This window comes from Schistocerca piceifrons, chromosome X (assembly GCF_021461385.2).
Source record: "Schistocerca piceifrons isolate TAMUIC-IGC-003096 chromosome X, iqSchPice1.1, whole genome shotgun sequence".
In the NCBI taxonomy this organism is placed as follows: Eukaryota; Metazoa; Arthropoda; class Insecta; order Orthoptera; family Acrididae; genus Schistocerca; species Schistocerca piceifrons.
Window position 1 is genome coordinate 810344083 of NC_060149.1, and position 60948 is coordinate 810405030.

General features: G+C 37.7%; 1 protein-coding gene across 1 annotated transcript; it reads left to right on the top strand.

The window, feature by feature from the left end:
* Positions 1-29788: 29788 nt before the first annotated feature.
* Positions 29789-57238, top strand: LOC124721444 (coatomer subunit zeta-1). The gene is made up of 5 exons (XM_047246425.1): positions 29789-30031; positions 35583-35828; positions 38156-38289; positions 56583-56673; positions 56959-57238. The coding sequence occupies exons 1-5, from the start codon at positions 30014-30016 to the stop codon at positions 57004-57006; spliced, it is 537 nt and encodes a 178-aa protein (XP_047102381.1). The 5' UTR covers positions 29789-30013; the 3' UTR covers positions 57007-57238.
* Positions 57239-60948: the final 3710 nt, after the last annotated feature.

Below are 60948 nucleotides of genomic sequence, written 5' to 3' on the forward strand. Positions count from 1 at the left end.
TATTACCTTAAACCAAGCTTTCCTTCGGTCCCATAATCAAAATTATTTACTCTTCCTCTACATTCAAGAGGGAAATTTCCTCAGTACAAATCATATAGGCTGCAGTGCATCCCGCACCAGCGAAAACAGTAAGCTGTAATGCTCACAGCATCAGTAAAACACATAAACGTCGCTTTTCTGGGACAAGTATTAACGCAGAATAAGTTTTCCAGGCCTTGGCTCAACATCAGTCAAGACTACAGAAAGGATCCATATTTCTGTACCATTCTCCATTTGCTGAAAAACTGCTCGTATTTGACTACCACAATAATATTTCAGCGCCACGTTAATTACACAAACCACAATTCTTCTTTCACCTTGAAGGGAATCAATATACTTACGAAATCCACAGACAGCACTTTACGTACTCAGCTATAAAGAACAAAAAAGACATATATCATCAATATTAACATATCATCGCATATTGGGAAGCCAATGGTTAAACAATCGTATTATCGCATCCTGTTTTCAAGATTCCAAACTTACTCATTCCTTTCTCAGAGTTCTCCTGTCTTAAAATATTCATACAGCACGCATACTAGAGTAAGAGATCCTCATTTATACTGACAGATATAGAACAGTAATAGATAGATAGTAGCACTGAAAGCAGAAAATCGGAAACACGGCTACTAACAGCTGGGGACCTAGGTTTGCCAGACCCATAATACCCACAGATCGGATATTCCCCTGAGTTTTGTATTAATTCAACACAGATCTTGCTTCCCTCAGGAGCGACTCTTTTCAATTGACACAAAAAAAACATAAACAGCATTTCACTAGTTCACAAAGAAACATTTTATCTTCACGTTTGAATCAAACTAAATCCTAATTGCACAAGGAAAGAAAAAAATTAAAACATCACTTCAATCAATCACACAGAAACATCTTTATCATTAATTTTTACCAACATATTATTCAAAATGCATACGTCACAAATTTAAACTAATCAATTCTTTCTCCTCACCGTCCTCTCTACTTCTCACTGTCCTTTCTACTCATTTCCCATGTCGCTTATTTGTTCCGATTGGGCGCCTTCTGCGCTGATCGTTTGTCATTGCCGGTTTTGTTCATTTCCATTTGCTGGATTATGTCTAGGGTTAGCCGGCCGAATTTCAACATCATGAGGTGTTCCGCCTACAGTCCTATTCCCACCGTATTCATCGTCGTATCGATTCTGGTTGCCGTACCTGTAGCGTTCACGATCTTGTCCACGTCCTCGATCATTTCCGTTGTTCCACCTGTGTTCGCGACTGTTACCCCAGTTTGTATACGGCCGGTCCCGATTATTGTTCTGTTCGCGTCGCGACGACCAGTCACGCCGTTGATTAGTACTACGGCCACGACTGCGATCGCGCTGCTGTGCCCCGTAATAACTTTGTGCCTGATTAGGCGGGCATTCTCCTGTATTGTATTCCAACTCTTGGAGAAGTGTCTTAAACGTTTCAACGTCCTCTTTGCATCGTCCCGCAAGAATGACGTGGCGCAAGTGCATAGGCAATTTGGTGATGCATATCCTAATTAGTTCCGCAGGCCCGTATGGGTCGTATAAAAATTGATTTGCCTGCAGCATGTGGTCGAATAGGCGTGCTGCGCTGCCGAAACCAGACTGGTTCAAATTTGGTAGCATAATTATGCCATGTTTGACCCTATCTTGTGCCGCTTCTGACCAATAGGCGGACAGAAAGGCTTGTCGAAACTCCCGAGTGGTGTTGCAGTGACGCGCTGCCGACCTCATGCGAATCGCCGGTTCGCCTTCCAAATAGCCACACATATATTCTATCTTATGTGAACTTGCCCAGTCGGGGGGAAGACAAAACTCAAATTGCTCGAGCCATGCTCGTGGATGTATTCCTTTTTGCGAATTTCGGAATATCTCAAACTTTCTCACCATAAGGAAATGTTTGAAATCAAATCCCCGCATTTCCTCCCGGCAAGGCCCTTGAATGTTTCCATTTTTCTCGTGTCTGCCCCTCAAAATACATTCTTCCCTGTCGTCAAAATCTCCCTCGTGGCCGGAGTCCCTCTCTGCACTGTTCGTACTGCTAATTTTAGTGCTATTGGCGAGTTCGTAATCACACGCCATGCGGTTATCCAGATGCGCCACGCGTTCTTGTAATTCGCCTGTTACAGCTTTGTGCTGCCTGTTCACTTCGAACTGTCCCTTCTGAAATCTAAGAAGCGAACGCACTTCTCCGGTCTCTGCGGCCGCTACTGGTGTAGTATTGTTCTCGCTTTCCGTCACCTTCATCATGCCTACAATGTCCGCTAATGCCGCAATCTTATCATGTATTTGTCTCTTGTCGTCCGCCCCAGTCTGCTTCAATTGTTCTACTTGCTGTTCCAGCGCGTGAATCGCTAGACTGTTGTCCGCTATTGTGTTGCTAACGGACGTGGGACAATGCGTTTCCGCCTCTTGGACCCTCGAGAGTACCTGCTGGTGTTCTCTTTGGCATTCTTCTCTCAGAGCTTGGAAATTCCTAAGTAGCTGTTCTTCGCTCTCTTTAGATTCCGCATCGCGACTCCGCTTGCCCTGTTCTAAGGCTTGCAGACGGTCATCGATTTGTTCAAATGTACGGCCTAATTCTTTCATAATATCACTTTTTATTTCACTTGCCAGATTGTTTATTCTTTGTGAGATATCATCGGACACTCTCTGCATCGACTTGTCGACTTTATTTGTCTGCTGGATTAGTTTTTCGTCTATTTATTCACCTAGCTCTCGGATCGATTTTTCTGATATCTGCGTCATTTGTTCGCCTAGCTCTTGGATCGATTTTTCTGATTTCTGCGTCATTTGTTCGCCTAGCTCGCGCATCGATTTTTCGGATGATTCTTTTTGTTCTCGGAACGATTTTTCTGGTTTCTGCGTCATTTGTTCACCTAGCTCGCGGATCAATTTTTCGGATGATTCTTTTTGTTCTCAGAACGATTTTTCTGATTTCTGCGTCATTTGTTTGCCTAGCTCTCGGATCGATTTTTCAGATTTCTCTGCGTTTTCTTTATTTTGTTGCTATAAAGCTTTCATGAGTCCTGCCAAATCAATTTGGTTAGTTGGAGGCAAATTAATTTCTGGCTCTGATGTGAGCCCATTCATCCTGTTTTGCTTTTCCTCTGAAGTATTCCCCAATGCATTTTCGGAACCGTCTGACGCGTTAATATTCGAAATCAAATTACCCCCTTGGGCCATGTTGCTTAAGTTGTTGGACCGCCTACTTTTAGCTTGGTTACGTGTCTGCATTAGTTCAATTTATACCCGGTATGCAACACACTAACCAGAACAAACGCATCCCCCAAAAATTACGACAGTCACACAAAAGGTACACAACCTAGTACGCACTTTTTCACACGCAAAACAAATTTATCTTTGATCGAGGTAAATGCAATTTACAAGCGAGAAAAATAACACACAAATATAGAAAACAAAACAAGACAAACAACACAACGCCGATCAACAACGCCGTGAATCTTTTGAAAGTCTACTCAGAAACAACGCAGAAGTTGTTTGAGCGCTTTAGGGGGAAAAAATTAAGATTATACAATGTTCGCAATCTAATTCCAGAGTCTAGCGGAATCGCAGAACAGGGTCGCCATGTATAATGTTGTTACTTTATTTTTCTTTGAAAGCGGTGCTGGTTAGACAATAAAAGTGGGATAAAGCTGTGAGCTGTCTGGGGAAGTTAATCTTGCATTACTGAGCTACTGTTTCACCAGGTATCCAGTTTAGCTTACCAAATTCCCAACCAGACTAACATGAATTATAATCTTTTAATAGGCATACGATAACTGGTGATATATATATATATATATATATATATATATATATATATATATATATAAAAGAGAATTTAAATATAAAGAAATAAATCAGTTTATATTAGGAAATTTATTTTAACATTGATCATTGAAATTTCAGCATATTAAACTTGATTCCTAACTAAACTGGTGCCTTATTTAGGATTGTGAAAATGTGAGATTGTAATCTTATGGAACACATCAAATATGGAGCCAAGATTGGGAGACTGCACACAACACTGCATTCATAAAACAACACACAAAGAACGTTTAAACATATGCAACAGAAAATTAACCACTACCAACCGATTCAATTTTCACCCAAAGAATTTACGTTCGTAGCACAATCCTGTCCGTCATATAATTACCACACACTGGTATCCTAAATTCATATTAACTCTTTGTGAAATCTTCCCGAAAAGGATAGCTGAGGGCTACTTTGATGATTACACCACATGCTTCACGTGGTCAACTTGGTTTACACAAAGAGTGTAACTCCACAATAATTTTGAGAATTAAAATAAATTAGATCGAAAAGCAATTCACAAAAGAAAAAGCTCGAACTGGTTACTATCGTCTTACTATTAACCTGATGGGTCAAACAATTGTATAAGCACGTGGTACTGGTTTCACAAAGTACACCCCATGTGGGTTGAACATAAAGAAAAGTTGCTATATTGCAAAATATTTTCAAGACGAGACGTTATAATCTCACGCACATTCGCATTTAAGATTGATGATCTTAGTTAGAGTTACTGATCAACACGTGGTTCCACTTTACTCACAAAGTAGTGACAAAGCAACTACCGGAATATATTCTGAACTTCACACGAGAATTACACTGCGCTGCAATTTAAGATAACATTAGATACTTTAGAGCTAAACCTGAAATAAAGGTGATTAAATTTTCAGTTAGGCTGAACTTAAGAAATCCATTGTCCTATGGACTTAGCAGACACGCGCTTAGCCAGAGATCTTACCACTTCAGACGCTCGCCACGGACAGACTGACTGGTCCCTTCCTGAGGGGTGGTTCACAAATACAAACGGAAGTGGCCAGAGGGGCAGCTTCCTATACCAACATGACAAGAGACGGACAGGACCATACTAAGGATAGAAAGCTCTCTGCTTTTAGAAAGCGTAGCTACCTGTTCCGATGTTGGTCCTACTGTTTTCTAGCAGACAGGCATGTCTACTACCCTCAAGCATGCAACTAGAAATACATTTGCTCATTCATCCTCTCACACAGAAGGGAAGGGGGATGACAGTATCTTATCATATACAGTATATAAAAGAAAGCTGATGTAGGTTCCGTATGAGACTGTGTGACATGAATTACATATAAACTGTGTTTTAAAGTGTAGTAGTGTGACAGATCGTTCTTGTTTATGTGTAAAAGTAACACGTTCCACTACTCAGTCTCCTCCCAGATAGTCAGAAACGCCACACTAAATTTAGAAGAGGAATTTATGCCGTAAATAACAACAGATTTAAGATATCAAACATGAAAGGAATCCAACAGAGACCTTTCAATACTAACACTATTTAAAATTTCATCTGCTTTTAATGTGAGTATATAGTTTTTGTGTGAATAAATTTTTCTAAATTTTTCAATCTAAATTGACCAACAGGAGATTCTATCGTTTCCCCATCATATTACAATTTACTGTTTTTCGATATGATTTTTGACATAAGAAATGTCGTGTAAAAATGAACTTGTGAAACATTACTGCAGCTATGTGTTATAGATACTGTAAACCTTTTTTTTGAGAACAGATGACTTGCCACTCACTTGAAACAAGCAATTCATTTATATTAATAAAAGATTACATAATAAATTAATAAAACTGACTGAGATCCAAAAATAAGAATTCTAGAAACGAGACCAAGGAATAAATACGGCAAACTCTTGTCTAGCTCTGTTTGATGTGCAGAAATAGCACCAAGTGGATATGGAACAGTGGCAGCAACCATTGGTAGTTATATTTTAGCTCCAGTATGGCAAAACTGAATAAAATAAATAATTGTAAAAATGTGTGAAAAAGTTGAAGAGAAAAATAACGGGAAGATAACGACGTTTATCGAAAATAATACGAAATTATATCGTTAGATGACTGTGAAGATAATTGAGTTGTAGTATTTGGTGATTTGTCTCTAGAAAATCAGAATGTATTTAGAGAATACTATATTAGAGGACGTCACAAAGAAATAGATTGTTTTTACTTAGCCCAGACATATTCAAAAATACTAAAACAACTAGTAAGAGGTATTATAATTCTTTTAAATATTTGTGAACAATGCGACACAAATTTAAATCATATTTGTCACAAGTTTACCAGTAGAAATTTAACATTTGATAATTTTAAAAAATGTGTGGTAAAGGCTGGAATGGAGATAAATTTGATTTTATTGTAAAAGAAATGATAAGAAAAATTTGTAATTGTAAGTAAAGTGATAATATTAAAAAACTTTTAAAAATATAAACATGAAAAATAATTGTTAAACGTAACTATAGATGTTAAACATAAAAGTTTTACATCATAATGCGCACAAAACAACGTTAAACGTAAGTCTTAAACGTTACAAAATAAATTATTAATGTCGTTTATTCTTAATAAATATTTCCTAAACACAATCATCTGTAAGGGCTGAGTATGCATTCTGTGTATAACCCAAAGGTAGTTAAAAAACTTAAAAGAAATAGAAAGGTAAAGGAACAAGTAAAAGAGGAATTTAAAAAATATAAGAAACAACCAAGAACATAATTAGAAAAACATAAAAAAGATCAGCCAATTATTGATATAATCGAAAAAGTAAAACAAGGACAAAAGGTTTAGGTGATAGAAGAAAATAGAGAATTCGAAAAGCAGATGGCTCCTTATAAATATTTCCAGAATTTAATAACATACCACCAGTTAAGCAATATGACTGTGATTAAAGAGCTTATACATTAGGCAAATCAGATATACAAAATTTATTGAAGAAATACAATTGAAAGGTTAAAGATAGGAAAATAGAAGAGAAGCAACTTCCTAAATAAATAAACATAAGTGAAATAGTGCTAGAATATACTAATCACAGTGAAGATAAGGTTTTTGGATCAAGACCTGTTGGTATGTTTAAATATATTGCCGATGAACTAGAAAAATTTAAAGGAGATAAGTTAATGATCAATGAAGGTACAGGTGGACTAATGAATCTGATAACCAAGACACACATTACTTTTTAAGATATGAAAGAAAAGTTTGATGTTGCTGAGTCATCAAATTATGCATATATATTATATCATTCATACACATAATATTCTGAAAAGAATCCAAATAAAATGAAATTGAAGAGACAAATTAAATACAACTGAATTGTTGAAAATCATTTTCCAAAATTAAGACAACCACTTTCAAATTCAGATTTTTAAGATGCAAAAAAGTTAAGGCATAATAAAAAATTTACAGAAAAACCAATTGAACATTTGGATGATTGATGTTAGAGGCATAATCGATAGATTAGCAGTAATCCATTGAGAAGAAATAGCTGGAAAAAAATTATCATAATGAAAAACTTAAAATAACACACATGTCAACAAATAAATTTTACGATTTCGTTATCAACAAACATAAGGAATACTATATATGATTAGATTTTTGAATAGCTTGCTGCACACATTTTGGAAAAGTGGGAAATATGGAAAAGGATTTAATTAATAAATTACCATTCAAAATACACCCCCCCCCCCCCGGTTATAGTTACTGTAGTCCAGAAACTAACTTAGAAGGAAGGTTAGTACACGGAGATCCAGGAATAAATCCACTGCATGAAGCTTGCAAAACACATGATCTTGCCTATAGAGATAATAAAAGAAGACACGAAGCAGATAAACAACTTCAACCAGCTGCAAAAGAAAGAATGTGTGCTTTTGATCCATCTACTGGAGAAAAATTTGTTGCTACAGCAATTAGAGGAATAATGAATGGAAAGAGAAAATTAGACATGGGTTTAGATGCTGATGACAATGGTTGGGGACTATAAAAAATACTAACCATTAAAAATTATATCTGTATTATAAAATTAGATCTATATAAATAAATAACTTCAGCACTTATTATACTTTGCTACCTAGTGGCAAGACTAAACCAAAATCAATTAAAACTAAAGTAAACAACAATCAGTTACATAGTACTGAACATTTTTTTAACTGATGCACAAAAAAGAAAAATAGGAAAGGAAGCAGGTGGAAATTTGCTCATAACATCAGGTATACCTACTGTGAAAAAAATTATAGAATATCAAACAAAAAAGAATAAAGAAAAAAAACATTTTTTATTTATTCGGAGGAAATATTCGGAAAGAATTAGATTAATAGCTTGGCTCAAGTGAGTTGTTTTATAATGGCCAGCTAACACAAACTTTTAAAAATTATATGCTGTAAATTGTGTATATTTCTGCTAAAACTATTGTCAGAAAACTGTAAGTGTAATGATATTTTGAGTATAATATGTTTTGTGGCAACTTCCCATTAGACCAAACTGCTGAGGTCATCGGTCCCTACAATTACACACTGCTTAATCTGCCTCAAATTAACTTACTCTAAGGGTAACACACATACCCATGCCCGAGAGATAACTCAAATCTCTGATGGAGGGAGTTGCGGAAACCATGGCATGGTTCCCTAGACCACATGGCTACCCACTAATGCAATATAATATATGTGGACATTTTTGGAAATGTGGTATGGCCTAAAGGTTACCAGACATATTGGAAGGATTATAAAAAATAAAATCAGCTTTAGAATCATACGATCGAAAAACAAAATCATTAGATTCCAAAATAGAAAATATGATTAAACAATTTCAGAAAAAAATGAAGATTTTTCTGATGACCAAGAGTTATACTAAACTCAAAGAAAGGAGAATAGTCAGTAGAAAAGCTCCATTAAGTGTTTATGGTGCTGTTAGAAACCAATATTTAGAAAAACAATGAAAAGTTTTTCTCACAAAGGCTGATTACACAAGTATTCTCGCACAATTCAATAATTGTATTATCAAACAGGTATTAGTGTCAGTCATAGCAGCCTCTGCATCAGCCATTGCTGACTTCAGCTTGTGACTAAGCAACTACCTTACAAAGAAAGAAATAGAGTAAACATTAACAGAGCTAATTTCACATATTAAATCGATTAAATTCGAAAAATCCATGATAAACAAACAGTTGAATTTACATTTATTGCACAAAACCATTTTTATATTAAATTAAGTGTTTGAGACAAAGTTTATCAAGTGAATACTGATGTCATATTGTATGTGTGTGGGTGTCATCTTGATGAGTTGCAGAATGGATTGATCTGACAAGTACCCTTTGGCTCCTGCAAGAAGTAATTGCCACTCCACACTACTACAGAAGTCAGACAGACACTCCTAACATACCAAAAATGCCTGAAAAATTTTCAGCAATAAATATCTTCTGGAGTCGTCCGCTGTAAGGAAAAGACACAAAAATATTCTATTTTCTTATGTAACTAGTGGGATACTTTGGTACTGGAGTATTGTTAGTTAGTGTAAGAAAATCATTAAATGAACGGAAAATGAAGAAAAGTTTCCTGTTAATTCTATCCTTGGTATTGATATTATTACTCCAAAAAGGTGTTTTCGAATGTTACTTAAAGAAGAAAAATCCTGCATAAATCCTGTTATTACAAAATCTGTGAAAATGGGGGTTACCTCTTACAGACAGGAATCTTGTTAATGAAATTTATATACAAAGTGTGGGAAAGCTCTTTTATTCCTTTTCTTTAAGAATGTTATGGACCCGGCAGAATGGCTGAGAGCCGCACCTACTCAACTTGAATAATTATCCAATTGAATTTTTCTATGTACGGTCGAGGCTGTCGCTTGAGAAATGTAATGGAGTGATGTGAATGAAGTATGCTATTTCTAATGGAGGAAACATGGTGCTCGCCCACGATGTAGCGCACAATACCGTGAGCTGTGACACATTCTGCCTGCGTTGTTTGCTGCTGAAAAATAACAACACTGTCGCTTTCTATCTGGATTGACCTTCGCCAATCGAACTCTCACTACTCCTTGATGAAGTCAAGGACTCCCATCTGGCCTTAGTCTAACTATTGGAGTGGTACACGGGTCAGATAAGCAGTCCACCGTGATGGCACTCAATGTTCACTCGTAGGCACTCACTAATACTCTATATGTGTTCACACTGCACATTAAGTGTCGCGGCCAACACAGTGAACCAACGCTTAATTGCGAGCGACTCAATATAGAATATCACTCCGATTCGCTAGTGACAGAGGGGCTCTCTCAGTGCAGTACTGAGTAGAGACTTTGTTCCTCGTCCTCTGTGTACACGCACAAGTGCACTCGCTCCTGCTACGTGTTCCCGCTTCAAGAGCGTCACCGGAACGACACCTCTCCAAGCAAAAAGCGAAAGAGTATATCATCTGCTGTGTTTCCCTCATTCCTCCAGCTCATTCCATTAGAAATAGTCCCCAAATCACCGTTACTCTTATAAACAGGAATGCCTCCCCCTCACTTATCGACCTTAATGACAGTGAAAAATTAAACCACGTGTACCTAATGGAAATTTGGGAAAAGCAATCGCCACTGAAGTTAATCCGTCGGTAAAGAGGGAGGAAAGGGTTACATCTAAATGAAACGAAAAATGCTAATGAAACAGGTGGAAATTAATTTTGAAAAGGGGTAAAGGTAATAAAGAAAGTAAATGTGCGGCCGTTACGTTAACAATTAACTAGCGGTAATGAGATATTTGAGATTTGGGGGAAATTACGGTCGCCAGTCCTAAGGACAAACACTATAGTAACTGAAAAAGAAAGGTTATTACACATATAATTAGCACTAGAAGCGTGGCAACTGAAGGTTGACACGTGGAATGTGAAAACTGAAAGTTTGTCAGAAGTAATAAATTTCGCTACACTCTGACTTAATTTAGCAAAAGAATTAATAAAACAGGAAAATCGAAAGTTAATTTAGTGACTGAAGTTAATAGTTAGCTTTCTTTCTGAAGCACATCGAAATTCAGTAAAATACGGTTAGTCTTGGACTACCTCAACAATCATTTCAAAAGCTACTTGAATCTATGCAATTTAGAAATAAGGGATTTAACTTTGAACTTGAATTAAATGATTCTGAACAATTAACAGTAGAAAAATTTAGTATGTACCAAGCCGAACTGCAGTCACAGGTAAGCTAAAATACGGTAACAAAACTCGCACTCTTAATTTGTGCTTATGTAATCTGAATATTGTAGCCAGCTATGAATACCATAACTGAACTTTGAAATTAAAGCAGTGAAATCGAATGATGCTGGCGTTTGAATTTCAACGACACTCGGGTTCATTCCGAAAAAGGAAGGGACCCTGCTTGGTAATGCAATTGGGACAATGAGCAACAAACGTTCATCCTAAGACGCTGTAATTTTGTGATGCAACAATTTTAAAAGTTTGAAAAGCTGAGGTCTGCCATACAGTTCTAAAACTTTACGTGCTTCCAGTCTTCCTTGTTGGCTGATTGAAGGTTTGAAGCCGTCCATCTAGGAGGTGGCGACAGTCACTCATTGTCGGCCGTCGCTGTTGCTGAAGCTGGATGTTGGCGCGCCTTCTTCTCGACACGGTCACCAGACGAAACGGGCTCTTGATGTGCGCCAGCTAATGCTTCCCGTCCGCGACACCATGTCAGAAACTATCATCGCAAGTCGAGCGCTATTACATTCTGCCAAACCCCGAAAGCGCGGCAACTCACGGGAGCTTCACACAACACACCTGCTCCACTGCACCACCCCAGCCACACTCTTGATTTCATTAATCAAAACATTCAATAAATCAGTTAAATTCCCGGAAACTACCGGTTTTACTTCCGTAGCGGCTTCCTCTTTAATTGTCCCCCCGTATTCGTCATCAAGGGATTCACATTTGATTTTCACTTCCGATTCCGAAACATTTTCTAAAGTTTGGAATTCCATTTCTGCTCTTTGTTGCGTTTCGCCGGTCGCGTCTTTCATGCTAGCCGCCTGCCCCTGAACAATGGGTACCGCGGTGCGCGTTTCCCACTGTTCGACCGATTGTTCCTTAGCCAAGTCTACAAAATTTTGGTAATTGTTGCCTTCACTCATTTTAATAATTTTCAATATAAATGCCAAATCTCAAATCTAATTAGGATTCCTCACACTAATATTCTCGCTGGCGTATCGACCATTTCGTAACCAGTACTTTGTTACGAGATTTGCACAGTGCAAAATTCGTGTCCAGAACAACCTCAAATTTGAAGATTGTCCTGTCACCAGGTCGCCACGTGTAACCTCCCCCTCACTTATCGGTATTAATATTATTACCCCAAAAAGGTGTTTTCGAATGTTACTTAAAGAAGAAAAATCCTGCTCTGTTTAAGCCGACCAATCTGGAAATATATAGCATCTGTGTTAGGCATTTATTGTCCACCTGTGAGAATTCTGAAACTGCGCACTAGGTCTGTCAAAAAATGCATATGCTGGGGCTCTCCCAAACAATACAGCGGGTTTTGCTTTTAAGGTGAACACACAGGCCATTATCCCTTTTCTCTGGCAAAAACTGTTTTGATCCCTGGGCGGTTGGCTGGCCGGCGCAGTTGTGTGATAACTCACCCTTCTACGGACTTTGTAGCATGCTTGTTGCCTCCGCCAAATAAAAACTCCTATGGCCGCCGTGTCTTGAATGTTTGCATATGCCACCCTGGACTTCTTAATCTTGATGCGCACTTGTGATTTATTTATTAGATTTGCATATCTATTAAATGGAAATATGTAAAACTGACTTTTATGTGTCACTGTTTTTTTTGTGTAAGAATGAAGAAACGTTTCCTCCTAATTCTATCCTCGGTATTAATATTATTACCCCAAAAAGGTGTTTTCGAATGTTACTTAAAGAAGAAAAATCCTGCATAGATCCTTTTCTAATTTTACATATAAAAGAATTAAATAGAATTTCCATGAGTTTGTGAAATTATATAACTATACTAAGTTTATTTACAAAACGTTTTACGGTACCTATAAATTATGAACTGTACATATATTATAAAAATAATTACTTTTACAAAGAAAGAGAAGAACAATATCATATTACAAATGTATATTATTTTCATAAATCTACGCTTGTTTTAGTGTAGAGAGATTTTTTCTTTTTTTTCGAAATAGTCTTTTCATTTTATGCTGCTCTGTCAGTTTCTGTACTAGACGATCCCCACTGAAGTACTGGAAGGGTGTCACAAACCATGTGAGAAGCACTATAGCATGTGATGCCGGGCCTTAGTTGTTGATGTTGTCATCATGAAGTGGTACTTCTAACTAATAGTTGCTGATGACTGTAGTTTAATGAATATGCAGTGACGTCCTTGTACTCCTTTTCTGTCACACCTGGTGAGGTATGGCAGTTCGATGATTGCCAAAGACTGTCACCCATTATATGTGGTGTGACATCTTGGTACTCCACACCTGGTTCAGTATGGCTGTTCGGTGATGTGGTAGAGAGAATGATGTTCATTTAGCTTAATCCATTTCTTGATAATGTTTGTTGGTGCTAGATTAATATGCTGTTTGACATTTGTTTGCCTTCTTTTGACTATGCAAGATTTATATTTTGAGAGATGGCTGTAGTAATTACCATGCTGCATAGTTCATGGAGAGACGTTTGTAACAATTTTTAGTATAGGTGAGAAAGGGATCTTCCACTCTTCTGCCCTTCATCATCTTGCGTCTTCTGGTCTTCTCTTCTTTCTTGCATTCTTCTGTTCTTCTTGGGCTAGGAATATGTGAATTTTAATGTAGGAGAGATATAGGATTTGTCGGATCTGACTGCCTTTCCCAAATTTTATTTGATGAGTTTGTAGATCTTACAAGGGAATCTCCCCATCGCATCCCCCTCAGATTTAGTTATAAGTTGGCACAGTGGATAGGCCTTGAAAAAATGAATGCAGATAAATCGAGAAAACAGGGAGAAGTTGTGTGAACTATGAAAAAAATAAGCAGAATATACAAACTGAGTAGTCCATGTGCAAGATATGCAGCATCAAGGATAGTTTAAGCTCAGGAGCACCGTGGTCCCGCGGTTAGCGTGAGCAGCTGTGGAATGGGAGGTCCTTGGTTCAAGTTTTCCCTCGAGTAAAAGTTTAATTTTTTATTTTCAGACAATTATTATCTGTCCGTCCGTTGTTGCAATTCATGTGGCAAACTCTTATGTTTTCATCACTTTTTTGGGAGTGATTATCACATCCACAAGAAAACCTAAATCGGGCAAGGTAGAAGAATCGCCAAGTGTACAAGTTAGGTGGGTCAACAACATATTCCTGTCATGTGACGCACTTGCCGTCACCAGTGTCGTATAGAATATATCAGACGTGTTTTCCTGTGGAACAATCGGTTGATCTATGATCTTGCGATCAAATGTTTTCGGTTCCCATTGGAGAGGCACGTCCTTTCGTCTACTAATCGCACGGTTTTGCGGGGCGGTCGCAAAACACAGATACTATACGTATTACAGGGAACAGAGAAGTCAGTGAACGAACGGACAGATCATAACTTTGCGAAAATAAATAAAGTAAACTTTTCACGCGAGGGAAGACTTGAACCAAGGACCTCTCGCTCCGCAGTTGCTCACGCTAACCACGGGACCACACCGCTGCTGAACTGACATTATCCTTGATGTTGCCTACCTTGCACATGGACTACTCAGTTTGTATATTTTGCATATTTTTTCCATAGTTCCACACAACTTCCTGATTATTTGATTGATCTGTGTTCAGCTTTTTAAGACCTATCCACCGTGCCAACCTATAACTAAATCTGAGGGGGGTGCGATGGGGAGGTTCCCTTGTTAGTGTTTCTTGTACCTTTATTGTAGTCTCGTCGTATCATGATTCTCCTCATGCTCGTCCATTGAGTAGCAGTGTCGTGACATATGAAATGTCTGGGCCGCGTGTTGCCCTCCTGAAGACCAAACTGGTTGCCCTACATTTCCAGTATCACATTGGTCTTCACGTTGTTATCATTGCCCTAAGTGCTTTCTCAACATGTCTGTAGCCTCTCCGTCGCTGTCTCGAAGCATCCGGTGTTGGTGGCAATGTCCCTCTGATGCGTAGATTTTTTCCTTGTTTTACAGGCGTGTGTGTGTGAGTGTGTGTGTGTGTGTGTGTGTGTGTGTGCGTGTGTGTGTGTGTGTGTGTGTGTGTCTTTTTTATAGCCTACCACTTCTTCATTCTTTTATTAGTTGTGTGTCATTTATGGTTTGTGTGCATGTTGCAGAGTACTTAATGATACAAGAAAATTTGTTAGTCTGTTTTGTATCTCTCTTCCTTTCTTTTAATTAATGTGTTAATTTGTTGATTACTTAATTATATTTTATTTAGTTATTAGTATAAGATATGAGATTTATTTTCCCTTTTGTATCTTTCCTTTTCTTTTCTTTTCTTTTACTGTTCTTTTCACTCATATGCTTTTAAATGACTCACATGGTAGATGCTGAACGAATGTTCTGTAAGGCAGAAGCAACGATTTGTCTGTCTTGCTTTCGGGGAATCATTGGAAATTTAATGATTTCTTTTATTTTTTCTGGTGGATCTATATTTTTTAATACTGCAATTGCTGGATAAGTTGTGGTACTATGTGGTGCTGACTCTTTATCGAAAATTTTCGTAAGTCCCTGTTTATCTGAATTGTGGCTATTGTCAGTTTTTTTAATTTTGATTTATCTACTTCAAAGAAATGAATGTTTTGTTTTGACTGTGTTAATGGGTGGACGTTAGTTTGCCTAACCTCTTCCATATTTTCCCGTCAATCTTTACGTTTTTCAGGATTCGGTTGCCTAACTTGTATTTCTGGTTTCCTTTGCTGTGTTGTTCTTCTCTGTGGACTATGATTTCCTCTGTAATTATTCGCGCCCTGGTCTCGCCCGTTGCTGTTTCTGGCATCGTGACCTCTTTCAAAGTACCCTTGACCATTGGTATTTTGATTCCTAAACCCATATCCACCATGTATGAGTGTCCATTACCATTCCTATTTCGGTGACAATTATTCTGGTTCCCGTTTCTATGCCAATTACCTCCATTATGCCACTGTCCTGAGTTGTTAAATTGCCTGAAATTATTATTATTAATAGGATTAGTATTATTATTATTATTAGAACATTCGTTCCAAGTCCTCTCCTTTTGCTATTCCCTTTCCTTTGTTTTTTCTTTCACCTCGTTTTCTTTAAACATGAATTCGAACTCCCTTAGGACCTCTTTCAATTCCTCCATATTTTCATTTTTTCCTATGGTCGCCTGTTGATACTTTACCGGTAACTTCATTCTACATGGACGTATCAGCTCTCCATTACTATATGGTTTATGTAAGCATTGATTCTTTTTGTCCATTGTGTCAAAGAACTTTACAACGATTTTCTCCCCTAAGTTTTCATATGGTGTCATCTAAAGTACCTCGTATTTAATTTTGTTTTGCGCCTCCTTAGACCAATATCTTTAGAGAAATGCTGTTTTGAGCTGTAGGTAAGACGTACAGGTAGAAGCGATCTTTTGCATCACCTCCGCTACTGTCCCTGACACAAATAAAGTCAAGTTTGTGAGCCAAGCTCCAATGATTTGGCAAGCCTACCTGGAACTGATCTATGAATGTGCGTGCATGCAAGCTACCGCCTTCTTCCTTAAAATGTTGGAATTTTCTAACTGTAAAGAAGTGTTCTGTATCGTATCTACTCATTAATCCGGGTTGAGGCTGATTTTATAGACTCAAATAATCTTCCACTGCTTGTGTTGTCTTGCTATTCTCTGGCAATCCACTGCCTGTCTGCATATTCTAAATTTTCTGACCCATATTCACATCATATCGTAACATTAATTAACAAAAGTGTTGTTCGTTTGTCTCTACTCTCGTCGTTCGCGGTACTGTACCTGTGCTACGGTTATACTGCGTCATCAGGTTTACTGGTTCAGTCGCCTGTCGTTCCATTGGTATCGGCTGACTGTATGTGTCCCGTTTTTCTAGACACTGTGCCTGGTTCTGTGGCGTGTCATGTATCTCTTTAATCGGGGCCTTCTGTTTCGATTTCTGCGCGAGTGTTACTTCTGGTCTTTGGTCTTCTTGAACTTTCTTAGACGGTGCTTGTTCATCTACTGAATTAATGCTTGACGTGTCAGTTGTTTCACTACAGGTGTAATCGGTTTCGATCTTTTCTTCGATAGTTTGTATCAACTCCGTTCGAAGCTTTTCAGACTGATCTTTGTTGTTAAGTTCGATTTTATTGATCCGCTGATCATATTTTTTCAGTTCAACGTTTGCGACCTTGCTTTGAATCGCTTGTTCCTTCGAAATTTATATTGCTGTTCGAGTGGCCTTTTTCGTAAAACGTTCTACTTTTTTGTCAACTTTTACGATGTCCAATTGGACCTTGTCCACGTCAGTGCGTAATTGCTGCTGACCTTGTGTTAGTACCTGAATTCTTTCCCTAGATTCTTTCACGTCTTTATTTATCTGAGTGATCTGACTATCAATTCTGGTGATCCCTTTTTTCCATCTGGATTTTAACTTGTTGAATCTGTGTCTTAAACTTTTGTCCCAATTCCTGATTATCCTGTTTCAATTGCTGATACTGTTTCATCATCTGTGTATTCTGTTTCGTTATCCGTGTATTAATATACTGATTCTGTTTCGCTATTTGTGTCGTGATTCTGTTTCGCTATTTGTGTCATTCTATCGTTCATTTTTTGTAACATCTCCATGATCGCGTCCTGTCCTGGAACACTACCTTCTGCTGAAATGTGTGTTTTCGATCTATTGTTTTCTACTCGGTCAATTAAGTCGTTTACTGGACTGTGCTGTAACGTTTCTAAGTTCGATAACTGCAACAATCCGTGCTGTCTTCTGTTCTCCCTGTGTTGCTCTTTATGTTGAGGACTAGTTACGTTTGTCATCGAATCATTTCATGGTGTAAACAACTCCACACACTGCCCTCTCTATTGTGTATGTCTTATGTTTGCAGGTACAGTTACGTCTGTTACGGTGCCTTTTCGCGGCGCCGGTAACTCCACAGACTCCACAGACTTCTGTCCCTGTCGCTGAAGTATATTTAGAATGTGTACAAGAGGTTCGACGTATTCTAAATGTTCCACCACTTCCTCACTGTCTACTTCTCTTTAAATGTTAACTAACTGCCGGTTCATTGACTGTATTGACACGTATTCTGTCTCTCAATATGCAGCAAACAAACGAGTTTCCTGAGCTCGTTTCGCTGCTAATTTTTGCCATTTCCTGCGTGGGCTATCTATTTCTGGCTCAGAATGTGCCCTACACGGAATGTCGTATTCTGAAAATTCAGTGTTCTCGTCCATTCGATTCCCATCTCTCCGATCTGTCTCAATTCTATCCAAATCTACCTGAGCCTGCTGGTTCTGCAGCTGACCGACTGTCCTATTCTCTGGTTCACCAACTGTCCTATCCTCAACGAGCTCGTTTACTTACTGTTTATCTGGTTGATTCTCCCCCATCTTGTCTACTTGCTGTCTACCACGTAACCTTTTGGCTTGCGCTTTCATTAACTTGGAAGTTCTTTCAACACACCACAACCATATCTACAAAACTGTATGACCACGTATCAGTTGGTTGAACCAACAACAACAACAACATCGTGAATTCTCGGCTACTGTTCTGTCTTCACTGCTAGTCTCCAATCTCCACCTGTACGCTTTCAAAGGGAGTAAAAATGTTACTTCTTAATTCTAACGATTTTAATACTGCATCACTCCGCGTCTCTGCATTTCTACGTCAGTCTGGGTCTGTGCCTATCACATGAAAATCATTTGCCCTAGCAGCTACTCAAAAATCGTAAAAATCCAAAAAATTTTCAACACAATAACACAAGACCTTTCCACTACAATTCTGCTTTCCTCACTACTTGTTTCTATTCTAATCCTAAATCTTTGCAAATAACTCTTTAAGACATGAAAGAAAATTTTTCAAAGTGATAATGCAGCCTAACATAAAAAATTTTTCTCAAATTAACTAAATTTCTTTGTTAAAAAAACTTTACAATTATTGGCTTCTCGCTTAACTTAACATTGCATAAATATCAATAAACTGTCTGTAATGCCCAATTTTTTTACTAAGATTGCGACCTGCAATACCTAACTATCATCTATCACCTATTCTGACACTGTCCTATGTTGGTAACCTACCTATCTTACCTCTCCTGTCAGGGTCGCCATTTTCTGTATGTTTGTGGATGTTAACTTGACGAGTTGTGCAACAGATTGATCTGACAACTACCCTTTGGCTCCTGCAAGAAGCAGTTTCCACCCCACACTACTACAGAAGTCAGACAGGCGCTTCTAACATACCAAAAATGCCTGAAAAACTTTCAGCAATAAATATCTTCTGGAGTCGTCTGCTGTAAGGAAAAGACACAAAAATATTCTATTTCCTTACGTAACTAGTGGGATACTTCAGTAGTGGAGTATTGCTAGTTAGTGTAAGAAAAACATTAAATGAACGAGAAAATATTATTTATTACAAAATCTGAGAAAATCTAGTCAAACCTTTATTTATAAGCTGATACACAAATTTCTGGGTTCTTTTCGGAATATCAGGTTACCTCTTATGGACAGGAATCCTCTGAATGAAATTTATATAAAAAGAGTGGGAAAGCTCTTTTATCCCTTTTCTTTAAGAATGCTATTTACTTGGCAGAATGCTGGCCGGTGTGGCCGTGCGGTTCTAGGCGCTTCAGTCTGGAACCGCAGGTTCGAATCCTGCCTCGGGCATGGATGTGTGTGGTGTCCTTAGGTTAGTTAGGTTTAAGTAGTTCTAAGTTCTAGGGGACTGATGACCACAGATGTTAAGTCCCATAGTGCTCAGAGCCATTTGAACTTGGCAGAATGGTGGAGAGCTGCATCTACTCATCTTGAATAATTATCCAATTGAATTTTTATAAGTATGGTCGAGGCTGTCGCTTGAGAAATGTAATGGAGTGACGTGAATGAAGTATGTTATTTCTAATGGAGGAAAGATGAGGCTTGCCTACACTGCAGCGCACAATACCGTGAGCTGCTACACATGCTGCCTGCGTTGTTCGCTGCTCAAAAATAACAATACTATCTCTTTCTATCTGGATTGACCTTCGCCAATCGAACTCTCACTACGCCTTGATGAAGTCAAGGATTCCAATCTGGCTCTAGTCTAACTATTGGCGTGGTACACTGGTCAGATAACCAGTCCACCGCGAAGCCACTCAATGTTCGCTCACAGGCGCTAACTAATACCTTGTCTGTGTTCACACTGCACATTAAGTGTTGTGGCCAACACAGTGAACAAACGCTTAATCGCGAGCGACTCAATATAGAATATCACTCCGATTCGCTAGTGCCAGAGGTGCTCTCTCAGTCCAGTACTGAGTAGAGACTTTGTTCCTCGCCCTCTGTGTACATGCACAAGCACACTCGCTCCTGCTACGTGTTCCCGCTTCAAGTGCTTCACTGGAGCAACACCTCTCCACGCAAAAAGCGAAAGGGTATATCATCCGCTGTCTTTCCCTCATTCCTTCCGCTCATTCTGTCAGAAATAGTCCGCAAATAAGCGTTACTCTTACAAACAGGAGAATGGTGTTCCGTTTAAGCTGACCAATCCAGAAATATATAGCTCTGCGTTAGGCATTTACTCTCCACCTGTGAGAACTGTGAAACTGCGCACTAGGTCCGTCAAAAATGCATATGCTGGGGCTCTCCCAAACATTACAGCAGGTTTTGCTTTTAAGGTGAACACACAGGCCATTATTCCTTTTCTCTGGCAAAAATTGTTTTGGTCCCTGGGCAGTTGGCCAGCAGGTGCAGCTGCGTGCTAACTCACCCTTCTACGGACTTTCCAGCGGGCTGGTTGCCTCCACTGAAGAAAACCTCCTGTGGCCGGCGTGTCTTGAATGTTTGTGTACGCCAGCCTCGATTTTTTAATCTCGGTGGGCACTTGCGATTTATTTACTAGATTTGCATATCGATTAAATGGAAATATGAAAAATTGACTGTACTCTATAGACTTTGTGCTCGAATGAGACATCTTGATACGCAGAATACGATGGTGAGGTCGGAATATGTAAGAAATGAAGGTCATGAGACCACACCACCTTACAATATCTATAAAAATTGAACATTAATGAAGCTTTCTAACCATAGAATTAAAAGATTCTATTAAAACAGTACCAGTAGACGCAATATTAATTTTTTATGGTGAACAGTTTTTAGAATCAAATGATGATGATAAAATTAATTAATTAATTTTCATCTGTGTAGGTGGACAAATGTAGGTTGTACTTGAAGTGCAGAAAATTTACTGAGACTCACCACCATCAAGGATTCACCACAGAAAATGGAAGACAGGGGACTGAAAAAATTTGTAGGTGGTGGGGTGAGTATTTATAAAGAAATTATAAATAGTAACATAAAAAAATCAGAAAAAATTTTACAAGAAGAAATGTTGTTTCTCTCAGTATAGATGATTTATGGGAAACTGATCTAGTAGAATTGCTTCTGGAAAATTAAAAGGGAATATCAGAAATAAATGTAAGATATAAATATTTATTAACTGTAATGAAGGATTTCCAAAAAAGTGGGGCTGACGAATTAATTAATAATTTTACTTCACAGCAATGTACAAAGTATGACTATCGAGCTATGTGTAGACCTTGTTTAAATAAATATCATAAAATATATATATTAAAAATCAAATTCTTTGTGTTTGTGGAAAAAATGATGATGAGAAGTCTGCTTTGGCAGACTCTCATTAAAAAAATATTCAAATTGTAAAGAAATTAAAAGATTCAAATGTTTTTTACATGATTCCTACTTCAAGGGATGAAATTACAAAAAATGTAAAAAAGTGTTCTCGGGTATAACAGGAAGTCTCTGCTGCAGTTTATTTTTTAATGGGAACATAAATGTATAAAATGTGATTTTAAAATCTAATTATTTATTTGATAATGTCCATATGGCAATATATCTATTTTATTTTCCGAGATAGCTCTCTAGTTGTCGTGTGGACTCAATGCTTTCTTATTGACTATATCTCTATCGGTTTCATGTTTTTGTTTCACAACATTCTCATTCTTCTTTATTTTTCAAATTGTTGAACAGACAGTCCTTGTAGTCCTAAAGGCATAATGTAGTCATATATGACAGACTTCTTGATGTGTTTTGATTTTTTCTCTTTCTCATCATCAACTTTACAACCATATATTTTCGCTTTTAAACGCCGATATTATTCCATTACTTTTCCTTTGCATTCATCTTACATTTTATCTTCCTTTTTACTTACTATGTGCACATTACAAATATATAATTTTCCTAATCATCACTTATATGAAAATAATCTATCAACAATTTCATATTTTCATGATATATTTAGTTTTTGTATTATAGGTATAACTATCAGTTATTTTATGGGTTTTTACATATTTTGGTTTCTTAACATTATAGTGAAAATTATATATTATTTCTTTCACTAAATCTAGTATTGTCACACGAATATAAATAGATTTATTAAGGAAAATTTTGTTTTATTCATATGGATAGCAACTAAATTTTCATTAAATATTGCTCTATTTTAAAATAATGTTCATTACTTATCTCCTAGTCTTTCAGTATATTGTAAAATTCCTTTTTTGCTGAAAGTTTTCTTTCTTAAAATTTTCCCCAACTTTCTATATCTTCTGGCAAATTTTTTAATTTTTCATTTAATTCTTTTTTAAGTCTGAAGAAAGAATATCAAGGATTTTATATATATTTTTAAATGTATCAATAAATCTCATTTGCAAATTTTGTGTTCCCTTATGAAAAGTAATAAATCTACTGTCATTATTTGGTATTACATCTATTTCTTTTTCGTCATAACAAAGTTCTTTCACAATAAGATGGGAATCATAGCTAGTTAAATTACGTAAATAATTTGCTACAAAATTAGGGTGTTTTAATTGTAAATTACAATTATTAAGTAATGGTTTTATATATTTTCCATTCAAATGATTGGGATGATGAACTTATTTATTTTCTTTTGTATAAAATTTTTAGATGACGAATATTTTTTAGATTTATTATTTCTACATTTTCTTCAGAAGCTAACAGTTTAATATTTAAGTTTCAGAATAAATTTCGCCAATATCTTCAACTTCTTTTTAATAGATTCTATAAACTATTTATAAAAATTTAGTCATCTATAAACAACTGGGTTTTTGTAATATCTATTTGTTATTGAATATAATAACAAAAACCAGTATGTTAATGTTTTTAGTATTTTACAGTAAGGATTTTTTCAGCTCACCTTAAGAATTACCCATTTTTAATAACAAATACTGCATAAATAACAGAAGGAACCATTTGCTTAACTTCTAAAATTTAACTGTATGTATTTACCTTTATTTGGTAGTTCTACTTTTTCTTGTTTATTAATTAAACTTTTTTATGTGATTATCTAATTTTTCTTTATTATTAAAATGTAATAATCGCAAACCATAAATAAATCTTTGGTGCTCTGTTTTATTAATTTGATTAGAAACATGTCAGGATAAGTCTTTTATCCAAGAGAAGTGTGAATTATTTTCTTTGTTAAAAGACAGTAAATTAATATGTTTTTCTTTTTTATACTTTGTTATTTTTAATAGTTATACACAATAATATTTTTGATTGACTAACTTATTTCTTTGAAGGAATAAATATGAAAATGTACATTTACTGTAGTGTCCATTTTTGGGATATCGTTTCTTTCAATGGGGAACGAAATATCCAGTTTTTTTTTCAAGTTGTTTAACAAAATCTTTATAACTACTCACTCTGTCAGGATTTTTAGATTTCTGTCTATTTATTAGTTGTAATATGGAAGCTACCGCCTATGGGAAGCATTTTTGGTCATTATTTTCTACATTAAGTAAAGCTTTTTTCTTTCATTTTCTGGTAATTCGATGTAAGACCAACCTCCCAATAGAATTTATTAATTAATCGCTAATTGTAATCCAATAATACTATTTAATGTCCATCCCAATCCTCATACTCGAAAATTAGCGATTTTTGTTAACATAGCTTTTTTCCCCATTTCTAAATTTCTAATTGTATCACTTTCTCTGATATGCCTATAATTTTGAGTTTGGTGTCCATATTCCATGATTTTATATTTTTTTGCATTCTATACTCTCAAAATAAACTAAAATGATTATTCAAAATTTTAAATAACTTCATATTTTCCTTAACTGCTATCATAATTTTAAGTTTTGTCACATTTAAGAAATGATTACGATCGAGTGACCATATATTATTTTTGAAATGTATAGTCTGTAATCTTTTCTTAAAAAAAATGCTGTATCAACTAAATATGGTTTAACTGTTTTTAAATTTATTTATTTCTCAAGCACATGGGAAGGAAATGGAAATATTTTTAAATGGATTATCCTCATTATTCTTTTGTTTCCCAATCACATTGGTAGAAAATGGGAATATTTCTTTTAATGGTTTATCCTCATTATTTTTAAATCATCACGACTATTTTCTGTTTTATAATAAGGTGATCATTTGCCATTCTTCCTTGTCCTTATTCAGATTCTTATTACATATTTACTTATTAATATAATCAAAGCATTTTCATTTAATTTATAAAAGAATGTAATTTACAATAACCTCAAAGGTCGTTGAAAAAACTGGCATGGTCTGTGTGATCAGGAATCGGAAATAGTAGAAGGATGGTCCTGGAAGCCCCATCCCTGACAGAGACCTGGAGCAGAACCCGCCATATCCACCTACTACAATGCATATCAAAACTTGTGTACACATAATTTCGTTTAAATAAAATTTAAGACAAATCTGTTTCATCTTCTTTTACCTGAGCATTAAATTTAGTCTCAAATTTTCTTCCATAATACCTCTTTCCTTTTCGCATTACAGCAGCTGATGAGAGAGGTGGTGCAGCGGTTAGCACACTGGACTTGCATTTGGGAGGGTGACAGTTCAAACCCACATCCAGACATCCTGATTTCAGTTTTCTCTGATTTCTTTAAATCGCTTCTGGCAAATGCTATGATGGTTCCTTCGAAATGGCTCAGCTAATTTCGTTCTCCATCCATCTCTAATCAGAGCTCGTTCTCCATGTCTAATGGCTTCTTTGCTGATGGAATGTAAAACACTAATCTCCCCCTCCACATGCTCTGTGTTACAAAAACTACTATCGCTCATGTCATACAGCTCAGGCTTCTGTATAACAAATTCAATTAGCAATTCGTTGTTTTTATTTAATATAATAGTTTTTGAAATGAATATGTAAAAAATCAACAATATAAAATAAAGAAGTGTAACAATAAACAGAAAACTGACAAACGATAGCAAAAATTCTGACAGACGTGACGAGTATGACAGACACGAAACTGAAGAATGAATGCATGGTTATGTATTTAAAGGAAATTAGCTGTTGGGTGTGGGTCTGGTCACAACGCCATGCGATCAACAACAGACGACCATCATCAATGCCAGGACATTCTTCCCAATCTTCCCAAAACTATCTGATGAAGACATTCCATTGATTGCCTGTGTGAATGAATTTCACATGTGCTTTGGAATATACACTCCTGGAAATTGAAATAAGAACACCGTGAATTCATTGTCCCAGGAAGGGGAAACTTTATTGACACATTCCTGGGGTCAGATACATCACATGATCACACTGACAGAACCACAGACACATAGACACAGGCAACAGAGCATGCACAATGTCGGCACTAGTACAGTGTATATCCACCTTTCACAGCAATGCAGGCTGCTATTCTCCCATGGAGACGATCGTAGAGATGCTGGATGTAGTCCTGTGGAACGGCTTGCCATGCCATTTCCACCTGGCGCCTCAGTTGGACCAGCGTTCGTGCTGGACGTGCAGACCGCGTGAGACGACGCTTCATCCAGTCCCAAACATGCTCAATGGGGGACAGATCTGGAGATCTTGCTGGCCAGGGTAGTTGACTTACACCTTCTAGAGCACGTTGGGTGGCACGGGATACATGCGGACGTGCATTGTCCTTTTGGAACAGCAAGTTCCCTTGCCGGTCTAGGAATGGTAGAACGATGGGTTCGATGACGGTTTGGATGTACCGTGCACTATTCAGTGTCCCCTCGACGATCACCAGTGGTGTACGGCCAGTGTAGGAGATCGCTCCCCACACCATGATGCCGGGTGTTGGCCATGTGTGCTTCGGTCGTATGCAGTCCTGATTGTGGCGCTCACCTGCACGGCGCCAAACACGCATACGACCATCATTGGCACCAAGGCAGAAGCGACTCTCATCGCTGAAGACGACACGTCTCCATTCGTCCCTCCATTCACGCCTGTCGCGACACCACTAGAGGCGGGCTGCACGATGTTGGGGCGTGAGCGGAAGACGGCCTAACGGTGTGCGGGACCGTAGCCCAGCTTCATGGAGACGGTTGCGAATGGTCCTCGCCGATACCCCAGGAGCAACAGTGTCCCTAATTTGCTGGGAAGTGGCGGTGCGGTCCCCTACGGCACTGCGTAGGATCCTACGGTCTAGGCGTGCATCCGTGCGTCGCTGTGGTCCGGTCCCAGGTCGACGGGCACGTGCACCTTCCGCCGACCACTGGCGACAACATCGATGTACTGTGGAGATCTCACGCCCCACACGCCCCACGTGTTGAACAATTCGGCGGTACGTCCACCCGGCCTCCCGCATGCCCACTATACGCCCTCGCTCAAAGTCCGTCAACTGCACATACGGTTCACGTCCACGCTGTCGCGGCATGCTACCAGTGTTAAAGACTGCAATGGAGCTCCGTATGCCACGGCAAACTGGCTGACACTGACGGCGGCGGTGCACAAATGCTGCGCAGCTAGCGCCATTCGACGGCCAACACCGCGGTTCCTGGTGTGTCCGCTATGCCGTGCGTGTGATCATTGCTTGTACAGCATTCTCGCAGTGTCCGGAGCAAGTATGGTGGGTCTGACACACCGGTGTCAATGTGTTCTTTTTTCCATTTCCAGGAGTGTATTTGCAGTCCGTTTCACTCCATCAAGTGCACAGGGTTCCCATCCTTCTCTGGGTGCGGTATGATTAATATCTCTGCATCTTTTTTCACACCTATGTCCCCTCTTTCCTTAACAATCCATATTCCTTTTGCCAAAAGTATTGGCTCTTAAGGAGAGTGGAGACTGTTTCATCTCTATCTGGCATGTGACATACTACCAAACAATACGGTTTGCTCAGAAAATATTTGCTGTAAGTTAAATGCAAGGCCACACAGTCAATTAGTCTGTACACACCACTTCTATGCACACCGATCATAGTGCGTAGACTGTAAATTTGCGCTAGTATTAAATGTGTACAAACTTGGAAGTTAGAATTGCAGGTATGAGCAAAACTGCTTAAATATGTGGATACAAATCAAATCTGCACAGACAAATCATTGCTTGTGGACTAGAATTCTAGCACCCAAGACTTGTCTGAGTCAACTGTTTGTTCAGTTTAGTGTTTCTAGACTTTGTTTACACATGAAATTCTAAAATGGTAGATATGCACTGGTGCTCTAGAGAATTCATCGGGAATTCATGAGAATATATAGCACTCACTCACGTTTATAGAATATAAAATCCTAGTAATGCTGCAGTTGGTGTAAGAAGGTAGCTGCTTATCATTATTTAACACGTTGACTGTCATGAGACCACTGGGGTTCACACCTGGTGCCTATTGGGTGCTGGTGGACACAAATTGCACCCTGATTAGACGCTGTGTATCTTTAGATGGCGTATAAAGTTGCAAAAAACAAATTTCAAATATTTGATCAAGGTATTGTGCCTAATTTCCAGTACAAGGGTGTCAACTCAATCAAGAAGTACAGATGAATGCACAGTACTGCACTATAATATACACTTTGCTAAACAGAGTGGTGTGTGTGGTCGCCAGAGGGCGCTCTGCGTCTGGCTCCTGGGTCAACTGGTGGTCATGTATCAGTCAAAGTGTTAATAGAGACCCTGCGCCAAACAGTAAAACGATAAAAAAATTTTATTGTGGGCTGTTTACCATAAAGATTTAAGTAACGAAATCTATTCTATCTGAGGTATACGTTGATGAAATTCGTAGCACAGACAATGTACTTTGGTTTATAAGTATTCCGCATCAGTTCCCTTGGTGCTTGCTTGGACAGTCTGGCTGAAAATTCCAAATTCTTATAACTTCTACCTGTTCCAAGAATCGTAGCATAGCTGTCAACCTCTCATGAGCTGAGGTGGCTCTCCTCTTAAATATTTTCTGTTATAGGAGGAGTTACGACCATCAGTAAACTATGTACGTTTATATATCGATTCATAAATAATTTCTAAAATCTTAGGGTTCACCAAATAACTCTCTAAAGGCCCATCCACACACAACGATCTGTCTGCGCAAATGTCTGTGCAGACAGATCGTTGCATGTGGGCAAAAGATTTGCACCAACCTGAGATGTGTGCAAACCTGGAAGTTGGAGTTGGAGGTTTGAGCGAAACCTCTAAAATCTGTGGGTTCAAACCGCATCTGCGCAGACAAGTTGGAGCGTGTGGACAGGAGATCGCCGCAAATCTGGCCCGAAACAGCTGTTTGCTCAGTCTAGTGTTTGTATTTGTGCGCACAGGGCATTAAAATGGCTGATACACGTCAGTGTTCTCGAGAGTTTGTCAGTGAATTCATTGAAATATATAGAAACCACCCATGTTTGTGGAAGATTAAAAGTAAAGAATATAGTGACAGAGACAAAAAGACAGCACCATACAATGCTCTAATTGAAAAATTGCGAGCAGTTGACGCCTCGGCAAACAGAATTAAAAAAAAAAAAATTCTTTGGGAACTGTTTACCAAAAAGAGTTATCCAAAGTTCAAAATCTAGAAGATCTGAAGTAGGAGTAGATCAAGTACACCAGCCAACGTTATGGTATTTTGATCTGCTCGGCTTTCTTAAGGTTCGCCCTTCAAATCTCGCAGTAAATTTACGTGAGAAAACTGCTTTTGCTTTAGCAGCCACTATCTACACCATTTTGACCGCTTTCTCTGTTTCCTGCGGTTGGTCTGAATGTTTTTTGCAACACAAGTTGCGAACACAGACCACAACAGAACTTCCTCCATTTCTATATTTCAAAATAACTGAATTAAATTTTTGACGTTTACGGGGAGCACAGTCGCTTGCCACTGATATTCCTTTTCTACACCGACAGATGGCGGGCGAGTAGTAGATTGGGGTTTGTGTCGTGTGAACACACCACATTTGCAGCGATCTTTTGCATGTACAGACATCTGCGCCGATGTCGGCGCAGACAGATCGTTGCGTGTGGACCGAGCTTAAGATAATTAATATGGCCCACATGCCATCGCTTATGGAGCTACTGTCTTCATCGTCTCAGCCGTCCTTTACACCTCTGACATTTCGTTTACATTTTTCCCTTGCAAGGCAAGTTGCTACCACCCTACACAAGAAACGAACTGCTGTCCCAAAATGAGTATAAAAATCCGCTCGCCGCTGATAGGAGTAATTAATACTTTATAAATTTTCAGAAACAAGTAAATAATTAGATAAAGTTGGTTGTAATAACTGTTCTCTGCAACAGCCTTATGTTCGTTTATAATAAATAAGTATTTAGATATTCTTAGACTGTGCGCTAAAATGTCTCTGAAAATTGAAACATATTTTTTTACAAAAGACTGACTCGCAATAACGAAGAACCTAAATTATTTCACAAATTCAGATTTGGATAAGAGAAGAGAAATTAATCCCAGTAATCAGTAAATAATTACACTATTGTTGAAATTTTGTTTCACACTTGGTCAGACGTCGGTTTGACACTTTATCTTAAAGACAATCGACAGGATCGATATAACTAACTATCTGTACAAATGTACCTCCTTGGATTTGTCAAAGCGCTTGACATTGAATCGTTGCTTTTTTGTGGACAAATGTGTGGTAGTTTGAAGAAACCTAATATAAGCTACAAGTAAACATACTTTTATGTTGGGAAGGTGCTAGCAGTTCAGCGTTGTCTGGTTTTTACGTTAAGTGTAGTTCGTTATTCAGTATATAACACTGTTAGCGTCTTGTTGCTTTCTGTAGCGAACACGACTGACGTGGAGCTTTGGGTGATAGAACACCATGGATTGTTCGTACATGGTATGTTTACCTATTTTTTTAAAGTATTTATCAGAATTTTGCAGATGCCGCATGTATGTGAAATCATATATATATTTTTTTTTCATCTGTGACGTTACTTATTTACATACGCACGACCCGTAGGATTTACTGTGAATGTCGTGCCCTGTTAATTTGTTTGATGCAAAAGAATCCTTTTCATTTGGCTTTTAATTTGTTGTTTCCAAGTACGAACAAAGCATTGTAATTCATTATATATAACTAACAGTGGATCTTCCGTATTTGTGAGGTTATATACCGTAGCAGCTGTTTTTCGTGATAATTTTGGAGCATGGTATGTAATTGCTGTTCTTCACTTGAGCTGAAATTACAGGAAGCTTATCATGATATAAAGAAATAAATACATGTGTTTTTTCGTAGACCAATTACATGTACAGCCAGTTGCAGAAAATTGTACTAAAATTGTGATTTTCATAGGTTTGCTGTGTTTACTGTACCCTCGCTATACTTACAAAAATTTGTGTTGATGACAAAATCTAAACAGGGTGACTGGCAAACCAGCAGTGATACCATAGTTATAACATTCACAACTGGTTGTGAAAGACATTGAACACTTTGGTGTCACTCTTTACAATGCACTGCCAACTTGCATGAGGAAGTTGGGAGAAGGGAACAGATTTTAGAGCAGAGCTAAGAACATTTCTAGTTGAGCAGTGTTTCTACACTGTAAATGAATATGTTTGTAAGTACTAGCCCCTCGTTTACTGTTGAGTACTTTTTAAGCTTTTACCAGATGTTGTGTGTGTCTTTGCACAATAATGTTTCTGGTGTTATTTTTTTCTGTTGCAAATGAAGTACATTAAAACTCCTCATGGTAGGGACTCAGTTGCAGTAGCTGGACATAATGTGGGAGGTGTCCGTGTGTGTATACTTTTCAGAAGTGTAATATTACAGTGTCATATTCTAGTTATATCATTGATTGTACTTCTAGTGCATGCTATTTGCTCCTTGTAGGCACTTTCCTTTCATAACCGTGTACTGAGTAAGGTGCTAAGTCATATTAATGCACTGGACTCTCATTCCGGATTGCGGGGATTCTTACATCATCTGGCTTCCTGGGCTAAATTATGTTTCATATTGGACCCCCCACCCCTGCCTCCCTGCTCCTGAAATCATGGTTGTGGTGACAGACTGATCCATAGTGCAGCATGAGATCTTGGTTAGGTTGGAAGGTGACAGTTCGGTTGTGCGTGGCAAATCCATTGAATTTGAGAGTAACAAATATTATTGTGGTGACAAATTGACTGGAAAAATGAAAGGGGGATGTGTAACTTTTAATGCATCGTGGATTGGGTTTTTGTCCGAATTTGCTGAAGTTAACACTAACATTACCTAGGTAATTTTTGTTACATGTAGTACCAACAGATTTATTTTATTCTGATCTCACTGAAAAGACTTAGAACTGCTTATACATTATTTTTTGTATACCAGGTAAATATTAAATTATTATAAGGACAAATTCACTTTGTACAATTTTCTCCCTGCACTGTTAATAATTAATTTCAGTCCACTAAATGAAGCAAACAGAATTTGCTGTCTCATTCTGAGACATATTTTTCACGCAACACTGTCCTCTTGCGGTGTTTTACACAGATGTGTTTGCGGCACTGAAAGCAGCTAACGGTTGATTTTTCCAACTTGTTGTACTTGAACTTTTTAGGTGCAGCTTCTTGGTAGAATATCTGGCACCATCCACATGTTCCTAGCTCTGCTGTTTATGGCACAGGTTCCATAGTGCAGCAAGGTGCTGTTGTGTGGTGCTTTCCATTGCCATTGTTACTGGCTTCTGAGGGTCAACGGAAGCATCAAGAGTCCACCCATGTGCTTTTACCCTGTGTTCGTAGATGATGTATTTGATGGTGCCCTCTGGTGGTGGATGTGGACATGCTGAGTTTAATGTGTAGTATTGGGTTCATTTGAGTTTGGGTTGTCATGCTAACATGGTTTTGAGTTTAGGTAGTTGGTGCGATAATGTGGATGTCTTTCCAGTGCGTTATTAAGGGCGTTTCTGTGTTTGGCTTTTTTGTTATGTCTAATTAGTTTGACATGTGGAAAGAAGTATAAATTTTTTATTCCTTTTTTAAAGGTATTGATATGACAGGGAAGTTAATGACTGTGTCATTGTGTTCTGAGATGGGCGATGATATGGTGTCTGTCATAAATTTTCTGCAGATGTTAGGTCTTATTGCTGAATATGTTAGATGTCAAGTTTGTGGCAACAACATAGTTTGAGGAGAGTGCCTGCAGCTCAGATTAGGGACATGTGTATGTTGTTTCCAGTGTGGGGGGGGGGGGGGGGGTAAGTAATTTTTGTTTTGGTTTCATTGCATAGTAATTGTAATATTTTGTGTGTTGTATATTTATGGTAGGCCGGTTGTGTTTTAATTTATGTAGTGAATATGGGGTATTTGAGTTGTTGGGGTTTTGGTTCCACTTTCCAGAGTTGTAGGTGTTGATTTTTTGGTGTCAGTAGCTATGGTTGAGTTATCTAGGGCAAGGGCAATGTCAGAGTTCACTTTTTGGGGTAGTAGGTGTTGGTTTTCTGATATGGATAGCTGCGGTTGAGCTATAGAGGCCAAGGGAAATGTCAGATTCCTTTGGTTTTGTTGTAGTGGAATGCTGTAAATTAATTTGTTTTGGGATGGTGGGGTGTTTTTCATTCTTGTATATTTAGCTTCTCCCTACCCTAAATTCCCCTTTGCATACACTGGAAGTAGGCATTTCCACCATATTGATGTCGGGTCAAATCAGACAGGTGGAATCAGATGCTTCTGTAATGCCGCTTCTGAAGCCTGTACAAATTTCAGGCCCGTTTGTGTACATGAGGCATTATTCATGACCAAAGTTACCGAGAAAAATTCTATTGTGATTCAGCAAATTCTTTTTCCAATTTGGAAAGTTTAGATGGAAGTTGAATATGTATTTATTGCTGCTGCATCAGTGTGTGTGTGTGTGTGTGTGTGTGTGTGTGTGTGTGTAGAAGACGGATGTGAACCATCTTCTTGTTCTCTCTTCATGCTGTAATGTCTTGTCATGTAGTCTATGGTGTCCACACTTCCCTTTTTGGTGTTATAAAAGAAAAAGATTAGTCTTCTTTGAGTCTTCACTAATCACCCCAGTGATAAGTCAAAAACATCAACAGCAGTCGCTTTGCTTTCTCACCTGTGGTAACACTGCGACCTGATTTATTGATGGATATTATTGATCTCTTTACAATATCCATTGGTCCATTTAGATGCTGTTCATTTCCAGACTTTCCTGTATGGACGTCCATGCTGACCACGTATCTAGTTTCGGAATCGGACAGCATTCTAATTAAAATGCCACATTTTTCAGTTTTTTTTTTAGAAGTACTTTGAATGGGCAGTGACCATGGAACAAAGACATATTCACTGTAGCATGTTGACCCGGGATTCTCTTGTATTCCCTGTAGCATGTTGACCCGGGATTCTCTTGTATTCTTATCATCAGGCCTCAACATTTTACTCAGTTCAAAAAATCTGGTTGGGCTCATTGGTCTTTAGTACACTTGGCGGGCCTGAAGCATAGACCATAAATCTTGGACAGGTATCTTATCATCATGATTTGAACCCATGATTAGGAAGTGCCAAATATAACAAAATAACTCATTTCATCAATGTGTTGAATATCTGGTCGAGAAGCCTCTTACAGAGACTTAGTTTTTCTTTGTTGTCTTAGCCTCGTTCTGCCCCGCACTATATTTTGTACAGAACACTGATATTATCGAGATGGCTCTATTACATACTCACATCCACTTTTGGCAATGAATTTATAAAAGTTGCTATTAGCATCTGGTAGGTTGGGCTGAACATCATCTTCATTCTCAGGCAGTGTATCTCCATACCATCACCCACTTCATTTTCATCTACATCTGATTTATTCAAGACTTCAAGCACTCCTTCAATAGAACTATAGCATAAACATTGTCTATTCATGTCACTTGTTCAACAGTACCAGAAACAATGAAAATAAAAAAAACGGTTTCTTAAAAATGTGTTTGAAGACGACAGTGCAAAAGATCATTTAATGTTAAATATTTAAATTTATCTAATACCACATACTCCACAATGACCTGAAATCTATCCCTAGTGTTACTGATGGGTGGGAGGCTTCTAAGGCGTATGAGAATAAAATCAGATAAATGAATTTTAATTAACAAATTCTATAAGCACTCAGTTGTAAATGCAGTAATGGATAACAAGCTTTGATTACAAGTTCGTTTATCAAAGGACGTTGATACAACGTGTAATTATTAAGTCAGTGGGCCTATAAAGCCCCTTCCTTGGTAGTGCCAGGATTAATGCTGGCGTGGTTCCTTTGAGAAGACCACGAATGACTTCTTGCCATCTCGTCACCTGACATTGTAGCGCATGACATAAGAAAAGTATGTAATTGGAGCGGATACCGACAGAGGATCACTCTAGCGAAGATATGGGTTGCAAATGTGCAGGTCCATTGAGAAAGCAACTTTGACAAAGAGCAGATTATTATTATGCAGAGCCTGTGAAAGGGTATCTTGTTAACGACAAAGCTTGCCGAATGTTAACATGCTGCTGCCGTGAGCATTTATGGAAAGAGTAAGCCAATGAAACTAATGCTCATCACAAAACATGGGGTTCGGAGGCTTGTTTGCTCTGTAAAGTGGAAAAGATGGTGATTTGTGGCATCTCTGCTGAAAGATCACAATGCTGGTGCACACACAAGTGTTTTGGAGCACACTGTTCATATACATCATTGAGAATGTAGCTCTGCAGCAGACCACCCCTATGTGATCACATATTGACACAACAACATCGTCATTTAAGGTTGCAGTGACCACGGGGCCACCAGGATTTAACTGTTAATCAATGGAAATGTCGGCTCTTTGGGTGAATCACATTTTGCATCACGAGGGCGATGGTTGTACGCACAGTCACTCATCAAGGTGAACAGCAGCTCGAAATGTACAATGCACCGTGGGTGCATGCTGGTGGAAGCAGTATTATGCTTTGGGAGACATTCTCCTGCGCTTGCATGGGACCTATGGTAGTAATTGAAGTCACTGACACACAGCTGCGAACCACCTGCATCCCTTCATGCTTGATGTTTTCCCTGATAGTGATGTCATCTTTCATTGCTATAATTGTTTCTATCTTGGAGCCAGAACTGTGTTTGCTATAGTGCTTTGAGGAATATTATAGTGAACTCGCCTTGATGTCTTGGTGATCTATTTCGGTTGATGTATGCAAATCAGTGGCCCATTATTTGAGTGAATTACATAATATGTGTGTAGACATCTAATGCCACATACCTCCACAAACCTACCAGATCCCTGATACGCAGAATCAGTGATGTATTTTGTTCGAAACATGGACAAACAAGCTATTGAGCAGGTGGTTGTAATGTTTTGGCTCATCAGTATATGTACATATTATTCCAATGTGTTATTTACCTTCTAATTATCATTTTTTTGTTTTCATATTTGTATTAATCGACACTTCTGATTTTTTAGGAACCGAGCCTGTACACTGTGAAAGGCATTGCAATACTTGACAATGATGGAAATAGGATCCTTGCAAAATACTATGACAAAAATATATTTCCATCTGCGAAAGAGCAAAAAACTTTTGAAAAAAATCTTTTCACTAAAACGCACAGGGCTAATGCAGAAATTATAATGTTGGATGGTTTGACATGTGTGTACAGGTCAAACGTTGATCTTTTTTTCTATGTAATGGGCAGTTCCCAAGAGAATGAGGTGAGTATAACAGGTTGTTTGGTACAGTTCTTCATATATTTCTAAGACAAGTTGATATTACCATATCCTCAGTCCTCTTGCCAATTGTAAGGAAGTGATATAAACAGAGAGATCAGTATAATTTCATGCTTACTAAAATTAACTTTAACTTTGTAAACTGAATTTTACAATATAAAGAAAATGAGTAATGCTGTTTTATTACTCTGGAAACAAAGAAGTTATGTACAATGTCTTTTTTTCGGATGTGGAACAAAGTCTTTTGCACTTATTAGTATGAAAGAAGCAAATGCAGCATATGAATCAATGGAAGATACTTTCAAGTCTTACATGCCTCAGTATAAAATAGGAAACCCAGTGGATATCGTAACTCCGTGAGCGGGCTGTAATTATGTAGAAGTGTGTTGCATGAGAAACGTTGAAGAATTCTTGGAATCATTTCAGGCAATTTTTCACCATTGTCACACTTGTTTTTACAAGAGCTTTCCATGAAAACTTGGCCTTCTGAGTTCCCCTACTCTCTCTTCACCTCAAGTCATTAAGCCCTAACTTTGGTTCCATCCTTAAAAACACACAGATAAGCCATTGTATCCAGTTGGGCACTGTTTTATCTCTAAGGTCCATGTTTTGTTGCAAACTTTTCACTTCCTATTCTCATTTATTAGATTATGTTGTTTATAATCACTTCAATTACAAGTTTGTTTTTGTGGGAACTGTGTGTCTCCGGTTTTACTCTATACCTGCCCTACAAAACTCAATAACCAGTAATTAATTTTATTACTTATCTATTGTGATGTCTTTCAGCAGCTTTGATCTATCATCAGGTAACAATTAAAATAATTTCTGTTGCCTTCCCTAGAGCACTGCTACTGAACTACTGACAAAATGTTCACTTTATTGAGCAATTCCTCCAAAATGCCTCAATTTGTAAGAATTAACATGTAATGACCAGCAACAATATTTTTTAAAATTCTTTCAACATAGTCATGGATGCAGCAGATTTTTTTTTACACTATTTAATTTTATACAAAACTGTTTCAGAATCAAAGTAGATTGAGCATACAGCCATTGGCAAGATTATGCACCGTTAAAAGTGGTGAATTAACATACAGAGTGTAATAAAAAAATAAAAAAATCATGAAGTAAGACCATACAAATGGAATGAAAACATTAAGAAATAAAAGTATATTACAACTTGAAATATAAAAGAATTGAATCATTTCTCGCTTACAGATATTGTGTTTCACATTTTGTGTGACTTTACTCAATCATTACTTTATTTTTGAATGGAGAAGAGGTTGCTGCAGACAGGTTTTTCTTGCTTGTTGTGGCCAGTGCATAGTCTGAAAAGCACACAGTGAATTGAAACTAGAAAACCTTCAGTCCGTGCTCACATCTTGTCTGCCAATGCCACAGGCATTGAATTTCCATGATCGGTGTATCTGTAGGGCTTTCTTTGAGAAAGTTATATAGAGTCCAAGTCCATTTATGTTGGAACCATGTAAACAGGGTACGTTTGTACGTATAGTTTGCAGAGATACCGAACCTGTTGATACCACCAGTTCGTTGATGCATCATACTGTGAAATTGGCAGACAAAAACAACTTACAAAAATCAAATATGTGTAAAATACCTATCATAACAAGAATATAGTTATCATAAAATCACATTCATTGGCTTCGACAACTTGCAACCGAACTCATCTTCCAGTCTGACCCATGCCTTGAGCTACACTACATATCAGTCCGTCAAAAACACATTCCAAATAATAGTATAGAAGCAAAAAAATTGTCAGTTTTGTGTGTTATTGTTTGTGAGTGGCTTAAAATTATGTGGTCTGCAGATTGAGAAAGATATGTGCTTGCTGCAACACTATAGGAGTTCCTTTGTGTCTGATGTATTGGTGTGCAACATCAGCTGTTTCATTTCATAAAAACATTGCAGTTTGTGAGCCTTCTGCTGACAGATGAGCTACAGTGTTGCTGGACTCTCTATGGCCAACTTGATTTTACAAATATTTTAGTTGCAGCAGGGTGAGAGATACAGCAAATTGGCTTCAACAGGGCTGCAGTTTATTCCTTAATTGACCTCTCCAAAACTGAGCTAGTTGTCTGCCTGTTAATGCATTCTTTATTTTGTGTAACCTAAAACCATAAGACACCTAAAAACATGAATTGAGTAAAATTCTGTTTTGGTAGCATACTTAAATGCATTTTCTAGAGTTTCCTTATATATTTGATTACAATAACAAATACTTTTGTATTTCAGTATACTAACCTTATGCTTTTTTTATCATACACACTGATTCTTGATTTCTTGAATCATTTCAGTTAATTCTTGTGAGTGTTCTGAATTGCCTGTATGACGCTGTCAGTCAGATCCTTAGAAAAAATGTGGAAAAACGAGTTGTCCTGGAAAACTTGGATATAGTAATGCTGGCTCTGGATGAAATTTGTGATGGAGGGTAAATATTATTAGAAATATTAGTCTTTAACTTTGTTTCCAGTTCCAGTAATGTTCTGTTTTGACTTTTAAAGATGGTGTTTGAGGTCTAGCATAGTTTTATTTCCCCTGCATGGTGTTGGGGCGCTTTGTCTGGAAATATTGTGATGGTGTGTTCAGAATAATATGAAGTTTCGATACCTTTATGAAACAGTAGGGTATGACATCCAGTGCCGTATTGGATCTGCAGTGCTTATAGTAAAAAACATTTCGTTCTTGAAATTTTGCCCATAACAAGCAGTTGCCCCTATCACAAAACATAAACCCAACTTTGTTGTAACTGCTTAATTTTGTTGGTTCTAATATCTGCCATCTGATATTTGCTTGGGGAGCAATTGACAGTTGACGGGGATTCCTTCAAAACATGAATACACCTGGCATACTCGCAAAACCTCCCACAAACAACTATTTAAGAAACGCTGCATGCTAAAAACTTCCCAGTACATTTCCTCCATTAAAAAGTTTATCACTAGCAATCATTCAGAATTCGGAAAGAAAAGTCCAGTAGGTGAATTAACAAACACAGTGTTAGGACAAAAAATGACTCTCACTTTTACTTATGTAATCATAATTTGGTGTAGAAAGGGGGAAATTGTGCTGCCAAGAATATATTTGTCTTCCTAATTAATTTATTAAGATAAGACCCCTCTCTCTCTCTCTCTCTCTCTCTCTCTCTCTCTCTCTCTCTCTCTCTCTCTCACACACACACACACACACACACACACACACACACACACACACACACACAAACTTCGAAATTATTTGTAGAATAGTTAAATGACTGAAGAAAGCCTTGTGCTGCTTGTGGGATGCAACAGAATAGTTAAAGGGGGAAAGGTAGCTGACAGCTAAGCCATAGGTGGAAAACAATGTGCTAAAAGAAATAGTAGCAACTGTGACAGATAGAAGCTGGAAGATGAGAATATCTATGTGGTCTGAAAACACAGAGGATGAGAAAACTGTGCTTGAAGGAGGACCTGACAAAAGTTAGTCGTTGAAATAGCTATATCAGAGAAAAGAATTGATTATTATGGGAAGCTACAACATGGTCAATTTGATGAGGTATGAACATTAACACAATATTGAATAGGAGCAATAAAAAAAACTTGAAATGGAGACAAGACTCCAAGAATTCTACTTATGAATTGAATATGAAATAAAACTGGAAATATTGTATTTTAATGCAATTATTTTTTGTTCAAAAGTCATCTGGCATAGGGAGTGGAATTAATACATAGTGAACCATTCTTATGCTTAATTTGAATATCACATAGGAAAAAGTCATATGGAGAAAAGTTGGAAAAATTAGAGAAGTTAGAATCAATGATAGATATCTAGGTTCAGAGTGATTAATCAGTACATAGAATCATAATTTGTGACCTTTTTCTACACAAAAATATTAGTCGTCTAGGGGGGTGATTGTTTCTTCATTGGTGATTGAAAAGTAGATGATGTGAAGAAAAATAAACTTTTATGAATAATCTTGTCATGTGGAACATCTGCAAACAAATCAAAATCTTTTTGAAAAAGATTGGGAAGGTAGATAATTGAATTTAAGCATTATAAGCAAGAACTGATCAAAATTTTGGTAACAATACTCTTTTTTCATGTGATGATGATACTGAGAAGACTCTAAGTAAAAAGTTTAAGTTGCCTGGATAGATCAGTCAGTATGAGCATTATCCATAAAATTCAGGGTTTCAGGGTCAAGTCCCCATCCAGCACACAGTTTTATTGGGAAGTTTCAGAAATGGTGTGCACTCAACTGCAGAGTGAAAGTTTCACTAAGCAAGCAACATAAAGAGCTGTACAGGAAGTGGTTGCCTTGCATAGAGTAAGCAGGGTGGATGTCAGAGTGATGACCAAAAGAATGGACAGCAGGGGAGAAATATAGGAATGTTGCACTAGGAGAAAGCTCTCACCAGGTACAGCTGAAGTAGTTGGCTGTTGTGCATTAGGTGAGAGGGGAGTAAGCTTGGGAAGGCAGGATAAAAAAAAAGCTAAAGCTGCCCACAACTCAGTGCTGTACTCGACATGATCCTGTTGGAGTAGATATGCCCTGGCTTTCCTCTTACCTTTAAACTGAAATAGCCAGCCCGAAGAGACCTACAGTGTAACATAAACTCTGTTTCAGAGTGCAGCTGGGCATTTTGTACATTAAATGATCATTACAAGAAGTGAAAGAATCAGTCACGCAGTGACAGAAAAAAATCAAAAGTTGTACTAGGGATTGAATTCAGGAGGAAAAAACATGTGGATCCAGTGGGGATCAAATGCTAGATTTTTTTAGTTGTAGTCTGGTATGTACATACTGAGCCACCAGCAAGTAACAGAATAAAGCTAGATCACCAATAGACGAGAATCCAGATGCTTGTGGTGAGTGAAAAGAATTCTGCCATTACAATTATTCTGGCCACTAGTAACAGCTGCGACATCATTTATCATATCTGCTGCAGTGTTGTATATAGGCATGACCACCAACCAGCTGTTATTCATATGAATGGCTGCCACCAAACTGTTGCCAAAGGAATGTTTTGACTTGTCAGTGACAAAACATGCTACACAGCATACCATGCCAATCAGAAATGTCAACTTCACAACCCATGCCATATGATTTCCCTCCGGCAACCCTGACAACAGCTTCTGAAAAGTGCTCATAATAAATTTTCCATCCTTGTTTAGCCCATAGTACTGCTGCACTGTGCCTAGCATGAAAGGAGGAATGAATAGTACTATACTCCAATATATACATAAATATGATAAAGATTGTATTATATCTCGTGCTGATTGTGTTGTCAGTATTTAACACACACAACTGCAATGTAAATTCTGCAGTCACATGTAAGTTAATTAATAAAATGGTACTGCAATTACATGCAGCAAGCAGGCAAAGAATCGTTAGGAATTGAAAAGTTTGCTAATATTGAATTTACACTCTTGCTCTTGCTAAAGTCATACGTTTGAGTGGGCCATCCACGCTCTTACCTGACAGGCTATTTTGGTAATGTCAGTTGTACGAAGTCATAAGAATTAAACAGCTGATTTGTATAGCTAATGACATAGCAAGATAATTTCATTTAGATAGTGGACGAAATAATATATTAATTTGTAACATAACAATGTTGATATATCAGATGCAAGAATGGGGTGAAACTTAATTTTCATAGAAAAGTCTTATGTTTGCAGGTGAAAATATTCATAACACACACTAACTAAATTAACCTCAAGTTTTAATTTTCTGTCTTTGTCACATGTTGGGGTTTTCATTACCGATGTGTGTAGTTTTTTTTTGGGCTTTTTATGCTAACGAGGGGATGCCACAATGTTGGGATCACGGATTTACTTCAAACTTTGTACACCTTCAGTAGGCCATTACTGCAACATAATTTGCAACTAGTAAGGTGCAATACTCTGGCAATTCCAAGAAAATTGCAAGAGAAGTTTTACTCATCTGTTATATAACTGATGTGAAGGGGCTTTTCGTAAGAAGTTGTGGTGGTCAACCAGTTAGCGTTCATGGTTTGCATGTGGTTCGTGGCCGACGCAACGGTTCTAATCCCACCTACCACTTACTTTTTTTATCTATATTTTTTTGCCATTGATCACATTATTTAATTTTTGGCACATGGGAGGTAATATAATGAAAACACACACGCATTTTCATGAAGTTGTTGTGAATTTCATAATATTTGACTATTTGCTATTTGTAATTCATTTTTTGAGGACGATGGATGGGCTCAGAAAGCCCAAGTCAAACCCTGATAAATAATGATATTAATGACATTATTCACAATCAGTAATATGATAAGTCACAATGTGCCAGACCACAAGAGTAATGTACAATTACTTGTCGGGTGTGCTCTCAACATCACATGTTGTAGGATGGAATTTGTCATAGACACATGGAAAACATAAATTGAAACTTCATGCAAATAGAAATGGTAATTTTTTGTTATATTACCTCTCAAATGTCATATAAATTAAATAATGTGAGCAGTGATGGAAAAAATATAGATTAAAAATGGAAGTGGTAGCAGGGATTCGAACGATTGTGTCACTCAGAAAACACTTGCAAACAGCAAATGCTAACTGCTTGACCACCACGACTCATTACGACCAGCCCCCCCTTGCACAGATACATTAGTTACATAATAGATGCATAAAACTTCTCTTGCACATTATGTTGATTTAATGGCCCACTAAAGGTGTAAAAAGCTTTAAATAAACCTGTGATCACAATGTTGTGGCCTCCCCTTGTAAGATTAGTAAATTCATCTGAAACACAGTTTCTTGGCTTCAGTGATGAACTGATACAAATTACTTCATTTAATATATGGGCTTGTGATACTGGAAACACTCATTCAAGTTACTCACTTTGTGTGGACAGCTCTACCGTAAATAAATAAATTTAATAATGAGTGCAGGCAGCAGTTAGAGTTGACGGTAAATTGAGTTCATGGTTCAGAGTAGTTTCAGGGGTAAGATAAGGCTTCAACCTGTCTCCACTGTTGTTCATATTATTTATGGATCATATGTTGAAAACAATAGACTGGCTGGGTGAGATTAAGATATGTGAACACAAAATGCATATGCGGATGACTTAGTTGTGATGGCAGATTCGATTGAAAGTTTGCAAAGTAATATTTCAGAGCTAGATCAGAAATGTAAGGACTATGGTATGAAGATTAGCATCTCCAAAACGAAAGTAATGTCAGTGGGAAAGAAATACAAACGGATTGAGTGCCAAATAGGAGGAACAAAGTTAGAACAGGTGGACGGTTTCAAGTACTTAGGATGCATATTCTCACAGGATGGCAACATAGTGAAGGAACTGGAAGCGAGGTGTAGCAAAGCTAGTGCAGTGAGCGCTCAGCTACGATCTGCTCTCTTCTGCAAGAAGGAAGTCAGTACCAAGACTAAGTTATCTGTGCACCGTTCAATCTTTCGACCAACTTTGTTGTATGGGAACGAAAGCTGGGTGGATTCAGGTTACCTTATCAACAAGGTTGAGGTTACGGATATGAAAGTAGCTAGGATGATTGCAGGTACTAGTAGATGGGAACAATGGCAGGAGGGTGTCCACAATGAGGAAATCAAAGAAAAACTGGGAATGAACTCTATAGATGTAGAAGTCAGGGCGAACAGGCTTAGATGGTGGGGTCATGTTACACGCATGGGAGAAGCAAGGTTACCCAAGAGACTCATGGATTCAGCAGTAGAGGGTAGAGGGTAAGAGGAGTCGGGGCAGACCAAGGAGAAGGTACCTGGATCCGGTTAAGAATGATTTTGAAGTAATAGGTTTAACATCAAAGAGGCACCAATGTTAGCACTGAATAGGGGACCATGGAGGAACTGTATAAGGGGGGCTATGCTCCAGACTGAACGCTGAAAGGCATAATCAGCCTTAAATGATGATGATGATGGTGCAGGCAGATCATGGCATTTCTAAAATCCTGTTGGACACTTTGTTGAAGTAAACAGAAAACAATCTAAAATGAATTTGTCACCCTCCAGCTTAACCTAGACTATGGGCTACACCACAGATCAGTTTTTCAACCCAAGATAGATTGAAATTTCATTTACCTGGGCTTCACTAACTCATAACTCAAACTGTTGTCTTCCATCCTAACCTAGACCTCCAGTTACACTACAATCAGACCTCAGGCTACACTACAGGTCAGCCTATCGCCACATTCTTGCTGCTGCCTTTGAGTCAAAAACATTAATAATATTTGTTCATATATTGTTGTAATATACTGTGTGTATACATCAGTAAGAGCCTATATATGGCCAAAGGAAAAAGTGAAGGGCTCTCCACACATCATCAGTAATTTGTTTATAGTAGCATAAAGATGTATCTAGTTAACATCCATTAATGGCTACCACAAAATATTCTTCCGTTGGCTGTATCCAAGTTCATATGAAAACATGTAACCTACATAAACTCTAAACTGCGAATAGGTGCTGCATGTGGAAAGCTCCTTGTAAAGTTTAGCCCTTCTGATTTGTGTTTCATTTATCAAAATGTGGGTTAGTGTAGAGGCTCAGTTATGACAAAAAAAAATATAACTCTTATTTAGTTTCATAGCTGCAGGGATGATTATAGAGTGAATGAGTTATTATTGGGACAGAGCAATGTTCATTGCTATTGAGGAATGTCATTGAAGATGATTGTTGACACAATTCATTAGTTTGAAAATACGGAGTCCAAATAATTGACTTCCCTGTGATGTGCATTTGTTTATGCAGAGCCAGAAATTTTACTAATAACATGCAGTTAAGTAGTGAATGATAATGAAGGTAAGGTGGATATGATCCAGTCAAATAAAACTGCTTCTGTCCTCTTGCTGTGCCAGGAAGTAGTTCAGACGAGTTACTAATAGTTTTAATGTGTCTGTGAAAGATTCTTCTGTGTGTGTCATAATTAAATTTTTGAAATATGTGATACAGAAGCAGTCAACACAGAATTTTTTTCCTCATAAATGCAAATACTGGATAAATCACATTGTACCAGTATTTATACACTAGATCTTTCTAAGATTAGTAAATTGGTCATATAATGTAGGAAACAGATATTAATTATCTGCTCTTATACCATGCCCCTATCACAATTTATTGGCAGAGATATTAATTGTAGCCTCTGCACTTTTGTCTAATGAACTTCCGTCTCTTACATGGGCTTGTGAAGAGAATGTGAGGAAACTTGGGTCGTTATTGGGCTACTACTATTTTTTAATTTTTTGAGAAGTTAAATAAGTCTAATATTCTCTATTTAACATTTCATGCAGTTATATGATGAACAGCTGTTACATTTGTATCTGTAGATATCTGGAGAGTGTGGCATTGTGTGGATGATTGAAGATAGTATTTAAAGACTTCAGTCCCACAACTGCTAACTAAAAGTACAATTCAGACTATTAGTACAGCTTTTGCTGTAGTTCAAAATACTCGGTTTAATGTGAAATGTGTAATATAACAAAATGACTGAACGTTTCAGAGCCAGCATTGTTATAATTCACTTATACAACTCTTACGTGAATGATTGGGCAAGTTATTAATTCAGGAAAGAAATAATGTGTACTATTCTGTGACCATTTTGCTCGTAAAATAAAAATTGTGATAAAGATCACTGCTGAAAAATTCCATATGGCACGTTTTGGCTACAGCGATTATTGCATTTGTCATTTGATCAAGGCAGTAACCAAAATGTGACATACATAAGTATTATTAATCCTCAAATCATTTATATAAACATTAGTAAACTGATTGTGCCTGTTCCATTAAGAAAAAACTGCATGTATGTAAGAAAAGATAATGCAACGTAAGTTATGTTGTTGTAAAGTGTCGTTCTGATATATACTGTGACCTTATTCGGAGTGGTTTTTATCTGTTCTACTATCTTAGTTGCATTCTTAAATAATTACATTTTTGTTTTTTCATTCTCATACTTGCCTTAAATACACACACCAGTGTATAACCGTACCTTATAGGTACAGTGAACTAGCTTTTCAGTTGTCTCAAAAATATAATGTGAGTACATCTCCCACTTGGAATGGAATAATTTTAAGTTTCAAAGGAATCCCAGTTCCAGAGTACTGTACAAAACATCTGACAGTTGTTACAAAATTAGCTCTGTTGAGATTAAACTTCAAAGTGTTGTTACTCAATAGTCTTATGTAAGGAAATAATGTAATTTTTAGTTTTCGTGACATGGCACTCCTAATATGATACTGTCACTAGGAAACTGTATGTGAAGTAAACTGTCCAATTTCGATTGTGAATTTGCTAAGTGAAGTAACATTTAATCACTTGAGAGCTGGAAAACCCATTTTGATATCAAAGTTCTGTAAAAGTCACATTTGCAGTTGGTAAACAAAACCCCCAATTTACGAAAATCCTGTGAATATCTTCATTAAGTAAGCCGAGCATGTCACATTGCCCAAAGAGAACTAAAAATGAAACAAGCTCGCTCTCAACTTTGGGAATGTTGCAGTGTGAAGAGTTCCAGGACATAAACATAAGTTCACATTATCATACAACTGTCAGATTTCAAACTTTTCTCCTTCTTTAGACCTTACACCAGTGGGAAGTAACCTACTTTGTTCCAGCTGGTTGGAGTCAGAACCATAATGGTGGACACTGCAGCTCGCTCACATTTCACAAAATAAAACATATAACTATGCAAATTTCCTTAACATCACAGAACACACACGTTGAAACACGTCCTTTGACACAAAGGAAGGTAAAGTCAGCAAACAGTTGTACTGGGAAAATTAGAACATAGGTACTTAAGTTACAGTGGAAATAAATTTATTGAGAAACATTTGATGAAGTCAGTGAAAATAAAATTACCATATAAATTATTTGAACTGCTTTCAGAGTCTTTGCAGAGGGAAGGCTTTATGGTGATGCGAAACTGTAGCGTTGTCTGTGCCTGATGGATAATGCCGTTCTGAGTCAACAACAGATCAATGGTGGTTCTGAAGTTGTAGCAGGTCCATTAACATTACATCCTCTTGATTTGTGTATAATCCGTTTAATGGCAGTAGCGTTCGTCCATCAACTCTGATGAATAGGCCGGTCAGAAGAAACTAGTCTTGTAGTTAATTAATGTCGGTATTTAAGCCACAACAAATATTTCTGCTGTGACAAAATTCTTATTGTCAAGTTCACAGATTAGAAAGTGTGTGGAATCACATCAACTAGCAAAATATGAATATGAAGTTTGTCTGTCTTTGCCAGATGGGTGACCTCCACCAACTTGCGGTCTGGCTGTCAACATTCACGGTTTTGTTTGCATGAAAATATTGCTATAAGCGCTTTCACTGTCTTAATCCATTTAAAATGTGCAAACAACAACTTGGCTATATACCTGGGAAGCACACCACTAATTTATCACACCAAGAAAACCTGAGGGATCACATATCATCTTGCAAATAAAAATTATAAAACTCATGCTGTTCAATTCGTACCAGCGAATTCAGCTTAGTGAAGCAGTAATCCCAACTTTCTTGTGTATATGTTGTCAGTATAGCCCGTAGCATTTCAAAGAGCTCGCACCATTTGAATCATTCTAATACATTCTTCATGCAATACAGTCCATACAGTATATGAAAGTTGTGTGTTCTGCAATATATGGCATACTTTATATTCTGATATGGCACAGACCCGCTACTATATCTGCGTTAAGGCAAACTCGCGTGCACCAACAATGTTTGATTCTCTATAAATGTATCGCTCTTTCTGTCCATCTTGTATAGCAGTTCATTATACTTGTTACATTCAGTCAAGTTATCCCAAAGATTTACAAGAAAATTAAAATATTGATGCCCAAAAATAAAACATAACAGTGATTTATTATTTATTTATTTATTGTATTTCATACATGAATGGCTCTTTAATCACAAAAATAACATACTAATAATAAATACTCAGCATAACATAATAAAAGGGTGATGCACAGTTATACCTTTTACTTTAGAATAAAACACATGAACTAGCACAGATGTGTGTAGTGTTCCCATATTACAGTGATGTGAGAAGAGAAAAAAGTAATACTACTCAGAATTTGCAATGTTTTCTCACAATGCATATCAAACATGCGAATCTCATGAGATTTTATTGTGTCCTGAGATTCATACGTTGATGGTTTGAATTTAAAGACATGCTGTGTGATGCATTGTGTGTTGGGTGGAACAAATAAAAGAATAGCATGTGGGAGTCAAATTGCATGATTCATTTTGTTACTTAAGAACTTTGAATGCTCGTTACAGCTTTTTAACGGGGGTGGGGGGTGGAATACAAAAACCAAAATTCAAATGTTGGTATGTTGACCTATCGATACTTCTGTACTACTGTATAAAGACAATTTGTAGTTTAACATTCTTACCAAAAATCTCAAATGTTCCAGACTTATTTATTTCAAACAATGGAAAATCAGGACTGATTTATTTCAAATTTTTTACGCGATACTCTAATACATTTTCTGATAGACATGGGCTACATATTGCTTTAATATATGTGGTACACAAATGTATATATACATATAAAACACACGAGGGAAGTGTTAGCAAAATGCTCAAAAAGTTCTTGACCGATTTTGTTCAAATTTTTGCACAATATTGTAATAAACACTCAAGCTGACATAGGCTACATACACTGCCAGAAAAAAATTAGTACACCCTTTTAGAGGTTTCAGATTCACTAGAGATTTAGTGTTGCAGCAGTATGTATCGAGTACATGAAATGATTACATTTACAGATCAATAGCACCTGTGATTCTGTGGTACCGGGTATTGACCCATGCTGAAACACCCACATTAATACACGGTGTAGCCTCTGCAGGCGGCAATGCAGGTACTGACTTGGGCATCCAGTCGCTCATACAGATGGTGAATACTATCCTGGGATACATTGTGGCACACCTGCTTGACCTTTTAACAGAGTTCTGTAAGAGTTGTTGGTTGACGAGTCGCACAAGTCAACTCTCATCTTTTCATATCCCACACATGCTCAATTGGAGACAAGTCTGGAGATAGTGCTGGCCAGGGAAGTTGCTGCATGTCTTGCAGAGCACCTAGAGTTTCACGGGCAGTATGTGGGCAAATGTTAACATGTAGGAACAACACATCACCTTCTTGTTGCAAGACCAGGTTTAACAACATTCTGCACATGCCGAGTGCTGGTTAGCTTCCCCTCCAGAAACACTAAAGGTGAATGAGAGTTGTAGCTTATCGCACCCCAGACCATAAGGCCTGAGGTGGAGACATTGTGTCTTGGACAAATGCACTCTACGAGAGAGCACTTACCAGGTCTACATCGTACACACAAACGACCATCACTTTTGTGCGGGCGGAATCTGCTTTCACCACTAAAGACCACAGCATGCCAGTCCACGTTCCAAGTCATTGTCTGAGGGCATCAGTCAAGCCAAGCACATCGATGCTGTGGCGTGAGCTGAAGATGGGCTAGAGGTGTGCGTGCCTGTAGTCCTACTGCTAATATCTGGTATGCAACAGTTTGTGTTCACGTGTACCAAACGTGGTGGCACAGTGGTTAGGACACTGGATTCGCATTCTGGAGGATGATGGTGCACATCCGAACATCCTGATTTAGGTTTTCAGTGATTTCCCTGAATTGTTTGGGCTAACACTAGAATGGTTCCTTCAAAAGGGCATGGCCGATTTCCTTCCCCGTCCTTCCCTAATCCAAACTTGTGCTCAGTCTTTAATGGCCTCGTTGTCAGTGAGATGTTAAACACTAGTCTCCTCCTCCTCGTGTTGACATATCTGGGCTCGCAAGCCCAGTTACCTGTGCTGTGGTAGTTGTGCGATCTGCCACTGCTGCCCTTGCAATAAGATGACCCTGAAAGGCATCTGTGCTGCATGGACATCCCAGAACCTTGTCTACAGGTATGAGAATGTTCATGTGATCACTGATACCATCATCTTTGCACAACTGATGCAGCATATCCAATTTGTGTGACAATTGACTGAAAGGACCATTCTGCCACATAGATGGCCATAATTTGACCTCTTTCAAACTGTCAGTTGGCCGTAGGTAACATGAGTATGTCTCTGGCATGGTTGCCTCCTTGCTTCACACGTCCGCACCACACTGAGCCTTCTGGCTGTGAGCATTCCTTATTAAAGAGAAGATACAGACGGCACTCTCATAGCTATGCCACTACACTACCTGTTGGTGGATGATGTTGAAACCAAACCATTATCAGTACATTCATGATCCCCCACATGGCATGTGCCATCGTCAGATTAAAATCAGTGTTGTCTTTCCATGTGTACCAATTACTGACTTACCTGTAGCATTGGACACCTAATCACCCTCAAAATAATTCCTTTAGCACTCCACACGTTTCTACCAGTGGTGCCGCCATCGTTGGAAGCATGCCAAAAAAACCTGTTTCAGAATGGAGTTTTGCTCAGCTTTCATTGTTGTCATAATGTTCTCTTGTCTGACATTGTGTTCCTTCCAATGGCCTCTTGAGTTTGGGGAACAGCTAGAAGTTTCAGGGGGCCGTATCAGGAGCGTAAGGAGCCTGTTGAAGCACAGGAATCTGATTTTTCATCAGAAAAGTCGAACAAAGTGTGAGGAATGTGCTGGAGCATTGTTGTGATGGAGGTGCCAGTTTCCTGTTGACCGCAAGTGTGTTGTCTTGCACCATACAGCATCATGTGAATGACAAAACATCCCTGTAGTCTTCTTTGGTGGTTGGCTCTGTGGTGTGTAAGCATGGTGTACCAAACTGCAGGTTGGCTCTGTGGTGTGTACACATGGTATACCAAACTGCAGGAGTCAAAGAAAGCAGTCAGCATGACTTGGACGTTGCTGTGCACTTCGCAGGCCTTCTTTGGTCTTAGTGACAAGGAATGCTTCCATTGTGATGACTGGGATTTGATTTCCAGGTCATACTCATACGCCCGGGACTTGTCACCAGTGATTATGGTGTTGACGAAGTGTGAGTCACTGTTTGTAGAGTCCAGCATGTCCTGTGATACGTCAGCACAAAGTTGTTTCTGCTCAGCCATCAGCACTTTCTTCACAAATTTTCCCGACACTCTTGTGTGATACCCATAGCGCCATCACCGAAAGCTGTAAGCTGCTCGCCACAACTGACACTGTTGGCATGCAGGAAAAAATTCACTCAAGCGCATGAAAGTTGAAGGTTGGTTCATGCAAGTGCGCTAGATTCAGATCCATCATATGTTCGCAAAAAATAATTAGATACTTTTCTAACAGACCTCGTATATGTGTATTTGAAAATTTTACATGATGTGCTAGTAAACATTTGGACATACATAGGCTGTATATTTTTTTTAATATCAATTTGATATGTAAAGAGGAAACATAGGTAAGCAAAAATCTCAAAAGTTCTTGACCAGTTTAATTCAGATGTTTATGTGATGCTGTAATACAAATTCAGATGGACATAGGATACATATTTCTTTAATTTATGTGATATATAAATGTAAATATGGTACACAAAGGTGAAAAGTTGGCAGAAAAATCAAAAAGTTCTTAACGGATTTACTTGAAATTATTGTGTGATACTCTAATAAACATTTGGACAGAGAGTGTATATATATATATATATATATATATATATATATATATATATATATATATATATATATATATATATATGGGGGGTAATGTCATTAGTAAAAAATCTCAAATTCGTTGCCTGAGTTATTTATGATATTCTAATAAACTTTTGGATGAGCATAGGCTATATATTTTTAAAATATTTATGTCATATGTAACGGAGAAATATGTTAGCAAAAATCTTGAAAAGTTGTTGACTGTTTTACTTCAAATTTTTGTAGTTTACTCTATGTATAGTTTTTTTTAAACAATAATGAACAGATTTTCTGTGCATGCATACAGATTGCTGCCTAACTACAAATGGCTGCCATGAAGTGTCACGAGGACACGAAAAGAAAATAATTTTTTATTCTGCTTTACCTCGGCTTATTACATTGCATGTTGACACAAGGTTCAGAAACAGAAATAAGTAAATAATCCTGGATCACACACATAACAATGTAATTTTTTTTTACCTAACTACGTATAAAATGGCAGACGTTGCAGACAGGAATCTGCAGGTGTGCTGAAGTTCTGTCCTCAGTGACCAGAGTTCTACCTGGAAGTAATATAGAGATCACTGATGGGTAATAATTGTGTGAGCTTTTTAAGCCCTTCCATCTGAAGCAGTAAATGGTGCTTTATGTTGAACTGCTAATACATCAAATGACATATTTTTAGACTACAGTAAGCAGGTTCAGCTGGATGTAGAGTGCAGTAATTATGCAGAGCTAAAGGGGTTTGTGCTAGACAGACTAGCATGAACAGAATCAAGTCCTTGCACCAAGGACGACAGCAATACCAACACCAGCAACAACAGCAATTACTAGTACTGCTGCTGCTGCTGCTGGTGGTGGTGCTGCATAACTTCTGGAGCACATTTTGACATGATCCCTCTGGAATTTTCTCCTTCATAAATAATAATTGTAATCACAAAGTACAAGCCATTAATTTTATTTCATCACACACTCAGTATATTTGCAGTATAGGTCAAAGCATCAGCTGGTATTTCAGATCCCGAGTGTGAAGGGATTTAGATTTTTCACCGTTTTAGTAGCAAAGACGGTGCAGTCAAATCACTTTTGCGTAATTCAGCTAGTTGATACCAGTTATGTCCACTGATCTCATTTATTTGAGTTGATTTTAAAATTTGTCTCAAACAAATGAGTTTGAGCAAAAGTTTGTGTAATTTTTCCCCTGTATTGTTATCAGGAAGAGTGAGATAGAATGATAGTGTAAATTTATAAATTTGTGCTGAGTGATATTGATCTTCACAATCAGTTTAGTTGAGAAAGGGGAACTAAAGCTGTCCTGGAGATAAAAATAAATTGTACTCCACTCAAGATGTAGTGCAGTTTGTGGAGAGGAGTACATATAAATGAGTTTTTCACACAGTGAGAATCTGTCTAATTGTGGCAATAAAAGCTCTGTGTTTATTGATATCAGCTTCGTCTAGGTTTTAAATGTATGAAACCAAGAAAACAAATAAGCTTTCCTGTTCGTGTAGACATGCAGCTAATAATTGCTACCATGCATTCTGTAAGTAGTGTTCTGTCTGCACTTTCAGCTTAGGATGTGAATTAGCTTAAGATTCAAAAATAATGGAATGATTGCATGGTAGCATAAAATGGGGCAGTATCGTTTTAAGTGTGTTGCAAATAAAGAAAATGCCACATATGGTTTGCTTTATTGGTAAAGCATCATAAATGGTGATTTTTTTTTTAGTGTGTGAAGGTAACTAATCTTCCCCCTTTCCCCCTCCCCACTCCTGTAATTTGAAACTAGGGCATTCTTTTATACCTCTGAAAACTTGAGGAATTTGTTTTTGCTCTTAAAAATGGCTAAAATATTCCAAGCTTTCAAAATAGTAAGAAAGGAACCATACACTACTTGTTTCAGAAATCTCAGACACTAGTCACACACAACTTGAAAATTGATATTATGATGTGCTGGCACATGGTCTGCTTAAAGATCACTTGCTACATGTCTCCAGTTCCCTGGTAATGGCAGTAGGCACTGTACCACAAGGGGAAACAAGTAATAAAGTAATGCATGAGGACACAGGATGTCTGTGACATACCCTTGCTGCATCAGAGTTGCCAAAATCACTACTAGCCATGACCTGAAGTCATACCCGATGGCTTCCCACTCCATTACTGAAGGAGTAACACCATTGTGCCTCTTCAAAACTTTGGAAGGATAGGACCTCTCCCCAGGTCCCAGCCATACTTGTTGATGATGGTAATCTGGGGTACTATAGAACTGCGATACATCGGTGAACACAATGTGATAGTATTCATCAACAGTTCATGCTTCCTGGTTACACCACTCTAAATGCAGCTGTTTATCTTGTGTTAATGGCAGCCTAAGCTTGAGATGGTAATTCTCTAGTCCGGCTGCCGCTAGTCTCTGACCAATAGTGTAGGATGGCACACTTTGTTCAGCTCTCCCCATAAATCTAGTGTGAAGAATATAATTCTCACTTCCTGAGTTGCATATTGTTGATTCCCCTGGGGAAGGGCAGTATATCCTTGCTAATACAGTGCTGTAAAGATCACAATGTAACAAATTAAAAACAAATAATGTCTCTTTAGTACCTGCACCAAAATATCAAACGGTGATCAGTTGGGTAGAATATGAGGTCAGAAGTTATCACCAGGCTCAGTAACTTATATTTGAAAGGAACTATACAGAAAACTTTCCTAAGTTAGCAGTGTTCAGTAGCTGTAATTTTAATTATCCTGTTTAGTGATGATCCTTATATATAATGAGGCCATTGCAATACTCTCTCTTCTGCCAGTTTTTCCAATCATATTTCATTCTTGCCTTGGGGAAAACCTAGTCAGAGAGAGAGTTTCCATTGATTAAGTGAGCTTCTGGGACATAATTTTGTGGAAATTTCACCTGCCTGTGTTGAATATTAGAGAGGTCGTGAAATAAGAACAGTGAAGAGCTGTTAATGTTGTTCACCATTTTAATTGATAAAATTCTTACACTTTGCATGTAACTAGCTTTTGTACTTAAACTGTGATTTGAAATAAGTTTTCCTTGTTCCAAGGGTTTTGGAATTTCAATAATGCGATGTATAGATGATGAAAATTTTGAACTGATTTTAGACAAACAAAAAAATCTCTCCTCCTCCTCCTCCTCAGCAGATTTATAATATGCACTGAAGTTAATATGTTGTATGAAGCAGTTCCCTGTGAATGCTGACATGGTTGTTCATAGTGGTATGCAAATGAGATTAACTACTGCTTCAAAATGCCTTCTCATTATCATCACAATCGCTCCATGGGCCCAAACTTCACCAACAGCCTCCTTAGAATGCAAAATTGTAAGCTTTTTTTTTTAAAGTCTATTGAATAAATACATAATGTCACACCTGTATTTATTGTGTTATACATTGTACAGATTCATGTCTGTTTGCTAAAGGGCACTGGTTGTATAAATTTGTGCTGTGTCATTATGACCAATCATCATCTGAAACATGCTGCAGCGGATGTCCTAAAATTAGAGGCACTTAGTTTTTCACACTTATTCTATATCATATTTTTAAAGCAGGTTGAGTGTGGTGATAGTGGTTATATTTAGGCCACACATTTGGAAGGAACAAGATTCAAATCCTTGTGTGCTTATTCTTATTAAAGGAAGAAGTAGCAGTTGCAGTGCTTGTAGAACATTTCAGCATTCCGAGTGTAGAGTATAAAAACTTTCTTACTTAAAAATTTGTTAATCATGTGTCTCTTCAGTGAAAATACCCACAAACAGCACTGAAGAAATTTTTCCAACAGTGTATGCTTTGTTTACTTTCTAGAACTTCTTGTTGAAACTTATATCTAGTATCCATTTTGAATCTGTTTCTTGCTTCAAAGAATCATCATCAGCACTCTTATCTTTCATTTATTTTTATTATAATGCAACTGTTAACACTAGTGCCAAAAATGACTATAATCTTACTCGCAGTTCCATTATTTTACATGACAGAAGAGGTACAATTTTTCTCTAGCTAAAGAGTAAAATTCACCAAAGAGTGCTAAAGTCAGAAAAAATAATCCACATAGTTCAGAATTTGGCACAATTAACATGCAAAATTGAAACTCGTTCATTTGTTGTGTGAAAAGTGTGTTTGTAGAACAGCTAGCAGTATTATGGTTTGGATTAATGTAATGTGCAGTGTTAAATTGTGTTGGAAAATAAGTAGCAAACTGCTGTTTCATCAGTTAAATGTAACAGAGGGCCAAAGTTGGGGAATTCTTTCTCAAGATAGGAGGAAATCCGTGTACATATTTCTTGACATAATCCAGTTAAGGGCCTTGGAAATTGTAGAGACCTTAAAATACTACCAACAGAACCCTCTAGGAGTATTGTCTGGTGCTCTAGGTTTGTGTAGAAGTGGCCCCTTTGTGTGGAGAAGTATGTCACCAACAGAGAGACTGCTAGAAGATTTTACTAAGAAACTTCTCAACGTCCCAAGAGAGACAATCCAAATATGGCACTGGCACTCTTACTCTGGAAGACAGACATACCCATTGTACCTGGAGGTATGACTTCAAAACTACAGCTGCTTGATGTCATAAACATACCATTCGAAGATAGTCCCCATAAACAGGACTCCAGTTGGCTGTGAAATTATGCACTCACTCCATATGGCAAGTTTAAAGAGCCCTCAGTTAGCCTTGTGTGTGAGTGGTTTCTCTCTTCATCACATTCTACTATCAGAAGGGTCAATGAGTGTCATATCCAGTGCCATGGAAGGTAGTCAGGACAAAAAGTGACAGAAATGCTGATAACAATGAAAAAAATACCACTAGCATGAAGTTAAGTGACATCAGTGAAGAATAATTGGAAGACTGGTATTTCTGTGTAACTTATTGGCATTGCTACATAAAAGAATGTGATTAAGAGCGACTAAATTGTGAACTGTATTTGAAAATGGATGATGTGACAGATTTTTTCCTGCTGAGGTGCTCTCTTCCCCCACTCGAAATTAAATATGCAGCTTATATTTGGACCAATGCAGTAATTTAACATTTTTTTATGTTAATACAACAGTCAGATGGAAGTTTTCATGCTATTATTTTAAGAGCAGCTTCATTTAAATGTTGACATATTTAATGACTGACTTATTTATGTATATTGTTTCAATCTGTACAGGATTATTATGGAAGCAGATCCATCTGCCCTTGTTTCAAGAGTTGCTTTGAGAGTGGATGACATTCCTCTTGGTGATCAGACTGTCTCTCAGGTAAATCTGAATTTTCAATTAAGTTATAAATTATCTTTCTTCTTTATGAGGCAGTGTAAGTGTCAGACAAAGTGGTGTCACTGCCAACTTGCAGGTTCAGTACCATCAGTTGCTTTGAATTTCTGTTGCCATTTCTGGCTGGTTATTGACACATAATTAGCTCTGATGGAGATTTATTCATTGTTCATGTATAAGAATTGCATACACGGTTGTCTATAATTTTGAGCTATAAATCTGAAGACATATTTCCACTTGTTAAACTGTGCTTTGTATCACTTCTTACAGGTCTTCCAGTCAGCGAAAGAACAGTTCAAATGGCCCATTCTAAAATGATGGAGGCTGACATAGGCTGGCAGAGCCAGTATGAAAAGTGATTAGAGGAAAATTGAAAGTGTACAGGCAGTGGGATTGTGCATTAAAGGATTGACAGTCTATGAAAAGTATATGTTTGTAGAAGTGAGATGGACTTGCTGCAGTGAACAAACATTTGGTGTTTTTTGTGGATGAAACGTGTAATGTTGAAAGTGTTGGTGCCTTGTAATTGGAGTGACTTGTTGCTCATGTACACTTTTTTTCTGAACAGCCATTCCCTTCCCTGAAAGGTTTTTATTAAATAGACATTACCTCAAACATATTTTTTATAGATGTTATCCTCCCCTTGGCCTTCTCACTCAGTGTTTTACTCCAGTGAAGTTTGCAACATTTTATTTTGCATTCATTGTATACCATTCATGTTTTGTTTAATGCCCAGATGTTATGAAGCAATCCCATTGGATAGCTGTAACATTTTATTGTGTGTTTTATGGCATACACCATTCACATTTTCAGTACTTTGGCTACGGCTGCTTTTTTGTGTAATCATAAGAGTCAGTTGCATTATACTTGCTTTCAAGACAGAGTATGTGATGTCCATTTTGATGTGAAATAACTAGTAGTACACAACAGTATTACAGTGCAATGTGAAGCAGCATAGAAGAATTAATCAGATGAAACACATTGAAAAAAGTCAAGTTTGTGTCAACATTTGTGATAAAGAATGTTTGTTATAATAAGAACATTGTTCACCTTTAAGTTCCAGTGGTTGTAGAACAGTTTCGTCAGTGTTGTGTAGATACTAGTGAGAAATTTCCATTCTGAAAATGTGTCTACAAGGCATCTCATGAAGAATAGCAAAATGTGGGGGAGAAAAGAGATAGACCTTGTATTTTTTATTTCTCTATAGGCAAGATGAAATTTGATTGAAGAAAGTGCGTAATTTGGAAGTATCAGAAGTAAAATTTGGTAGTTTCATTTCTTCAATGAAATTATTCCCAGAATATTGTATGATAGGTGCAAGTGATAATGTGTTTGGATTTGTGGTTTATCATTCACTGGTCCTTATGGGAAAAAAGACAAAATACAAATCTAATTTACTGATATACCATTGTGGGAATGTTAGTATCGTACTTTTTCTGTCAATCATTGTGTAGTACCATACTAAAATAATTGTTTCATTGGATATAAATTACAGTTTTAATTACAGGATGGATAATTAAAAACTATCATCCTCATGATAGACTATGTACCGGATATTCCTGTTCCATTTGTTGGTGGTAAGAAGGGAAAGAAAAAGATTGTTTGTACCATTTTGTGTAACCCTGAATTACGTTAATTTTAATGTTTGTTATGGTTGCATAAGATTTATGTTGGAAGAGGTAATGTGGTTTTCATTCCACTTTCTGGTCACTGAGCATATGATTAAACTGTATAGGTCTATTTTGTTTGCATTTGTGTTTAGTGTTACCTACCAGTTACTGCTCTTTTAAATGATGATCGTTTGTCCCTATACACAGCTGCATCATGCGTAAAACCCTCAGATAGCTACAAACACAGTCCTATGGGGTCATTTATACATGCTCATGTCCGTACATTCAAGTATCTTGCACATCTGTGAAAAGCATGGCAACACTGTGTGAACCGTGAAGAAATTTATATCCAGGGTTACCACAAGTTCTGGAAATCAGGGCACTTCAAATGTATTAGAGAAATTCGAAAAACTCTCACTCCTCCCCTCAGCTTGCAGTCAGTGCCACCACCACTGCTTGCTGCTAGCTGAGCAGCTGCCGACGAGAGTGGCAGGGAAGTGCAGGGGGTGGTTTGTTTGGATCTCGAAGTGTTCGCCCAGACCATCTGTTGCACTAATTGGTCACCATAGTCTCTGTTAAACCTCACACTGCCGGTGGCTCATGACTGTTGGTACGAATAGGTAGCCCCACACGAATGGATTTCTGTTACGGCCGAAAACCTCAGGCATACATGACAGATCGGGCCTACCGATCTGAGAACCATCATTTTCCACTAACTTGGAAGCTCCACACATCGGATCTGGTCTTTCCAATCTGCCCACTGGCTGGTCCCATTTGTGTGTGGCATGAATTGGTGGATTTCTGTGATTTGTCCATGGACCCAGGACTGTGGTGCATGCTCGACAGGCCAGAGGCCACGGGTGACACTTTACAGGTGTTGCGACTGTATCTCAGCACAAGTACATTGTACAGTGCAGCATTTTATGAGTGTTTTATTTATTCTAGTACATGTTCGGACTTCGAAAGTAGTTTATGTGTACGAGAGAAATTATGGATGACGCTAGGAAGAAACTTGTGGTAATTGCCAGTGGTTTTACCTATATAATAATATATGTAACACAGTGGGTAATAGCCTACAGTAATGAACATAGTACAAGCAAAATTTTATTGGTGCTCACTGTAATGTTGGTTTATATAATTCATCCCTGTCCCTTTTTCATTTCTTTTAAGAGGCCTACATTGTTCTGAGCTTATTTCTGAAATTATTGAAGGTACTTTCAAACCATCTTTGAACTACAAGAAAAATTTTGCCACCAAATACTCTTTTTAAATAAAATATCATAAATGCTCTAATGAAACGCATTTACTTTCTGACTTGCTTCCTACATGTAAAAAGAGGTTGTTGCAAAATATATTGATCTTACTTATGGTATGTTGTGTCTGATTCGATCACATCAGGAAACACCATCTACCAACACTATTTTTAAATTTTGTTTGGCACTGTTGTTTCTCATACTGTAGTTGCAAAGATGGTTTTAAAATACCATTAGTTATTGTAAGGCAGCTATGGACAATATGGTCACACAAACAAAGATTTTTTCTGAAATTTCATTTCTGTCTAGAAATGTTTCAATCATCTCTTTTTATGCTCTATTTCTTGCATTCTTGTTTTTGTAATGGTCATTCAACAGTTTTCACAAAAAAGTTATTTTACATTACATTTGTATAAGTTTTTCGATGTGGTGATTGGTCCAGCCTCTTCATTATACTTGGAGCAACTAAAACTTGCTGTCACTCATTCATCAATGGCGAATTTCAAGTAACACCTACACTTCTCAAGTTGTCATGTTAAAGTATTGCTGCTTTTGGCAAAACGAAGTAGAGTTTGCAGAATATCACCTTGCTAACATCTTAATGTAGCAGCAATCGTGACAGAATCCTGAAACAGTGGTTTATTAAATGAGAAACTGAGGACAGTTCAGGTCTAAAGCTTATGAAAAATCACTTTCTTTGTATAAATATAAATGTTTAATTTCTTCACTTATCTTGTTGCAAAGTCACACTAATTCTCATTCCACCAGCTATCGAAGACTTTAAAAGTTACATCATTCCATTGGAAAAGTCCTCAGTTCCTTGTGTATTGAGGTAGATGAGAAAGTTCCACATGTTTATCATATGGCAATATACTCTCCTCTTTCTGTGCTATCATTTGCCAAAATCTCATTTCAGTATGGGCGGAGGGGACAATTTGCACCAAAGTCATATTTCCCCCCCTCTGTCCCACTCGCGGATCATGCAAGGGAAAAATGACTGAACGCCTCAGTACGAGCTCTAATTTTCCTTATCTTTGACTGGTGCAAGGCTCTGTGAAACACTGGGGGAATTCCCCTTCATAGCGATCACTGTTTGTCCGTCCGTCATGTTTCAACTCATCTTCGAAGATGCACTAACTTTTGCTTGCTGTGGGAGCATTGAAACAAACAACATTCCTTCGTAAGTTCTGTGGCAGCTCTTGCAGTATTCAGATCAAAGATCATGGTGAAACCAGGCAAGGTGAAATTCAGTGCTGCATGGCTGAATGACCAGAAGTTTGAGGGCACCATAGCCCCCAGGATGTTTTTCACTCTGTGCAACATGGGAAAAATGGTACTTGCCGGCCATGTGGAAGAAGCTAAACACTTCAAGGCAGTCGTGGTGGTCAGGAAGACAG

Excerpts from the sequence above, each read along its gene's own strand:
- LOC124721444 (XM_047246425.1), top strand. Across the intron at positions 35,829-38,155 it reads GCAGTTCCCAAGAGAATGAG|TTAATTCTTGTGAGTGTTCT; the intron begins GTGAGTATAACA and ends GAATCATTTCAG. Across the intron at positions 56,674-56,958 it reads GTGATCAGACTGTCTCTCAG|GTCTTCCAGTCAGCGAAAGA; the intron begins GTAAATCTGAAT and ends CACTTCTTACAG.